General features: G+C 46.5%; 1 protein-coding gene across 1 annotated transcript; it reads right to left on the bottom strand.

Annotated features, from left to right (window-relative positions):
* Positions 1 to 5,473: 5,473 nt before the first annotated feature.
* LOC146810143 (E3 SUMO-protein ligase KIAA1586-like) lies at positions 5,474 to 52,224 on the bottom strand. Its single transcript, XM_085614946.1, has 4 exons — positions 51,904 to 52,224; positions 50,637 to 51,659; positions 23,589 to 23,629; positions 5,474 to 7,797 (listed from the first exon to the last, which is right to left on the bottom strand). Exons 1-4 carry the CDS (start codon positions 52,222 to 52,224, stop codon positions 5,523 to 5,525), a joined length of 3,660 nt encoding a protein of 1,219 aa, XP_085471072.1. The 3' UTR covers positions 5,474 to 5,522.
* Between the last annotated feature and the right edge of the window lie 2,499 nt (positions 52,225 to 54,723).

The raw sequence follows: 54,723 nt of genomic DNA, 5'->3' as shown, positions 1-54,723 counted from the left end.
GAGTGCAGTGGCATAGAGCGAAATAGTGTAGAGTGGAATACTGTGGCGTAGAGTAGATTAGAGTGGTGCAGAGTGTAGTGGCATAGAGTGGAGCGGTGCAGATGGAGTTGGAGGATAGTGGAGTATTATGTAGTAAGGCTGGTTGGACTTCACTATGTAATACTCTCACAAAGCCCCAAAGATGGTCCTTGGATTCACAATAATAAATCCTTAGCTCAGTCCTGGTAGTGTCGCAAACAGCAATCAGGCTTTACTAGAGGAATATGTGTTAAGCATTTCAGATTATGAACACTGACGATAATGAATCGACATGACTCGAAAGAAATCTGACACCAATTTAAAAATAAAGCAGATTTTATATAAAGTTAGACACCAAAACGAAGTCAATCGGAAAGTATGACCGGAGTTGGAATTTAGAAGCAATAATAAATCAGTGCAAATCAATAGTACAAAACTTCAGCATTGCGGTCAGTGGTAAAAAGCAACAGTGACAATCGATCACTTGCAGGTCAAGTTGCGTGGAACCCATTGGAGGTTAAGGGGATGCGGGTCCCAAGCCACGACAGTCAGTTCGATTTTGCCTTGCTCAAGACGCTCAGGTGCAGAGTAGTCCAGGTTGTCCTTGGTGCTGAAGAGGGATCCGCGGGGGAACTGGTTTTACTGCTTAGACAGTGCTGGTGGGGAAACAGGTGCCAAAAGTTGACAACGGGACCACTGCTGTGGTCAGTTGAAGGTGCTATGGTAGGTTGAAGGTGCTGCGGAGTTCCTTCGCGTAGCAGCATCGAGCAAAGGTGGTGGTTGACGGACTGGCCACCAACAAGCCTTGGTAGCAGTAAGGTCAGCTAGATGTTATTTCGAGTTTAGGGGAAAACCGTAGCTGCCTGAAACTTTCTGGAGGTAAGGACTAAATTTCCCACAATACACTGGACCATCTACTTTTGAGCGATCCTCGAAGGACCCAATGGCCAGCGATTCTCCGGTACATGGGTTTTACCTGTGGACTGCAGGAGACTAGTGTCACTAATCCAAGGGAGTCCAGAGTTGCCTTTGGCTCCCAAAGGAGTCCATCTGTCTGGTGAAACCGGTCTTTGGTCCGAGAAGAGATGCAGTATCAGGATGGTTGCCACAGGTGCAGTCTATCACACCTTAGTTTTGTGAAGGTCCTTTGTGGCAGAATCTGGTCTCTTGTGTGCCCACTATTGCTATTCAAATTAGAACTGAGATTCTGCTGCTACTGGTGCCCCTTAAATCCTAGATTTAAGGGTGTTAGGGCTACTAGCCCCAGGGGCTAATCCACTCCTGAGGTGACCACATCTGGAGGTATGTGTCACCTTTTCTACCGAAGACCCTCTATTCTACCACTTTTAAAAATGGCAGAAAGATTCCTTAGCTGTACAGACCCGGTAGCCCCACCCTATGGGGGTGGCTAGCCTTAGTGGGGGGACGAGGTACACCTCCTGATTACATAATTGTTCTGCCTACCTGGGTGCAAATGTGTTTGGGGGTGGAGGGACAGCTGGTTCCCCATTTGAGAGGCATTCTGGGTGTCACCGCCTTCCAGTCCAGGCCATTGTTTTTGACTCCTTGCAGAATTCACACCTCCAGCCAGAGGTTGACATTCTTGTCTTGGCAGCAGCAGCTGTGGGCTGCCAGTCAAAGCACAGGAAAAGCTGGGGCTAACAGGAGGGGAACCGCAACCTCAAATTTAGCCACCTGGGTGCATGCCACATCGGGATTAGGAGGCAAGTTATTTGATATCTACATCACATATTTCGGCAGTACCATAATGGAGTTGTCAACCTCGAAGTTGTCCGGGTTCCAGCCTGTGTTATCCTATGGACAGCTGATCGCCTATAGTAGCCCTGAATGGAAAAGGCTACTATAGGGACATATAAGCTTGCACTTGTATGTCCTCACCTTTAATATAATGCACCCTGCTTCCTGGTCTCGGGTGGTCTTCCTAAGTGGTGATAGGCATATATTAAAAATAGTACTTTGACCTTGCCACACATGGTGAGTAAAGCTTAGTTTGAGCAGTTTGTACTGCTATTGCAGGCTACAATGGCAGGACCGCTGTTCAGCATTGGAGCAAAACTCGGGGGGGGGGGGGTTACCATACAAAAAGGACACTATACTACAGGAGAGGTGCAGGGTAGAGTGCTGTGAGGTATTGTGGAGTGATGTAGAGTAGAATGGCATAGTGTGGTGGTGTAGAATGCATTGACATAGAGGGGCATAGAGAAGAGTGGTGCGGCGTAGAGTGCAGTGGCATAGAGTATAGTGGTGTAGAGTTCAGTGACAGTGCAGTGTTGCAGAGTAGATTACAGTGGCGTAGATTAGACTGGCGTAGAGTGCATTGTTTTTGAGTAAAGAGGTGTTGAGTGAATTGGCATAGAGTGCAATGATTACAGTAGAGTGCAGTGTTGTAGAGTGGCACAGAGTAGAGTGGCATGGAGTGGTGCAACGTGGATTGCAGTGGCGTAGAGTGTCACAGAGTAGATTGCTTCAGAGTAGAGTGAAGTGGCGTGGAGTAGAATGGTGCACAGTGGAGTGGTGCTGAGTCGAGTACAGAGGAATAGAGTGCAGTGGTGTATAGTATATTAGAGTGACAGAGTGCACTGGCTTAGAGTGGAATGGTACAGAGTAGAGTGCATTGGCGTAGAGGGCAGTGGCATAGTGCAGCATTGCAGAGTGGAGTGGCGTAGAGTGCAGTGGCATAGAGTGATGCAGAGTAAAGAGGCATAGACTGAAGTGGCATATAGTCGAATGGTGCAGAGTAGAGTGTAGTGACGCAATGTGGAGGGAGATGGAGTGAGTGGTGCAGAGTAGAGGCAAGTGGGGTGAAGTGGAGTATGCATGGCAGTGCACTGCCATTACAGACAACACATCCTCAATTGAAATGACCATTACATTTGCAGACCTGCAGTTTTGATTATAAAAGTATACAGTGCACCAACAATAATGTGTGGAAATGTCACCACCTGGTGTATTGATTTATTTTGATGGTATTAAAATATTTGTTTCCACCACACTTCAGAATTACCCATGATAGCCAGCATGATTGTCACATAAATCCTCTCACTTTGAAGTCAGAGAAAGACAAGTAAAGACCAATATCTCTCAGAAGACTGAGCCTGACATTTGACCTCTGTCTTTGAATGTACAGCAAATGTGACAAGATGTAAAGACCTGTTTACAGAAAGGGAGCACTCCAAAGGATACTTTAAATAAGGTTTGGGCAAGGGTATGGACAAACTCTCTCTGGACAGCCTAAGACAAATAAAGCCAACAAATAGAAAGCAAGAAAATGTGAGTTACTAACGACAAAGCCAATGGTAAGCAAAGAGCAGAATGCTTTCTTAGGAAATGTCCCAAGATGATGTTAGCAAACTAGACAGCTGTGCTGTCTGGTAGGTTTCGACCTAACCATGATCTGATTGACATCCTTCAGTCAGGTTTCTGGGCAGGGTGCTGCACAGAAACTGCCACACTCAATGTCACAGACAACATCTTTTGGATCATGGATATGATCGTGGATGCCTGCTTACGTTCCTTGACCTTTCATCGGCATACCCTAAAATTATGCATGTGCATAAGAGGCACAGTTCTCAATTTGTTCACCTCCTACCTCAAAAACTGATCTCATACTGGAAAATGCTTTCGCTAATCCATCCGCCATACACCAAGGAGTCCCCCAAGGTTCAGCCCTATGACCTATCTTCTTCAATATTTACATGGAGCCCCTGACTGCGATTCTACAACACACCCACCTGGCATACCACTAATATGCAGATGACACTCAACTCTACCTAAAGATCTCTCTCGGAGAGATCCTTCACCTAAATGATACACTAAAGGAGGTTTAAAACTGACTAGCCGCAAGCCACATGAAACTCAACCCCCTAAAAACAGTTCCTCTTAATATGCCCTTACCAGTCCAACATGGTGTCAACTGCACTCCTACAATAATAAACTATGCTAAATCACTGGGAATCACACTAGACAAAAACTTGAACATAACCACTCACAAACTCCACGGCTTTGAATGCCAGGTACAGCCTGAAGCTACTAAAAAAGGAGAAACTTTTCATTGTGTAAGTAGATCTCAAAAATCCTGTGCAGCAGTAGTTACTCTCCTGATTGGACTATTCGATGCAGCTCTCATAGGACACCAAAAACCCACCTAGCCCCCGTAAGGGCCACCAGTAATGCAGCAGTCATGTTTATAACAGGGGAACGCCAGTACGAACACATCACACCCACACTAAAGGAGCTTGGATGGCTCCCGATAGAAGCAAGATGCATTTTGAAAACAGCCTGTGTCACGCACAAAGTTCTCCATGCAAATACACCAAAATACTTATTCCAAAAAACTATTAATGGTAGGAAAGACTTAAACCATATGAAGTACAGAATTGCTACCACTGACTCCGCTGAAATTGAAGGATAGGTCCCAGGCACGCCCTTTCTCTGCTAAGGCACTCAGAATCTAGAACTCCCTGCCATCAGAAATGTACACTATCGATAACCGACTTGAAGAAAAGTGTGAAAGCATTACTACTGGAAAGACACCTAGGCACAAATGGGAACTGCGTCCTTTCCCCGCAACGCAAACCCCCGTTCTTCGGCACAACACCCCACAAAAGATTAACTATAGATTCATACACAATCCAATAACACAAATACCCTGGCCTGACCTCATACAAGCCAAGGAAATACTGATCTCACCTCATACCATACTGCGATCCTGTGACCACCAAGAACAACCTACTGCAGTTAATGGGTACATTTCAAACTATGTAACTTATACACATAATGCGTTAGATGTATTTTGGATGATCGAACATGTACATAACATGACAGAACTTTAGAATCTACGTAACCACAATGGGGGGCGGAGCTAGCCACGAAGCAAGGAAGAAATTCGGTCCTGCAAAGAAAAAACTACGAGTATTAAATATACCATATGCTACAGTATACCCTGCCAGACTCCGAGTTACGGATGACGGGAAGACAAAGATTTACAATGATCCCAAAGACGTACTGAAGTTCCTCCAACAGAAAGGTCAACGGAGCATGCGCAGGAAATCTCCACGAGGAGAATTGGAAGAACAGGCAAATACATCAAACGTGGAATAAAAGAATCAAAAATAACTGCAGATACTATTCATATGTGCCGCTCCGTCAAATGGCAGCAAGGAGTGCTGCTGGGACAAGGAAAAAGTTGCTGCGCCCAATGACGTTGCTGCTCCTGTGATACGGTAGACCAGTGCTTTAAGTGGGGAAAAAAAACTGGGGGTGCTCTAAAAGGGGCGTGGTTAATGGCTTGAAGGGGCGTGGCCTATCCGAGTAGGGGCGTGGTCTAAATCAAAATAACTAGCACTGTGTGCTTAACAAAATCATGAAGTCGCATCCAGCAAAGGATAATAAAATAGGCAAAAAGGTATATTTATTAAGTATAACCCATAAAAATACCAAACACTTTAAAAAACATGTAAAGAATATTTATATTACTTAGAAATCTATTGCAGGATTCCCCAAAACCCTCGAAGATATTCAGTGTGTTTGTTTTGCTGGGGTTTCTCACAACAATTTTCTTCAGCAGACCTTCTACCTTTTGCAAGCCAACTCTTTACATACAGCTTTGGGTCAAATGTTTCAAATGGAGGACCATTGAGTTTTATCCATTGGCATGAAGAAATGGTCTCTACAAGAAGAGAGGCCCTTGTTGGACAAGCAATTAAGTTCATTGCGCTGAAACCTCTCTCGCAATCCGCATTACTTGCTGGCAGGGTTTCCATGCAAACTACTAACTTTTTTAATGCTTCAGGGGTTTTCTTTCCACCAAAATCTTTGAAAAGTCTAAAAGCTTGTATAGTATCTCTTGCTGGCAGCTGAAATTGTGAACACAGTTTCTGGATATCTGTTTCCCCATAAAGAATGCATTCATCACCAGAAGGCAAGTTGCCTGCATCTAGCACACTGAAGCTGGCTATAAGTTCTTTCTCAGAATCAGGGGCACATCGTTTATTGATATTTACTGAAAGACTTTGGTAAAACTGATTTTGATTAAGGGCAACAGAGTTACTTCTACCATGGGAAAGAGGAACATCCTTGAATTTGCCCTCGTCCACCGCTTTCTGAGCCGCAGAAGCAAACTCCCCTGGTGAGTTCTTCATTGCTAGAAATATGCGTACTTGACTAACCAAAAGTCTGTGGGCATTAACAACTGTAATATCCCTCCTCTGTAAGGAGAGTGATAAGTCTTTGAGCTCTTGAAGTGCATCAAACATTACCCCCAAATCTCTGATAAAAGAATAGGATGTAAGCTTCTTCAAGAGACCTTCATACTTACTCCGGTCTCTTATGGGTCTGGATGGGTCTTTAGAAGCATTCTCAAAATGTTTGCACAAGGCAGGGAAGCAGTTCCAAACAGCTTTCACAGATCTGTAACTGGATGCTACCCATCTAGTATCAAGCATTTTCCCTATCTTCTGAAGCTGTACACATACCTCGCTGGCGGCCAGATTTAGCTCTCTCTGGTTTTTTGGTGACATGCTGTATGTGGCATACAATGAGTCCATGAAAATCTTAAAGTGATTGACCCCTGCAACCTCATCAACTGTATCTGCCACAGCAAGTTCTAGTCTGTGAGCCAAACAGTGCCATGTCAGTACAAGATTTGGAAATTCTGATTTCAACAATGCTACTACTCCTCCTTTTTTACCAAACATTACTGCTGCTCCATCAGTACATACCGCAATCAAGATATCATGAAGCAGATTTTTTGTGAGTCCAACTTTTTCAAAGTAGCTTAGGAGAGCTGTCTTTACGCCAATAGCATTAGTTTCTGCCAGCTCCAGAAGGCCGAAATAGATGGTCACTGGGGTACTTTCATTTCCAAAAATGCCACGGAGGTAGATGATCAAGGTAGAAGCATTGCTAATAGAAGTGCTCTCATCAATTAATACTGTGATCTTTGGTTTGTGTTGTCTGATATAACAGACCAATCTTTGTTGCATTTCCAATGCAATGTGTTTTATTATTTCTGTTGCAGTCACATTGCTGTGCAAAACACGGCCCATTGCACTGCCACTCTTTGCCTGAAGGAGAATTAGATCATGGTGGTCAGTGAAAGGGCGATCTTTTTTTGCCAAGTAGTAGGCAGTGTCAAATACCCTGCATGTGCTCTCCATATGTTTTGCATTACATTCGTGTACTGTCACCACAAATGTATTTTTCTGCTGAGCTGTAAGAATGTCCTCAGCTGCCAAGTGACCAGCGCTCGCCTTATGCTCCATAATCTTCTTCCTGAGCTGTTTCTGCCTAAAAGCTTTTCCGTCACCGGAAGGACCAACCTCGCCATCTGCCCACACTTTAGTTACGCGCATGCCTTGGGTGTTATTGTGCACTGAAAGACCTGTTGATTTAGCCCGTTTACAGGAAGAACATCCAATATTGCCTGACTTAAGGTACAACCATTTATATTCCTCCTGAAAGTAATACCACTGTTTAGTGTTCCAGCAGTCAGGGAGTTCGACAGTTTTTTTCTCTGGCACACATTGAAGTCTTTGTAAAGGTGGACTGTCCCTGTCAGACTCTTGCTGAGTTTGACTAGCCTCATCAATAGTTGGTTGTACTGGACAAGACTCCCCTGTAACTCGCTGGCGCTTCAGTGCCGGTAGGAAGTCAATCATTGAAGACTGCATAGACTTGCGCTTCAGAGCAGAAGCAGATAAGCTACTAGTAGCCATGGTAAAATGTACAACTTCCTTCTTGAAGGCTGGACTGGTATATCTGAAAAAGAAAAGAAAATTTTGCTCTGCTGGTTTCCTCTGCCGATTTTGGTTTCCAGGTGATAAGGCCTTGCGTCACGAAAATAGAATATTGAGCCTCTTATCTGCAACAAAAATTGAATAGTTTACTCCAGTGATCAACAATGTTTAATTGGAGTGCTATTTGGTAGGCACGTGTTACTCTTCATTTTGTGCTGCTCCTGAAAGGATCTCTCATTGTACATATACAGGCCCCATCCCCTCTCCCGCACATATCCAGGCCCCCACCACCTCTCCAGCACAGACGCAGGCCCCCACCACCTCTACAGAACAGATGCAGGCCCCCACCACCCCTCCAGCACATACACAGGCCCTCCCCACCTCTCCAGCACAGATGCAGGCCCCAACCACCTGTACAGTCCCTTTAATCCCCCCACTCCCGTGACTTTCTCCCAACTAAACAGTTTTTCTGCTTGACCTTTCAGGTGGAAAGCCGGGGCTATCAAGGGCAGCCAAGTATAAACATTTTACTACTATGCAATTTTAAATCCATGTTTCCCTTTTAAATTAAACCATTTTCCCCAACTTAACATGTGAGGAAAGCCTGAGCAGTAAAAACCGTAACAAATCAACCTCTTAGAAATGGGCTGTGCACCTAGGGCCTCATCTGTGGCCTTAGGAGCGTCAGTGCTGAGGATTAACCTTCCACATATTTCTTCCCTAAAGCATTCTGCTTTGGTATCTTATTCAGTTATTTTGTCAGGAAGGAATACGCCTCTTGCCCAGCCAACACCCTCCCATCCAGAAAATGCAGGTTGGCACGAGACTAAAAATTACTTAGATGTCACAAGCACGAACAGAAGCCCCCCCTCCCCGAACACAGGACTCTTGGAAGCATGAGGTTCTCACATATGCTTCAAGTACATCTGCCTCCTACGTCTACCTAACCATAAACAATGTGCGCCACGGTTCTTAGTAATCCAGTACTTTTTGACTGTAAACACTGGTTAAAAAAATATCCATGTTAACCTTTGTTCCCTAATAGTATAGAAAGGCTGTATTATTTTGTTTTTGTTTTTTAGAGTTTTATATAGCGCGAACTTGAACCGAATAGGTTATCAGAGCGCTTTACATAGCACCAGTTACGTTACATAAGGACACACATTCATTTTTGTTAGGCACGGGGAGATTAAGTGTTTTGCCCAGAATCACAGGATGTTTTAGCGACATTACCGAGACTCGAACCCAGTTCCCCAGGTTTGAGGTCGAGCGCCCTAGCCATTAGGCCAACACCTCTCCCCTTAAATCCTCCATCTGCATATCTCACATCATCCAACTATTCCCATAGGCATATATGAGACTGTCACTCCGTGTGGCCTACAAAGAGGCCACGGATTGGATGTGCATGCAGTCTGCACGCCTCTATGACCTACTGACACACTGAGAATCTCACACTGCATTCTGCCTCGGCTTCAACCATCTCAACCTTGCCACATCATAAACACCGATCCCTAATTTAAACTCCGACGCCCACAGATCACTCAGTTCAAAGTATGCAGTACACAACAGTTGTGTGTTGCACGAAACAAAAACTACTTCCTGGTTGGGGGGGGGGGGGGGCGACGACGACAATTCCTCTTAGGGAATGCAAGATGAAGTAACACGTGACTGCATGCATAAAGCACTCTAAACGGATACCATCTCTGGGTGATGAAGAGGGCTTGGAGTCAACAAATTCTTGGACAGACTGTCAGAGGGCTATAATTAGCATTTATATAGTGCACAACCTGCCATAAACTGCACTTACCGAGAAAGGATGGGGCTCCACAGGTGAAAATGCTGAAGGTCGGGTTTTCGTGCTGGAGCAGGCTGCCTGGGGTCCTCTGCCTCTTCAGTTTTTCAGCATCCCACGCTGGCACCACCTCGACGTTGCTCCTGGATTTGTCCCGCGCTGCCACCACCTTGATGTTGCTCCTGGATTTGTCCCGCGCTGGCACCACCACGACGTTGCTCCTGGTCCTGGATTTGTCCCGCGCTGGCACCACCACGACGTTGCTCTCCCGCCGGAAAAAGAGAAGAGAAGGGAAATCCAGAGAGAAAATGGCTCTCTTAAAGGATTTCCCTTCCTCCAACAAAGCTCACCTGGCATGACGTCATGCCGTCGTGCCGTGGACGTCAGGCCGTGACCACTGAGCTGATAGGTTCCCAGCAAGTTCAGCAAAGTGGAGGATGGCGAAGGGAGACGGGGTCAGGTTACCTAACAGTGCAGCAACAGTGGGCAGAGTCTGAGCACCGGCAGTTTTTTTTTTTGGGCCCTCAAAACGGGTCCGAAAAAAAAAAAAAAAAAAAAAAAAACAGACTACCTTTAGTAGCCACGAAAATAGAGCCCGATAGAGACCCGTTTCGAGGGCCCCAAAAAAAAACTGCCGGTGCTCAGACCCGGACAGACCCGGCCCACTTAAAGCCCTGCGGTAGACACACAAACGCTATGGACATTAAAGAAGGGTGCACATAGGCTGCAAACGGAAGTGGTGTACCTATCCTGATGAACAGTTTCCAGAAATACATGCTGGTGGGAGCAGATAAGTTAAAAAAAAAATTAAACTTTGGAGTATTCCACAAACGTAATTAATAGATAGTGAATAATTGACTGTTTGGATTTAGGTTTTCACGAACTACGCTATTATTGGCAAATGTCTTGCTAGAAGCAAGTTACAGATCTGATGTGCTATGTTGTGTTTTAAGAGACTGTTGACATGGCGTCCACCCATGTGGGATATCCACAAGAAATTGGGGTGGCAGCTCCCGCCCACTCGTGTGTACCACACAAGTTAGATATTTTGGTTACAAAGGTGGGGGGGGGGGGGAAGAGTTGGGCTCTATGTTAAATTTGTTGGGAAATGTCTGCTACAGGGGGAAGGGCGGAGTGGGAGGGGGGTGGGAAAGGGGTAAGACAAAAAATTCTGGTCAGTGTTGAGGAAATAGACATTCATTTCTATAACTGCAAATTGTGAAAGCGGCGGAAGTGGTTTCAAGATATAGAAGACAACACGCATGGCTGATACAGACTCACATACCCGAAAACTGACATTCATAACATGGAATGTCCGCGGACTCCAAAAATCGCAGAAAATGCGTAACGTACTGGCATACTTAGACAGACATGGTATAGATGTTGCCTGCATACAGGAAACACATCTCACATCACTCACTGAGGGACGGATAGGCCCACGGTGGGCAACGTACCGCATGGCATCTTCGTTCTTTACATACACTAGGGGGATGTTGCTGTTGATTAAGCGCAGCACCCCATTCCAGCCTAGTCATGCCATTAAAGACGACCAAGGGCGTTATATTATAGTACAGGGAAATTCTGGAGGAACAATATTGACGATAGTCACGTCATATGGTCCAAATAACGATGACCACAGTTTTTATGCGAGCATATGGTCTAAACTGCGGGAGTTAGCGAACACAACAATAATATGGGGAGGAGATTTTAATACATGTCTGGATCCGGCCCTTGATAGGTCCACTGGGGAAGAAAGATACGGTAAACAAGCTGCCAAATTGCTTAAAGAGGGAATGGAGATACGGGAGATGTCTGATATATGGAGGTTGAGACACCAAGTGCGTAAAGAAGGAACATGTACGTCAACGACACACAATACATGGTCAAGAATAGACTATTGGTTGATCACACAAGATGCTTGTACATGGACAAAGGGGGTGGAACACTTGTCCAAGACATTATCAGACCATTCACCTGTCTGCCTCTCGTTGGAGGTCCCCACATACATACCAAGACAGTTCACATGGAGACTCCAGGGAAGTGCCATCTTAGATCAAGTATTTCGCAGTGAACTACACCAGGCAATAGAGGACTATTTTGACCTTAACTCTGGGTCAGTGGATAGCGCACGGACACTGTGGGAAGCCTTAAGGTCACTATCAGGGGGCACTGTATTAGCAAACATGCTGGGATTCTGAAAGACATTCAGCAACAATTAACAATGATAGAAAGAGATATTAAACAACTGGAAAGAGAATATACGCAAACGCAAAATCCCAAGTTATTAGCGGCCATAAGGGGGAGAATGGATGATTATCAGAAATATGCTGCTGATGAGATAAAATACAAATCACGTAGGTACACAGCGCGCAACTATGGAGAGGGAGTAGACCAGGACGAGCGTTATCGAACAAAATTAGACCGGCACCGACAGCGGCTTATATAACACAGATAGAGAACACGCAAAATCAAACACTATATGATACCTCGTCCATCTTAGACTGCTTTAAGGACTACTATCTCCAACTTTACACAACAAGATCTTCTGTAACATCAATAGACATTGATCAATATTTGAATGACGTAGTTCTTGGGTGGCCATCTGATAATCCGTGCGAATTTTTATGCCATTATATCACAAAAGACGAAATTATAGAAGTGATAAATTCTTTACCAAATAACAAAGCTCCAGGCCTGGACGGGTTACCCGGAGAATTCTACAAAGAATACCAGGACTTATTGATACCGTATGTAGCGGAAATGTACGAAGAAGCATATGAGGAAGGTAAACTCCCGACCTCGCTAAGAGAAGAACTTTTAATAGCGCTCCCCAAACCGGATAAGTACTTAACTAAATGTGACTCTTACCGTCCCTTATCCTTGATAAATATTGATGTAAAGATATTAGCAAAAATTATAGCAACAAGAATTCAGCTCCTACAGGAGAAGTTGATTTTGCCAGATCAAGCCGGATTTATACCGACACGATCTACCACTCAAAATATATGCACCATCTTTGCACTGTACCATTATTTAGACCTGGATCTACCGGCATCTGCGGTCTTATTAGATGCGGCGAAAGCCTTTGATTCAGTGGAATGGGTGTTTATGTTCACAGTGCTACGCAGAATGGGCTTTCCAGGGTAATTTCTGAGATGGATCAAACTTTTATATACAGACCCCATTGCCAGAGTCAGAATTAATGGGCACACGTCCACTTCCATTAGTATAAGTCGAGGTACGAGACAAGGCTGCCCGCTCTCACCCATCCTGTTCACATTGTTTCTTGAGCCATTAGCTTATAAAATTCGCCAACGACATTCAGAGACTGCATTGTAGTTTCATCTTCGACCCCTCAGCATCTCACTATACGCTGATGATATGGTGCTATTTACTCGCTATCCTAACATTTATTTAAATGAACTTATAAGAGAGTTCATACGCTTCGAACAATACTCGGGACTCCGGATAAACTGGGAGAAGTCGGTAGTTATACCTCTAATGCTAGCCACGACGCAACCCAATTTAGAAAACCCATTGAAATGGCAAACTGATCCGGTCAAGTATCTAGGCATATGGATACATCGAGATACAGAACTAGTGGTACGGGAAAACTACGGCAGAGCGCTGACTAAAATTGAGGAACAGATAGACTACTGGATAAAGATGCCCCTTTCGCTAGCTGATAGAATAGCTCTACAAAAGATGATAGTCTTGCCCAAATTCTTATATTTATTTATCAATATTCCTATCTGGCTCACACAGACAATGTTTTCTAAATTGCAGTCGACCATGCAAAGACTTACATGGGCAGGGAAGCAGGCCAGAATAGGCTGGGAAATATTGATGAAACAGTACCATAAAGGGGACTTTGGTGCACCAGATTTGCAATTATATTTTTATTGCGCACAGGCACAGCATGCTCATTACTGGCTTCAACCGCATGCGTACGTACCACACATAGCAGTGGAGAGAGATAGTGTACAACCAACCCCACTGATAGCTTATGTGTCAGATCCAAAGTCCTTTACACACAAAGACATGATCCAAACTGTGCACTGCACTTCAAAAGCATGGCAAACGCTAGCACACCACGCGCAGAAACTCCCCATTTACACCTCATCTCTCCCTATAGCACATCATCCGAGAATATCAGTTGCGCAGGAGAAAAAAATGTTACTGCTGTTGGAGGAAACGAAACTGTCCACTAGGAGTGATATTTTCCCACATGGCAGATTCATTCAGAGGGAGGACCCATCATTAAGTGCACACCATACACCTATGAATCTGTTTACACACTTACGGCTGCACATGGCGTTCAGGGAGCTATATGCATAATTTCCAGAGGAATCACCACAATTGCAAGCACTACAGATTCTATTAACAGCCCCTACTTGTCAAAAATTAGTTACATGTTTTTACAACGCGTCACAGGCAGAACAGAGTGAGGTAACGAACAAATCGCTTAAACGGTGGGAAGTACTAATAGGTGATGACATAGGTGAACAGGATTGGGAATATAGTTGCACGCAGCTAAAACTGATGACATCAAACTGCAATTTATGTATCATTCACTTTAAATTTTTACATCAAATTTATTATACTCCGACTCAGTTACATAAATATGGACTCAGATCACATGACAAATGTCACAGATGCGAGGCATTAAATGCAGATTTTTTGCACATGGCCTGAACATGTCCCCAGATCCATAGGTACTGGCAATAAATCATGGGAGCACTCACGATTATGCTGACTGAACTAATACCCAATGCACCACTTGTTTGCCTACTGGGAATATACAAACTTAAACCTGCCAAAAGAAGGAAGTTCTTAGCTGTTGCACTACTGCTAGCCAAACGTTGTGTTGCAATCTGATGGGGCAGCAAACGCCCCCCTAGGTTTAAAGACTAGCTTATTGATATGTCATATTGTAGGGAGACATTGGAGATTTATGCGGAAGAACTACCGCAGGCGTCGAGACCTAGGGATTTCTGGGAGCCCCTATCGCAGTATCTTCAGACTACACAAGTAGACGGTTGATTCACATTTTAGATAGGATTGCATAGGACATGTCTGTTTTCATCTGTTTTACAGGAGGGCAGCAAACAGATGAAATAACAAATCTTGTGTTCAGGAATGAATCAACTGTATTATATGTTGCTAAATTACAGAGCCCTATGGGCGTCAGATATCCGGGATGTGGTAGAACATAAATTAGTTTCTTTATGTACAGGACAATGCAAGTTTTTTTTCTTTCCCTTGAGATCTGTAAGTATATGCAACCGCAAAGACTGCTTTGTCTGTAATATGTGTGTTTTGTTGGTGCTGACTGGAATAATAAATAAAAAAGAATCTACGTAACAACTACTACAGGTGTAATAATGTTGTTTTACTGTACCAGATACCCGCAAGTCAAATATGCGCAATATAAAACTCTGAAATAAATAAATTAACATCCAGTACAACTGCAAGTATGATGGCTTTCTTGCAGTGTGGTTGCTGGGCATTAATCTGTCCACTCAGAAAAACACTTTTTGTTGTGAATGATTTTGCACTGCCATGTCAGCAGCTATAAGTTTAACTATAGTTTTCCATGTATCCTGTGCAAGGGACAAGCCTGATCAACATATCTACTAACCCAAGATCTCACAATCCAGCTAATAACTACTAAACACATGAAGGTCCCTCCCTCAATAAATATATTATTAAAGAATTGTGTTATCAAGGCCAATATTTCTGTGTTCCCTGAATAGAGTTGTAAGCTAAGCCTACCTCCTTGAGTCAAAGAAGGTTTGGACTGTATATGATGGACTTGCAGTAAGTGGATCTACAAAGGAGAGTTTGCAGTGAAGAGCAAAGCTTCCCTGCTTTTTGACATAGCATGCCTGTGTTCAAATTATAAGCCTACGGGCCCCAAATTACTAGATTCATTGACTCTGGACTGGCAAGACATTTTTGCCTATTTGTTGTTAAAAAGTTAGAGCAAACTCATGCCCTGATTTACAAAGATTTTGCGTTACTTTTTTAACACATACCGACACAAAATCCTTTTTGGGATTTCCAAATCAATGCATTTTGGTATTTGCGTTGGTTTGTAAGAAAAAGTAACACAAACCAGAGCGAAGGACTGCTTTGCATTACTCTGCGTTGAGGGGAATTCCATAGGTGGTACATGAGCCTTCCCATGCAACCATCCATGGTTTCTGCCGTAAAACCCTATCTTCTAACAATAGTAGACAGAGTTTTGAGCCAAAAGTTATCACCACTCGAAAGCAAGTGTTTTTTCTCCTAACGTTTCCCACTTTGCATGTATGCTGCATTGTACAGCACACTTCTAAAGTGGGTAAGGTTTTAGTTAGTCTTAGTAGAGTTTTTATTATTGGAAGGGTATCCTTCCAGAACAAAATCTATGCTAGACTGATACAGACAACTTTGCACTATTAAGTAAAGGTGTGTGCATGGCAAATATCTCTGCAGATATGTGGCTTACCTGCTCTCTCCCTATCACACAATGCAGTGCACCATCTTTGGGTGCTGTGCTGCGTTGTGCGACAGGTTTGTAAATCTGGGCCTCAGAGTTTGTAATGAGGTTGTTTGAATACTTCTGGCAACTGCTTAGCATATCTATTGCACCACTGCCGAGAGCTGTGGATGAAGTGGAAAATGATGTGCAAATGGCCCTGACCAATCTATCTACAGAGCTTTCCCTAGGATTTGCGGTAGGAAAACTTGTTGGTGAAGCTTAGTGATCTTTTGTTTTGGACTTTGGTTCACCCTCGTGTGGAAGTAAGAGTTGCAAAATTTGAGATTCATTTCCCACTTGTATGTGTTCTGATTGTGGCTGCTGAGTAGGCCTATAAATTACTTGTCTGTCACTGGCAGCTTTTGTGCCATCGTGTGGATGTGGCATTTGAGACTCTAGTCCTTTTCGTGTACTTGCTTCTGAATGTAAGACTGCTGCCATACTGAAGAAATGGAGGACGCTCCTTCTCCCACATTACTGCAAAGACCTGGAACAGCTTCTTCACTCAACTAGGGACAATCACCTCACTTCTGGAATTCTGAATGGCCCTCAAGACCTGTGTTAGAACTGGGATTCCCTAGTTGGCTAAGGTAGGTACCTTAGGCCAAATAGGGACCCTCGCTTACACATCAGGGAAAGAAAGGATAACTTCTCAGATAACCCCTGCTCACCCCCTTGGTAGCTTGGCACCAGCAGCCAGGCTTATCTTCAAGGCAAATGTGTAAAGTATTTGCAACCACGCTCCCAGTGACCCAATGGTGACACCACAAAAGGACTCCACACGAACTTCATATAAAAACAAGTATAAGTTTATATCAAAAGATATACGATGAGACCACACGATGAAAATCATATGCGTATTTGTAATATACCTCCTGGCCGGTTATTAGGCAGAGCCAGCTCTTATACGTTCTGGTGGTATTAATGAGCAATTCTATGTGATCCTATGCACTCCTAATGCAATGCTATGCAGTTCGTAATGCAAGAATTAGGCACGTTGCAATGCAAAAAAAATGCAGTTCGTGATGCAAACGAATGCAATGCATAATACAACAATCAGGCAGTTCGTTATGCAGAAATAATGCAATGCGTAATGCAACAATCAGGTAGTTCGTTCTGCAAACTAATGCAATGCGTAATACAACAATCCGGTAGTTCGTTCTACAAACTAATGTAATGCGTAATACAACAATCGGGCAGTTCGTTATGCAGAAATAATGCAATGCATAATGCAACAATCAGGTAGTTCGTAATGTAGAATTAATGCAATGCGTAATACACTCCAGCACCGATCACGGTGCTTCAGACGGTCTCTCCGCCCCTCGTACTGACTCGCCGTCAGTTTCCGTCAACATATGCCCCCAATACGGATCTGGTGTAAACCACAGTGCAGCTCCACGCTCCAGCCCCGGTAATGCCACTCCTTAGTATGTACGGGCAGACATACGAGCTGGAACAGAGGCTCACGCTACAAGAAGGGGAGAGGCCGAGAGTGTCTCTCTCCGAGCCCGCACCCCACCCCCCCCCCCCAGGTGCCGACACACGTTACCTGGGGAGTGCGACCTCGCTCTCTTCTCCGCCTCTCAAGACTTGGGCCTCTGATGCGACTTGATTGATTCCGGGCCGATGATGATAACGAAGATCTCAGGCTGCAACACGGAAAACACACACAGCATCGTTGAGAATCCCTTGAGCCTCGGGTGTGCACGGTCACAGGGAATTCCTCACTAAGGTCTCAGCGACGCAGTATGCGTGTTCTTCATGCAGCCTGAGACTCACTTGGACTCCAGATGCACACGATCACAGGGCAATCCTCACGAAGGTCTCAGGCTGCACGTAACACATGCACACATCGTCACTGAGACTCACTGGACTCCTGGCGCCCACGATCACAGGGCAATTCTTCCGTGGGTCTGAGGCTGTAAAAAGCACACGCACACAGCATCGCTGAGACACACTTGAACTTCCGGTGCCCTCGATCACCGGGCAATTCTTCCGAGGGTCTCAGACTGCAAAAAGCATACACACATAGCATCACTGAGACACTCTCGAACTTCTGGTGTGCACGGTCACAGGACAATCGTCACGAAGGTCTCCGGCTGCATGAAGCACATGCACACAGCGTCGCTGAGACTCGCTTGGACTCCAGGTGCCCACGATCACAGGGCACGGCATACGAAGGTCTCAGGCTGCACAAAGCACATGCACAAAGCGCTGGTGAGACACTTCTGGAAACGTTTGTGTTCCTGAGTTTCCACTACAGGGAGCCAGCTCACCTCAGGCCCTTGGGATTAAGTTACTTCAGGACAAAGCACATCAAAGTCCTTTCAAGCAGGGGGACACAGCTCACAGCAAGGTCCCTTTAGCCTCTTCCTTGGTTAAAGCAGCAAACTGCAGGCCAACCCCAGAACACACAGCAAGGGTCAGTCCTTTCCTTCAGTCTATTCAGCTGTTTCTTCCTTGGCAGAGGTTCCGCTTGACCACAAAGTAGTTTCTATCCTTTTCAGTCTTGATCAATCCAATTCCCCCGTTCAGGGGTTTCAGCTCTCATAGTTACGTCTCTCAAAGTCTGTGTGTTCAGGGGACCACTGACCACTGTCTAAACCAGTTCTGGGTGTCTCCCTGCCAGTGACACCTTCTTCCTTTGATAGTGGGGTGTCTGGATCCTTAATCACTCAGCAGGTGATGGAGCCATTGTTTTATGGCTGCAGCCCAGGTCTCTTCACCTCCAGGGGCTACTCCTCCCCCCTACACTCCAGATGCAGGTCAGCCTGTTGCTGTCTCACCTCCTCCCCTGGGTCAAGACATTCCCCAGATCATATCACTTTCAGATCCGGACAGTCAATCCACAACCAGGCAGAGACACACAGAAATGTTAGAGCACAAAAACTCAGCTACTTCTAAAAGAGTGGTTTCTAAACACACAATGCAAAAACCACTTTCACAAAGAGATGGGTTATTGAATTGTGAGTTCAGACATACTAAACTTCACCGCTCCATCTTAAGCCTTTGGGAAGATAGGCTGGAAACATATTACACAGCCTTTCCCATTCTGTCCTATGGGCAAGGTGGCCTTTCAACAGTGAAAAACGAAATGGAGAGTATTTCACTGTCAGGACATGTTACACACCTCAGTACATGTCCTACCTTTCACATACATTGCACCCTGCCCAGGGGGTACCTTGGACCTACCATAGGGGTGTCTGATGTGCATAAAAAGGGAAGGGTAAGGTCTGGCAAGTGGGTGCACTTGTCAGAACAACAGGGCAGTTTAACAATCTGCACGCAGGCACAGCAGTGCCCGGCCCAAGTTCTCTCTTTAGGGCTACTTGTGTGGGTGGCACAATTAGTGCTGCAGGCCCACTAGTAGCATTTGTGTTACCAGCCCTGGCACACATAGTTCACTTTATTAGGGACTTTACTAGTAATGCAAACATGCCAATCATGGACAACCAACTACCATTACACCTTACACAGGGAGCACTTGCACTTTGACACTGATCAGCAGTGGCAAAGTGCCCAAAGCATCTAAGCCAGTCGAACGAAATGCATCACAGCATCAAAAATAGAAGAAGTAGAGGTAAAAAGTCAGGGGTAATCACGCCAAGAAATGCCAGGTCTAAACCTGGCTGTGAAAAATAAGCCACCAAGACCTGCAAGTAGCTAGATTCCCTCTTAGGTGATTAGCCACGCTTCATAAATCCAGATTGATTGATAGATGTTTGTTTTGCATATAAACACATTCTTGCTTTGTAAGTTTGTTTGAATAATTTTGTTGGAATTTTTAGTATTGAGACACCTAACTGGTGGAGTCAGGTAACTGTTTTTGGTATACCTGACCGGTATTGTTGAGCTGCTGTCCCCTTTATCAATTAATTGTACAGATAAGGATAAACAACCAATTAATCGTACAGAAATCCTTAGCAGCAAAGGTAAGCAGTCACCATGGCAACATTCTTTGTGCAGACCTTATGCTCAAAGGTAAAACTGAACTGATAATGCTTTGCACCTACCAGGACCCAACTGTACTGTAATGGAAGGAAGGCCTTGGGCCTGAACCTATGTTCCACTGAAACTTATAAGATAAGATATAATCATGTGTCTCACCAAGTACTCCATACTGCCAATCCTCACAATTACACCCACTCATACAGCGACCACACAGACCCAACCTCGTACACATTCTACTAACTACCACACATCTTCTAACTACAGAACACACATTCTAACTCATGCTTATTAACCATCGCTAGGCAGTACTCCGTACAGCAGGCATCTTAGACCTCATCACCTATCACAAGATTGATGCCCTCTGTCATAAACATAGGATTCCCAGTAGCACCACTTAAGAGGACATAACATGCCACAGCAGGTCTCCTCCAGGGCCTGAAGAAATATGATCACACCTTCATCATGATTGAACCTCTATGCGTCCCATTGCCTACTCGAACCATCTTCAAAATCAGCTGCAGATCCATACTTACCTTGCAAACAAGCTCACCATCTCGGTAGTCTCAGAACATCCGGAGCCAGGACTCTTGCAGACTAAGAAGTGTATAAAAGGAAAAACGAGACAAGGAAGCAGGATTTTTACATCTACGGTCTCAGGATCTGGAACAACATCACCATAATCATCTGGACTGCCCCAAGGCTGCTCCAGTTTAGAAAAGAGTTGAAAACTCACCTCTATAAAGAACACTACATCACAATGCATTCCACAAACGTACCTTTCTGAGCACTCTGACTCTATGCTGGATTTTGCCCATGTACAGCACTTATTTGCTTTTTGTCTAGGTTCACTCTGTAGAAATACTATATACATAAAATCTTTGTTACACCTTTTCAAGAGGGACTGTATATTGTTCTACCAAATGTAAATTTGTACATTTCGAACACATCACTTACTTCACCTGCACAACCAAGAAATTCTTTTCTCCAGAAGCTATAGCATCATTTGAATTTGGTTGGACCGTGCACAGAAGAAGGGAGGAGGTGTCATTGGCATTCATAAGTTCTCTTGCTCCTGCACCCTAGGCGAGCAAGTAACACTCAACCCCCTTGATATGCCATTTTCCACTCTCTGCAACTTAGCCTGCCACCTTCCATCTCCTCTTCAGGCCTCCTGGACAGAACAAGGATTTCATTTATATATTCTTAGATCTCATCACACACAAGCTAAAATAAAACCCCAAGAAACACAATCCTCACCATAAACACACTCTAAAAACCACATACTTGACCTTATCTACTCCATATTACCAACAATCCAATGCAAACCACACAAGCCCCAGGACCACTACACAATCCCTCTCTCTCTTTTCACCTAATTACCAACAAACAAAGATCAGCCCAAAGAGAAGACTAAACCTTCAGACCCTTCAAAGAGTTCTCCAAGGACAATGTAATGCTTGAACTTGCTCTAATCCTATCAGCTCCTCATCCAGTGCCAACACCCTTCTAAACAACTGCAACACTTTTTGGGAAAACTATGTGAACATCCACGCCTCACTTAAAATATCTAAGGGCACGTCCAGGCCTTCAGCACCCTTGTACTGTAAACATCCTGTTTACAATCCATCTGCAGACAGGAAAGACGAGCATGTGCAAGGCAATCGGCCTTGCATTCATGAAAGTTAGAGCTATTGGCATTGTAAATGACAATGTTTTTCAATTTTGTTTTTTGTTTGCAAAGGTATAAATACCATCAGAATACCCAACGTGAGGATGAAAGTTATGTACGTTTGGTGAATCTCTTCCTTTTTTAACAACGGTAAAAAATATATTAAGTCCAGTATTCTGAGATTCAGAGATCAAAGAGTCAGGAGTCACAAACTTCTGTAGTACTCACCAAGGAATCTAAGATAACTGCATACCAGTTTGTTTTAGTAAAATAGGTAAATAAAAAAGGTATTAAATATTATGAAACTAACCTAATTATGTGGGTCCAGCATAGAAACCAAAAACATCCACCATAGGTTACAAGCTACATTCTACAAAATATAATGTAAACCCTTAATAATAGTGCAAAGTTCAAACAAAACATAAATCCAAGTCTAAAACGTGAAGTCAGTGTGTACCTTTGAAATACGAGAACTGCTGCTGGTCCGCACTAATAAATGCTCATACCAAGCTGGCAGATGGTAACACAACATATAGACTATAACAAAGCATAACTGGATCATAAGGGGAAAAAAAATCCAACAGGTCCAAAAAGATTAGACAGCACAACCACTGCAGAGCTCAATGATTTACTCAACTCACTCAAAGCTACCTCTTTTTCAAATGTCTCTCTGAAGACCTTCTCTCACCATAGTCCATGCCTGCCCCACTGAAGGCATCTTTCCACAAGTTCTCAAGATAGGCCAGGCCCTCCCATTCTTAAAGAAACCTGCACCAGAGCCAGAAGACCTTGGCATCTACAAGCCCATCACTCACCTAGCAGACGTCAACAAGACCACTGAAAAAGCAGCACATGTTCAACTCCAAGATCACATTGATGCTACACATCTCTAGCACAACTATGTCTAGCTGTAAAACAGATACTACTACCTCACAAATTGCAGGGTGCCCTCCTGACAGCAGATGAAGTAGACCCTCTGCCTCCTCATATTACTGGACTTTTCAGCTTACTTCTTCACAGTTGATTACCAAACCGTCATATGCATTCTGGAGTCTTAAACAGGATTCATCAGCAATGCACTTCACTGGTAATCTTCCTACCTTTTCAGCGTCCACCGGTTTGTTCACATGAGCACCTCCTGGTCACAAAAAAGATGCCCATCACCTACATAGTCCCTTAGGGTTCCATACAGTGCCCAACCATCGACAACCTCTACATGGATCCGCTTGGTGCTCTTCTCACAGATAACAGCATTAAGATTCACAAAGATATTGATGATACACAATTCTAAATGGGAGTCCCTTCTGCTTAAGACATCCAACATCTCAAATACTGTCCGCATATCATCCAGACTTGGATGTCCAGCACCTTTCAGAAGCTCAACCCAACCAAGACAGAATTCCTGTTATTTACCAACAACGAACAAGAAATTGTACACACCTGGCTGACATGAACCTTGACAGCTTTGAACTTCAACTTTAAGTGAATTCCAAGTCACTTGGATTCACCCTGTACAACAATCTCACCCCCAAGGAACACAATTCCAAAAACCAAAGAATGTCCTGGTACCAGTTCACTCTTTTAAGGAAAGTGACACAGTTTTTCCCAGAAAGCGACTTGACGAATTACGAACTGCAGTTCATGCCCTTATACTCTTCCACCTAAATTGTGAGAACGCTCTACTGCCTGGCCTCCAAGGCTCCACACTGTCACCCCTTAAGAGCATATTACATGCCACAGCATGTCCCATTGAGGGCCCAAAGAAATATGAACACATCCCCTTCATCCTGATGGAACTTCATTGGTTCCCCTTGCCATCTCACAACATCTTCAAAAACAGTGGCGAACCCCCACTTACCTTACAGAAAAGCTCACCTCTGAAGTCTCAGCACATTCACAGCCAGGACTCTTACAGCCTAAAAAGTGTAAAAGAGGAAAAACAAGACAAGGCAGCAGGCCTTTTACATCTATGGACTCAGGATCTGGAACATCACCATATTTTCAGGACTGCCCCAATTTAGAAAAGAATTGAAGACTTGCCTCTTTAAAGAACACTACATCACAATGCATTAAAATTCCACAAACCCGCTGCCTTTCCGATCACTCACACTTTATGCTGGAATTTGAACATTGTCTGCACTTCACTGCTTTTTGGCTAGGTTTGCTCTATAGACATACTACCTTTCAAGAGGAACTGTATATTGTTTTGTCAAATGTAATTTTGTACATCTTCAACCCGTTACTTACCTTCAGGAACACTCTTTCTGGTTGATACGCGATCAAACCACAGATTCTTCATTTTAGGATATCCCCAGACACCAGACTGGATCTGGAAATGTTCTCAGCAATGCTCCTGCCACTGCCCGGCTCCGCATTGGCTTCGTTCTCCCCAGGAAGTGACAGAGTGAAGCTGTAAATAAGCGCCATCCCTGTGCATCAGTGTCAGTGCCTTTTTTTCCACGCCTTCGAAAGCAGATCTAGAGCTCCACTCCTTTTGCCAATTTATCAGCAATACAACATGCCTGAGTTGGTTATGGTGACAAACCAAAGATAAAGACCATAGTCTTGTTTGGTTTAATGGGAAAAGTTATGTCCGATACCATAGATCTGATACATTTTGTATGAAAATGTATGACGAGGGTAATAGGCTTGGCAAATTTATTGTGAAAAGCATGTTAAAGCAAATACACCTTCAAGAAGGATTGTTACCACACTCTGGTAAAGACTGCAGACTGATAATGTGTTACATCGAACCTTGCCGATACCTTAGTAGCCAAAGGTTTTCATGCACTTTACAGTCGTAGGCAAACCCTGGTGGTAGAGGATTTGCACTGTTAAATCCTTATTAGGCCACCGTAAAAGGTGTTGTATATTCTTTTTATCAACTGTAATTTTGTTCTTATTTATGATATGGTTTTATCTAAGGTGGTGCCATTGTGGGAAACCTTATGTTAAGAACATCAAGCCTGAATTGGTAAGGGTGACAAGCCAACTTTAAAGGCTATAGGCCTGATTAGTTCATAGGTTAAACAAAAAAATTATATCAGATGTCAATAGGCCTAATCTGTTTATTATGAAAAGTTGCAACAAAGGTAATAGGCCTGATGTGTGTTTTATGAAACGCACATCTTAAAGCCAATAAAACCTTAAGGGTGAATTCAAACTACACGTTCAAATTTGTAGACTGATATTGTATTAAGTAATCTCTCAGGTTGCCTTTGTAGTAAAGGGCCATGATGATGATGATCATCCATTTTGGCAAACCGCGGGGATAGAAGATTTGCAAAGTGATAATCGTTGTTAAACGCTATTGGGAGGGCATACCAGGTTTAGTTGTTTGCCCAGCTTTTGTAATGAAATAAGATAAAAAATATACAATTAGAAAAAAAGTACACACACCAACGCCACCACCACCACCACCACCACCACCACTCCTCTCTACTGCCATTGGTCTGTTAGAGGGTCAGCATAGAGTTGTGGGTCAACCAACTTCAGCAATTATCTCAATTGCCATGTGGGTGATCTGGTCTGATCACATGTGAACAAATGCCATCCATTAGGGTTGGTGGGGCAGTCATGTAGTTTTCAATTTTCTCCATTTTGTTTAAAGAGTGCTCCACAAACAGTGCTTTTATTTGTTGCTCATTTGATCTACAGTGTGCCGCATGGCCCTGTTTCTAAATCATGTGCTTGCATAATGAGTCAGTAGGTGGATGACTGGAGGCATGAGTGTAAGGATCAACAACAAAGTGCAAGTGTATACCGATATACTGAGCACCAGTGACTGAAGATACATTTTCAGTAATAAGCGAGACCAATCAGATTTGCCAGTACTTGTTTTAAATTTTCCTGCCTGCTCACACTTGTTGTCAAACTTCATACCTCTGAAGAGAAGTACAAGTAGGGAAGTGTCAGGCAGGGAAGGAATCTTTTCATCTCCAGTGTGAGATTGTCCATTCAAGCCTACGAGTGCCAAAATGTATTAGGCCACTGAACTCTGTAAAATAAACAAACAGGACACACATAAAATTATAAATGTGAGGCGATGGTAGACTGTTGCACACACATTCATTTGGTGCAGAAAAGTTTTTCAATCGCCCCCTATGGGGCGCGTTCTAGTTGTTTTGCCAATACGTCACACGTGCCGTCCAGGCGTCACGTGATTGGGAACCGGCTTCTTATATCCGGGTTTGCCGATACTCGGTAATATTCAGGCCGAGGAGGACAGCGTGAGGTTTCCCGCGGGAGTGTGTGAGCATGGAAGTAAGTGTAGACAGGGTTCAGTGACTGACTAATAACCAAAATGAGGTCTGATTTGCTGTTCCTGATTCTCTCATATCCATCGTTACAGATACTATAGCACATTGATCCCCCCTCCCGGACCCATGAAGTAAAACGCATACAGTTTTCGAGTAAGCCGATCATTATTTCCATGCTACTGTGTTGTTTTTAAGTTCTACCATGCATGTGCACATGCCCGAGCGCTTGCCAGACATTGCTAGCGCATCGGTTGTTAGTATGCTTAGTGCTTTTATCCACGAGTACGCTTTTACGAGCACTGTTCAGGTCAAAGGCACAATTTAGCAAATGATTGCTTGGCATTGTCTATAATTAAATGGCAATATAAATCACAGGCTTTGTCCTGTAGTTGGACACCTCCATGATAAATTCAAATCTGGAGCGGCTGTTAAACACTGCACATGAGTGCCTGAATTAGGGGCACCAGCGGTATAATTTTAAATTTCACTTTTCCCCAATCACAGCATGGGATTATCCAAAAAAATTCTGCACCAAACGAATGTGTGTACAACAGTCAACCATCGCCTCACATTTATAATTTTATGTGTGTCCTGTTTGTTTCTTTTGCAGAGTTCAGAGGCCTAGGAAATCCCAGGAGGCCACATTGGTAGAACCGTACGTTTTACCACTCGCACGGTTCCACAGGTTAGGGTGCGCCTTAGCGTACGCATAATGCCGTGGAATCTCCCCTGGTCCTGAAGAATGCTTTAGCGAATCCGCAATAATAAGCTGAAACATGTTGACCTGCTCTTTCCACTTATTTTAAATCAGACAACTCTGATTATCCTAACCAGCCAGTCTAGGTCTGTTTCACTTGCTTTTAAACAGTTGTTGGTTTGCCTGGAATAAATCGTTTTTTGGTTAAAACCAGCCACCTTTTAATACTTGCACCACCTTTCACAATCCCTCTCCCCAACAAAAACCTGCTCCGCTGTACCTCAGGCGTCGAAGCACACCAGGGAGGCACTCGGCCTCTCTGGTGGGAACCCTATGTTGAAGCATGTCACCAACCAGGTTGGTGAGTGAGGGTTCTTTTATAAAATAAATTTTGTTTTCCCACGCTGTTTTACTGGCTAGTTTTTCCTAGTTATTTAACAATCATTCTTTTGTTGTTTCTACTGATATGGCTTTTACTACAGAGCGTCTCCACGTGATACGCGACGAGGATGATGATGCCTCCCCTCCAGCATTGGACAGGGCACATCGTGTGGCGCCACCTCGGGGCTGCTGGATCCACCCCGGACATTCTGACGCACGTTCATTTCTTTGTGAAAAAGGAGGTCATCATGAAACCAGTACACAGTAAAGCTACCCTGCGGTACCGTGGTTTCTCTGTTCAACTCTTCCAGGACCTCTCCCCTGTTACTCTTCGCCATCGCATGGACTTCCGGCCATCACTGACAAGCTGCAAAACCTCATTATACGTTATCAATGGGGCCATCCTTTTGTCCTCATGTTCACCTCGGAGGGCAAGAGACAAACAATCTGCTCCCTGGCCGAAGCCAAGCAACTGCTCGGGCTCCAAGCAGACCCGTCTGAGGGCATATCATCACCTCCTCGACTCACCCCAGGGAATCCTTGAGGCCTGTCTGGTCTCTGGTGGCGCCCTGCCACATGGACACATGGACAGAGCCCACAAGGTAGCGGCATCTCATGAGACCAAAAGAGATATTATTCAACACCTCTGTGAAATAAACTCAATACCTTCCCGAGCTCCCTCGACCAATGGTTCTCTATGAACTGGCACCACAGATTGCTGCGACCCCGTATAGAGAGGAGGTAAAGCAGGAGACCCACCTTGTTGGGGAATCCCCAACTCTGTGACACTGCCTGCGAGTGCTGGAAAACAGGTCCCCCGGGAGGCTCACCTGATACTCTCCCTGGCAGCCTGGGACAGATGCTGCGGATGTGCACCCACTTGTTTTGATCTTATTGACTGAGTTGGTCCAGGAATGTATGGATCATATAGGTATGAGCAGCCTCAGCTGGTGGCTTTGTGCTGGCCACGCTGCGTAGGACCGGGGTGCGTGGACATTTTGTATCTGCAGTCCCCCATGCCATGATGGGATGCTTCCCCTGCAGCCTAGGGGTTGCTTCCTGCTGCTGGACACCCCCCCCCATTCGATTTACACAGTGGGAGAGTGACTCCTCTATTGTGGCTGGCATGCTTGTGCACTGGTCACAACAGGTCGATCGCCTGGAAAGAGAGTGGCCCCACCCTTACTTTGTCTTCATTCAACAGATACTTGTTTGCATGTACCTGTATCTTCTCCTCCCAGGTTCCATCTTCTCCCCGGATTCTGCATGGGATTGTCTTGGTTTTCATCCCTTGCTCTGAGATTTGCATTCCTGAGGTCGATGCCTCTTTACTGGGACACAACCGTGCCACCCCCAGACACACCCCTTTGTCTGTACTAGGAGACACAGTCACTGACCCTCCTCTTCCTCGCAATGGCCACCCATCAAAAATTGCTTTTCCTTAATGTCAAGTGTCGGAACTCCCCAAATAGGAGGATGCAAATATGGCGCTATCTCCTCTCACACGACCCGGATCTCATCTTGCTCCTGGAGACTCATCTCCTAAAGGCTGACAGATCACATATGCTTCACCCGAAATACCGCCACCATTTTAGCGTGCATGCGCCCACTAGAACAGAGGGAGTGTAAGGCAGGCTTTTGAACACATGTACTTAAGGCAGTGCGCGACACCAGTGGTCGGTTTGTGAAACTTACCATACAACGCGGCTCGCACCTCCGCACACTCTTGAATGTTTATGCCCCAAATCAGGTGTAGAATCTTTTCCTTGGGAACCTATTGTGTGACCAGGTGATATCATGGGTGGGGATTTGAACGTGGTCTGGGACCCGAGGCTGGATCGTACTGCTTCCCCTTTTAGGGTACGGGGGCAATGTCAGCAGCACTCAAGACAGACATCGCGGATATGGGCCTGGTGGAAGCCTGGAGGTACAAACACCCTGATAGTTGCGACTTCTCTTTCTATTCACACGTTCACACCTCCTATTCCAGAATAGACTATCTCTCACTCACTCCCTCCCTCCTTAGAGATATGGAAACTGGCATCATTACGGATATCTCCATATCAGATCATGTGCAGTGGAAATTGTATGGAGTTGGCTCGGACGTTCGTGCCAGACGTAACCTCGCAGGTGATTCCCCCATACCTCCTCCAGGACCCAGTAGACATGGCATAGATTTGAAAGGGGATTACCAACTTTTTTTTTAGCTTAATGACCACCCTGAAACTTCGGCCTACACCTTTTGGGATGGTTATAAGGCTACCATCTGGGGGGTTGTTTCCTTCATTGTCTATGCACGTGCACTGGAATTCCGTCTGGTTGAAGTGGATTTGACCTCCATGATCAAATCTTTGGAGCGTCTGGACCAGATTGCCCCCTCCCGTCTTAACAGGAGACAGCTGGCCCTGCTGCATAGCCAACTGCTCGCTCACTGGACAAATAAAGCAGAAAGGGCCTTGCTTGCTTTGAAACAGCACTACTACAAGGGGGGAGATAATGTGGGGGCACTCTTAGCAAGCAAACATACGACAGCAGCACACTCGCACTCGTATAGCCAAGATCAAGAAAAACACCATTGACTGGGCCATCACAGAACAGACAAAACAACAAGCCTGCTATGATTTTTATCAGGCCCTTTACTCAGAGGTCGGGACTTTTCACACACTCCACATTTCCTACCTTGGCTCCTGTACTTGGGATCCTATCGAACTAGCCCATGTGGACCTTTTGGAGGCCCCTATCGCATTTGCTGAACTACAGCAGGCCTTGAAGGCTCTGCCGCTGGGTAAAACTCTTGAGCCTGATGGGCTCCCGGTAGCTTTCTATCAAGTCTTCCTTCCCCTCCTCCAGGACCACCTCCTAGGGCTCTTTAATACATTCTCTTCTGACTCAGGTCTCACCCCGACGCTGGCGGCGGCAGAAATTGCACTCATTCCTAAGCCTGGCAAGGACCCCACACTGTGCACTTCTTATCATCCCAATGCACTCTTAATCACGGATGCTAAACTCTATACTAAGATCTTGGCAAATCACTAGGAGCCATATCTCCCTGGCCAGATTGACCCCGACCATGTTGGCTTCATCTGTAACCGGCAAGGGGTGGATAATATCCGCTGAATCACCTATCTAGTGGAAAAATTCCATTGTCGTGCTATACCCACTTACCTTCTCTTGCTCGATGCGGAGAAGGCCTATGACCGGGTCAGGTGGACAATTCTAGCAGCGCTGCTTAAAAAAATTGATCTGGGCCTGAACATGATATCTTGTATCATGGCTCCCTACCATTGCCCCACTACTGTTGTTTGTGTCAATGTCTCTCACATGCAGCCAATACGCCTAATGAGGGTTACTCGTCAGGGGTGTCCCTTGTTGCCCTTACTATTTGCCCTAATGGTGGAACCCCTGGCTATCACCATTCGGCAGACGGATAGCATTATTTGAATCCCCTTCGGAGGCTGGGCACATAAATTGAGAATGTTCGCAGACTATCTCACGCTCACCCAGCCCATGTCCTCTTTGCCGGCGGTGGTCCTCGAATTGACAGATTTTGAACAGGTCTCCGGCTTGCGGGTCAATATATCTAAATCCCAAGCGTTGAATCTCTCCATTCCCAGGCAGGATCTCCCCGCTAACCAAGCTTTCGTCCCCTTCCAGTGGGCCCAACATGACATTTGCTACTTGGGCCTCAAGCTGACCCCTACCTTGTCGACCTGGACAAAGCCCCATATCGAAAATCTGTCCTAGACGACCTTCGATGTTGGCAGCCCCTACACGTGTCCTGGCTGGGGTGGCTCAACGCCGTTCGGATGTCCATCCTCCTCAGGGTCCTATATTTGTTCCAAATGATCCCCCGCCCATTCCCTACAAGGATATCCTACATCTCCAGCAATATAGTCATGCCTTCATATGGGGAGGAAGACCACCCAGATTCTCTAACTCCATCCTAATGCTCCCAAGAGAGGGGGGAGGGGGGGCTGGCGTGTCCCAATCGCTTGGAAGATTACTTGACGGCACACCTTTGCTTTATATCGGAGTGGGTAGTGAGGGAGAGCAAGAAACAATGGTTTCACATGGTCCAGGCAGTCACTTGCAGACCCCTTTGGGATCATGCCTGGCTCCTTGAATATGCAAGGCCACGGAGTGCTTACTTGGCGACCCCTACCAGGACTGTCCTCGAAATTTAGGACGAAGTTGAGATTCAACGCGGACTTACCACATTTCCGTCGCCCAACACTCCCGACACGCAATCCAGATTTCACTCTGGCCCTAGAACCCCATTCATACTGTACTTGGGATGCGGGGGACTGTCGTAGAGTGCGTGACCTGTTTGACGGGCTCTCCATTGAAACATTCGACCTCTGTAAACAAGAATTTCACATACCCAAAACGGCTCGCCTGCAATATTGCCAATTATGCCACTGGGCACTCCACCCCCTGAACACAGATGGTGCGACCAGACAACTTACCCCCTTTGCAGCGTAAGATTCGGCCTATGACGGCACAAGAGGCCTATCAAGTTCTCCAGCATTCCGGTATGGAACACTCTCACACATATCAAACCTAGGCCTGGGTGGTGAACTTCGCTCCGTTCGCTGAGTTTTCTGCACTTCGCGGAGTTTGCCAAGTAATTTCTACCAGAGCAGCAGGAATACCAGCACAAACTGCAGTTCGCACTGCACTCCACCACTTGTGGAACTTCGCTGAGTTTTTTTGTAACTTCACGGAGTTTAGCGTAGCAAAAATCCGTAAACTACGCCCAGGCCTAATCAAACCCAATGTCACTCAGACACCACGGATGGCATTTCGCATGAGACAGCCTATAAACCGATGACACGGTGGTACTATGCACCGACTCGCTTCCATTGCTATATATTGCACTACATCAGATCTCTGCAGGCACTGTGAGGCAGCCTCAGGGGATTTTCAACACATTTGGTGGACCTCCCTCTCCGCTAACCTACCTCCCTTACTTACCAGGTGACGACAGGGATTTCATACCCTTGGTCCCTTGTAGACTTAGCTACTTCAGCCATTTGCACCTTACTGTTTGTATTTTACTGTTTTGTTTTACTTGTAATGTCTATGCCAGATCCTCAGAGCGGTTGCACTAACTGACAGTTTATCCTGCCACATTTGTAGGATACCTGGTTGTGCGATTGTCTGATGGCAACAGCTATTATCTTGCTCATATTCTTATTTGCAAAATGACCGAAGTCGCTGTTGTCGCTGCATCTGAGTGCATTACATGCAACGCTTGTCTTGTTGATCTGTGAAACTTCTTTTCATTAAAAAGATTCTTAGTATAAAAAAAAATAAAGCATCAGGGTCAGAAATCAGATTTGTTTTCTGTTGTATGGGAGCCTTTTCTACTCTTGTGTAGCCCAATGTCCCTCGCTATTGTCAGTTTTGGGTCTTTGGCATGGCAAAAATAATCAGGATGACTGTCCTGGTCTTTAAATCCATTGGAGAGTCCTAGAACTCACCCTCTCACTGAAGTTGCTAGCAAGGTCTGGCTGGGTAGACTCCAAAAAGTTTTCAACATAAGATGGTCTATCCATACTCTGAAGCAGAAAATGCCCAGCACCATGTCGCCAGCCCGAAACAGTATATCATTGTGATCTCGTTATAGACACATAATTTGCAGACCTTAAGAATGTCAATGTACAGGAGCACACTTGGGTGGGAAACAATGAGATAACATTAGTAAAAAGCAGGTTATTAGTTGAGGGGGTAGGTACTCACTTCAAGTAATATTCACAACCCATGTCAGGGTGAACCTTTACAGCCATTAAGTTAGCCTGAGCTCCACCCCCTGGTAGGTATGGCACAAAGCAGGCAGGATTAACTCTGGGCAATGTGTAAAGTATTTATGCAATACCAAGAAAGTAGGAAAATAGTAATGCAAAACAATAAAAATTCCAAACTAAATTAGTAAAATTTGGTGAAATGTAATAAATAAAATCTTAAGGGGAATTGGACTTTACATATTTAATGTTTCATATAGAAATAACACCAAGTGCCAATGATAGTCAATGGTCGCTGTAGAACAAGACCTAGGCGCAATTAAATGTGACTGCTATGGACCGTGGGTCACATACACTAACCAGATTTTTAGCTTCTGACTTTAGTCCTTTATGTCCCAATACACCGTATATTTCCATCTCTTACACCCCCCCACCCCCAGGCGAAGACTCGCAAGGGTGTCAGGCCAAACATCAGTGTCCAGTCCAGAACTAGTTTCCACTGGTCAGTTGTAGGCAAAGGCCTTTTGTAGCTTGTGTCCTTGCCCCTTTAACAGGGGGCCAGCCGTAGGAGTCCATTTCATTCTCCTTGGTACAAGAGAGAGCAGGTCAAGTCCTCCAGGCCTCTTCTCGGGATGCAAACAGAAGTTTCAGTCCTCTTCCGATCTTCCTACGGTCCAAGAAAGCTCCAAATTTGGTGCCTGAAGGTGCCACATTTATGCCTGGCACTAGCTAGTGGGTGGGAATGACCCCTAACCAATGGGGCAAAGGTGACCAGGGCTAACTTTACCCACATTGGGCATTTTCAAGAAGGTGAAAGTCTTCGGCCATACTCAACTAGGGCTCTGAGGGCCCAGTGTTTGAAATGGGAGAGCCCGTGCGAAAAGCTCTGCTCAGAAGCCCTCAGCTGGTGCCATTAAAATGTCAGCGCACCCAAACCCAAGGCTGCGTAGTCTTCAATCTGCCTCATGTTTCCTTAATCCAGTACCAGACAACTCTTTCCCCTTTATCTCACTGTTGCAGGTTCCTGCTTTGTCTGTTTGTAACAGTGTTTCCATCTATCTCTTCCTCAGTCTTTCTGTTTTGTTTTTCTATCTCCTGGTTTGGGGAAATGTCTAACCCCGGGTGGAGCAGGCGGAGTTGCTCTACGTGAAGCTCTACGGAGTTGGGAAAAAACTCTGTGGAGCTCCAGTCCGCACCTCTCGCAATAAATATTTTTCAAATAAAAATTACAATTATAGTAAATAAAAGTGCATTTACCTTTATCACAGTGTCCCGGGCTGCTCTCTTCCTCCTTGCCGTGGTCCTGCAGACTCCCCTACGTCAGACGTACGTCATGGATGCGCAGTCCTATCATGACGTACGCCTGAAGTAGGGGATTACAGCGAGGAGGAGGAGGGCGGCCCAGAGACGCTGTGATAAAGGTAAGTGCAATTTTATTTATTTTAATTATAATTTTTATTTGAAAAATAATTATTGGGGGTGGAAACGTGGAAAGGTCCGGGGCTGAGCTCCGCTCCGGAGTCAGAAGTTTTGCAGGAACTCCGCGTTCTCCGCAGAATGCAGAGTATGCCAAAAATCCGCAAACCCCACCAGCGGAGCGGTGTTCGTGGCCCAGGGTTAGAAATGTCCCAATCAGGAAAAGTAAGTTCCAGTCCATAATGATGAGCGCTAGTGGTCCCCATCAGCAACCACAGACTCAAACTGAGCACTGGCTGTGCATAGGGAGTGTACTATAGTAATCCTAGTGTCCTCCCACATCTAACACTAAAATCCAATTTTAGATTATCCCGATACCCCCAACAAACTTAAGACAGAAGTCTGATAGAACAACGCTGAGCTTCAAGCAACCAGACAGTGGATATACACAAATTGTATTGGTATTCCGTTTTCCTCCTTCAAATAGTTCCCCAAATGTTATATATCAGCCCAGCAGACCTGTCAAACAGGCTGTGACACTAATGTAAAAAAAAGGCCTACTGTGAATGGGCCTTTACTGATTGGGAGAAGAAAAGAAGGGCCCTGCCCAAGTGTCAGCTAACATTTGCCTGGGTCAGGGGATGCATCTCTGAAGTGCACCGCAACTGTCCTATTAAATACTCCAAAAGGCTGTCAAGCAGGTCAGGACAATTCAGGAGGATCTTATCCTGTGATGGAGGCTGGTCTGGCTAGGAGGACAAAATAAGAGTGCAGACCTGGGTATTATCTACATCTGCTGGTGACAGGGTAGGCCTCTTTTTTTAATCAAGTCCTTATGCCCTGCCCACAAGCCATCCTGTCAAAGGCACAACTGTACCTACCCACGCCCAAAGTCTTTTTTCACTGCCCTGGGCGCAAGTTCATACCTTGTTCACACATCCTTCATGCCTACTGACATGCTAATTATTGTTTGGTAGAAGAGGAGAAGCAAACTGCATATTTAGTTTCCAGGTATTTCAGGCAGGACAAAGGGAACTTTCTAAAAGGCATCTTCCTAAAATATTTATCACAAATCAAATTTCAAAAAGAAAAACAAACATGTTTTAGCTGTTTCCTAGGTGGAGGTCAATTAATCAATCTTGTGTTTATTGATTAAAAAACAGTACAATACTTATAAAATCAGTAAATCTCTACTTAAGGCTATCTAAGTGCCAATGTGTCCATCATAGATGCATAGAGCTAGGTTTAAAAAATCATGCCATACATAGACGAATAAGCTAGCAATCATTGAGTCTCATTGTTCATTTAACGAGATAAAAAAATTGAGATTTTGACAATTTAAAACCATTGACCTTCCTTTATCTTGTAAGTGGGCACAGGAAAAACATCAGAGTATAAAATACAGACATGAATATATGATCATAAAGAATCGTAAAGGCTGTAGAATATGCAGGGGGAAACAGTGGAAACATTGAGACATTACGTCAACTCATGTCACCTGCTAGGGTTGAGCATACAAAACTTTTTTGAAATGCTTAATGCAAACATCAACGCTACTGTACAAAGAGGCATTATCAAGGTGCTTAAAATGTGCCCTAGCGCAATTGTGCAAGGAGGCATAGGAAGTTTGAACCTACTAAAACGCGGTTACCTGCCTAGTAAGTGTTTATGCGCACAGTGCTTTATCAAAAGTGCCTAGTGCAATGAGCTTGGAGCAACTGTACGGCATACATACTGCAATTGTGCAAAGAAGCATTGTCAAAGTGCTCGGCAGCAGCATTTGGCAGGACTGTGCGACAAGGCAAACTTGTTATCACGCTCCTAGCAGCCCGATAGGCTTGGGTGCCTGGTGCAAACATTGTGCAAAGGTAGCATTCGCTGCAGCTGGCTGTACAAAGTTAGCATTTACTGTGAAATCAGAGCATCCAACGCTTCAGAAATGAGGCGCTTACTCATGATCATCACCTGACTGAGCTTTTCATTGATGCTGGACAGTGGCTGCGGGATAGGGATCAATAATTCTCTTATACTGTCCCTAGCAACCCCTTGTAAATTAAGTCTTTTATAAAACCCTTTCAAACCAATGGACAGCATTTATGTAAGGATTGTAATCGGTTTGTTAAAAATTGCTCAAAACTGCACCAGTCGAATATTCAGCATAAAACTCTGGATTTAAATCCTGTATAGCGCCATCCTGTAGGTTATAACATCTAAAGCAAAGAACTCATTACGCAACAATGACCTCCAATGTACTAGCAGGGGGTTTGGGCACATGTACAAACGTTTCTTTTGCCTGATGACACAAGCAACAAAACGCATCTTCTGGTTGGACCTGCTTCTGACACTTGGGGACGAAACAGAACGTTGGAAGGCATCCAAATGGCATATTTATCAGTCCCCTCTTGATCGTCAATGACCGTGCTGCCTTGAAATAGGACTGTTCCTTGCTTATGTTTTATGAGTTTATTACTAACCACCCATGCGATCTTTTTATCCGTGTAGCTTTGTCTTCCAACCTGCTTTTCTGCTGTATGCATTTGTTCACAAATTTCTTAAATGTATAGTCACTCATATTCAGTTGCCTTAAGTCTAGGATGCCAAGATTCTGTATGCTTTCCTCTAGGTATTTGGCAAATTTACCTACCCCCCTCGCCCCCCAGTTAGGTATATCTCTGCCTAAACTAGTTCAGCCTGCGATCCCTCCAGGGTACTCCACAGTCGATAACAACATTTACATTTGTAGCTGTTTCCTTGTTGGAGGTAACATTTAATAATCCTAATATTGCATCCCACTGCTTTCCTATGGAACGGTCAACTCTGCAATAGTGAAAATAGCTTTTAAGGCATTGTCACTGTAAGGATATGTTTAACATTTAAATACCATGCACCGTGCCATATGGACGATAAGGCCAACTTAGGGCTGATTTTATATTTAAAAGGAAGGTTTGGGGCCTGTCAAAAGGGGTTATTTTGAGACACTGAATGTGCAGCTTTAAAACTGCAGAACCAGCCTACAATGTTATGCCTGGGGACATGCACTGCAGTGCCAAAGCAGGGGATGGCTCAATGAGTGCTGCAGTCCACTAGTAGCATTTAATTTTCAGGCCGTGGACATGGAATCTGTTAGAAATGGGGTTTCTGGTTGGCTACGGTACACACCTAAGACAGGGAGAACCCACTGCTCTAGTCAGGGCAAGGGAGCTACACACTGAAGATAACCCCCTGCTCACCACCTTGGTAGCTTGGCAGAGCAGTCAGGCTTAACCCAGAGGCAATGTGTAAAGCGTTTGCGCAACACAATCACACAGCAGTGACACACTAGGCACACCACAAAAGAGACTCCACACAAGGTTATATAAAAAATATCCTTTGTATTATTCGCAAAACACATTAGACCACAATCACATAAAGCACTGTGCCACTAGGCACTTGTCATGACGTCACAGATTACACAAATCACTTGGCCAATCGGGCCACTGTCATAAACATTACAGCTAGGGTAACCAGTAAGTACTGGCAGGATTACCTTTGGCATACCACATTATAAATCCACCATCACTGTGGATATCCCCGTAATATGTAACATTACATCAGGGCACAACACTTCTGAAATACCAGTGTTCACAAACAATCAGTGTGCACTTGCCGCAGGTGGTCAGTACAAATATCATCAACGAAGGACCTAGGATGCAGCTCCTCCACACTCCTATTGCCCGTTATCTGGTAATTCTTCTCCACAGCGAAATGTGGTAACACTGGGGAATACCTCAGAATCCAGGCATCGGGCCTTCATTGCGGTTTCACCCTGTCCTCACATCAAGATCCAGTGCCCCCAATGTAGGCAAGTGCCCCACGTTGTGCCATTCCCTCAGGCAGCTGCCCGTGGTCGTGCGGAGCAGCCGCCAGAACTAATACCGCCAGTGAGCTGGTGCAAGGGAAAGGCACTCAATTGCTCCTCGAGTTTTGCACACCTTCAGCTCTGTGCGGGATGCACAGGGGCTCCCTTCCCCCTATTTTGCGGTGAGGTAGCTCTGTGTGGCTGCAGCACACCCTTGAGGCTCACAGGCTACCGTCCCACTGGGCAGGGTTGTTCCCATCGTGGCTGCTCTTCCTGGTGTCTCGAGGTTGCTAGGCAGCACCTAGAGTACTGCGGTGTAGACAGAGCGGCCGCTCAGTGATCTCGAGTGTCTCGTGGCAAAGAGGATATCCTGGACACAGGCCCAATGTGGGCAACACCCCCGGCAGGCTGCACTCTCTTCAGGGCACACCACGGGAAGCCCTGGCAATGTGGCAAGATGAAGGGATGACACCAACCAGCTCTCAAAACCATAAGCTCTCCACCTACTTCAGTGTAAGATGTGGGCAAACCCACGGCGCTCATACCACGCTGGTCCACCCAAACAGTGGGGAGATGAAGTGCTTCACACTCACTTCGTGGCAGAATGATCCCTTGCCTCGGGCTCCAATAACCAGCGTGAGGTGCTCTCAAATGCGCAACTTGAGTGGCCCAGAAGCTGAGCAGCGCTTGACCACGCGCTGAGTAGCAGAGGCAGGGGCAGCACAATGCTCCCTGGGGAACACTTAGAGCAATCTCAGGGAGTAGGGTGTAGGCAAGCAGGCCAGCACATGAGGGTTCTTCAGCAAGGTTGCAGTCCTTTCAGTAGCCCAGCAGGCCCCAAATCAGCACACCAAGTAAGTCCCAGTGGCGGTTCTTTCTGCCAGCACAACAGCCCCTTGCTACACGTCCCACTCAGTTTCTTCTTCCTTTCCAAGCCACAAATATGGGGTCATAGCCCCTTTACTTATTATTGCACAAAGTTTTTATTCTGTTCTGGCAGAGGACTCTGAGCCCAGTCCAAACCAGTTCTGTCCTCACTGGTGTAGTGTCCTGGCAGGGGGTGGAGGCAGGGCAGACAGGGCCTATTCAGGTGCAAGGAAAATCTCTTCCCACCACTCCATATGCAGCCCAGGTCTATTCAGCCCAGCTCTGACTCATACAGGAAATTAAGGTCACACCTCAGCACCCCCCCCCCCCAATGGCTGTCTGAAGAGAATTCACATCCCCTGTCCCAGTCACTCCAAAACCAGATAGTCAATTCACAAACCAGCAGAGGCACATAGACACATAAGCACACATAAATGCCCACTTCTAAAAGTGCCATTTCTAAAATAGTAATACATTTGATTTCACCAATAACCAGGAGTTATCACTACTATTCCAAACATACCAAACATGGTCAAGCTACCCCTCTCAGATCAGAAATTACCACTGAAGCACATATCGGGGAATCCCCAATGCAAACCTATGAGAGGGCAGTCTCACAGCAGTGAGAAACCAAAATATGCTGTTTGTCACTTCCAGGACATGTCACACAGTTAAGGTACATATCCTACCTTTTACCTACATAGCACCCTGCCTATAGGGCTAGCTAGGGCCTACCTTGGGGGTGTCTTATATGTAGTAAGAGGGGAGTTGCAGAAGTGGCAACCACTTTATATGCCACATCACAACAGCAGTAAACTGAGCCCGCAGGCCCTGCAGTGTCAGAGGCCTGAGACAGGTTTGAAAGGCTACTTCGGTGGGTGGCACAAGCAGCACTGCAAGCCCACCAGTAGCTTTTAATTTACAGGCCCTGGGTATATGGGATACCACAAGTGGCGTAGCTAGAGCTTCTGGTGCCCGGGGCTAAACCCCAGATTGCCGCCCATGGCAGGTAGCGCAGGGAGGGTGTGTGGGGGGTATCTGGGGAAAAATTACAGGAGGGGTGGATTGGCAGGCTCTAAGTTACGACACCACTCTCTACTCCATTGCATAAGAAAGGGTGTGAAACTGCGGCATAAGCATAGAGCAAACCTTTTTTTTTTTTTTTTAAAGTTTTTATTGAAATTAGACAAATCAAATAATACAGATTTTGCGGCTGTGCGATACACAAATAACCAAGCAGTAGCAGCATTGTGACATTTCCGGTCCTGAGATAAACAATACCACATCATGAATGCAACCGACAATAAGACCCCATCTACCAATCCATCATCAACACCTGCCCGAACCTGAACCAGGGGGATCCCTGACCCGTGAGCTGTCTCCAGGGTACTAAAGACGTCCCCCTCCCCTGCCCTCATTTCTAACATGGGAAAACGCAACGCGGTGTGCAGTACCCGACCCCAGGAGCGTAATATCCCCGCGTCGACACCCCAGCAGGACCCCTACATCTTCGTAATAGTGGGTTGGTACGACCTACCCCACTCCAGTGGGAGCTATTCCGGGATTCGGGGATGGCGGGGTCGAGCCAGGCAAGCCTGCAATGTATGTTTTATAAGGGCCCCAGATGTCCCTAGGACGCGCTATCGTTGGGAGGAGACTGGAGTAGATCTCGCTATTCGTGCTGCAGAAAGCCATGGCTGTAAGCCATGTCTTGGACGTGGGAGCTGTCTTCCTCCCCCAGTGCTTTGCTATCTCCCGCTTGGCCAGAAGAAGCCCTAGAGAGGCCAGTTTACGGACATTCTTTGGGAAATTGACCGTATAACCCAACAGTGCGACCTCAGGAGTGGGAATGAGTGTAAGCCCTAGCATCTCTTCTAGGATCTTGTGAACCTGAGCCCAGAATGTCTGCAGTCTCGGACACGTCCAGGCCATGTGTGCAAAATCGGCATGTGGTGCAGCGCATTTCCAGCAGGCGTGCGGTCGCGCAGGATCAATGGCGTGGAGTCTACCCGGGGTCATATACCAACGGCGTAGGAATTTATAATGTAGGAGTTTGTGACGGCTATTCAATGACACTGTGTCGGTGACCTTGCAACATGCCGTCCATTGTTCGTCCGTGATAGGCCTACCAAGGTCTGTCCCCCACTCCTCCCGCGCACGATCATCCGCACAGGGGACCCGCACCGCGCACGCCTTGTACAGCTTGGAAACAATATGTGCCCCCATATCGGCGTCAATCAGGATGGTGAGAGGTTCAAGGGAGGCCGGCTCGAGGGGGAATCCCTGAATCTCCGCCCGGGCGGCGCAATAGAGCCGGCGAAGAACGAACCGGTCCATGAATGTAGCGTCACTTAATCGCGCGTCCTCTGACGCCGAGAAAATGTGCCCACCCGGGTACAAGTCCCCGATCCTGGTGAGGTCAAATTTCGTCAACGTTCGTCGCACCAGTGCTTCATCCTTGCCAGGTAACAGCCCAGGGTTGGGTATCGGGAGGGAAGACGAATACAGCAGAGGCTGAGCCAAATAGCGCGAGAGCCTGTTCCATGCCCAGCTGGTGGTAGACACAGTTTGAATGTCCTTTGGGTCCCTGGGGACACCTTTGGGCAACACCGTCGACAGGCGACCCGGGAGGACAAAGTCCGCCTCTGGGCGAAGGAATGGGATCCGAGCATCAGGGTGATACCAGGCATAGGCATGTGCACACTGAGCGACTAGATAGTATAAATATAAATCCGGCACTCCAAGGCCGCCACGATCTTGTGGGAGTGTGAGGGTCGCCCAGCGGATCCGGGGGTGTTTCCCGCCCCAGACCAGCCTAATCAGGAGGGACCGCAGTGTGGAGAAGAAGGCCCGGGTCAGAGGGATAGGGATGTTATTGAAAAGATACAAGAATTTGGGGAGCACTATCATTTTAAGAATAGCTATCCTGGCGGACATAGAGAGCGGGAGCCGCAACCACCCATCCACCTGAGTCTCCAGCCGCGCAATCGCGCGGCCATAGTTGAGGCGGATGATTTCGTCCGTGTTCAAATGTATTTGTATGCCCAAGTATCGCACCGAGTCTGAGCACCACTCAAGAGGGAACTCACATTGCCATGGGGAGGTGCCGATAGTCAGTGGGAAGATGATGGACTTATGCCAGTTTATGCCCAGGCCCGAATGGCTACCGAAACGAAGGATCTCATGTATCAAGGGGGCCAGGTTGGCCTGCGGCTCCCTGACATACAGGATTGTGTCATCGGCATAAAGAGAGGCCAGCAAGGGGCCCGTCCGAAACTGGAGACCCCTGTGGAGGTGCCGCTCTTGGAAATGCCGAATCAGGGGGTCCATAGCCAAAATGAACAAGAGCGGTGAAAGCGGGCAACCCTGCCGCGTACCGCGCGTGAGTGAGAATGGGCGAGATAGCGTGCCGTTGAGACGCAAACGGGCCGTAGGGCGACTATAAAGGAGTCTGATGGTCGCCAGGAAGTTCGTGGGCATGCCCATGCGCTCCATGACGGAAAGAAAGAAAGGCCACTCCAAAGAATCGAACGCTTTTTCGGTGTCTAGGAGGATCGCTGCAGCCGGAGTGGTCGGGTTAATTCTGTGCAGAACCGTGAAGAGCGTACGCAAATTAAGCGACGTCGAGCGGCAGGGGACAAAGCCGGACTGTGCGGGCGATATAATGAATTCCATCAGCTGGGAAAGCCTGTTGGCCACTATTTTGGCCAAGATCTTATAGTCAGTGTTTAAGAGGGAGAGGGGCCTGTACGACCCACACAATGTAGGGTCCTTATTCGGCTTCGGGAGCAGCACAATGACCGCCTCACTGAGAGTTGACGGGAGGGAGCCACGTTCCAAGGCCTCCGCATACACCTCTATTAGCTTGGGCGCCAGCAGATCAGAAAAGGCCTTGTAGAAGTCAGCGGAGAAGCCATCAAGGCCCGGGGCAGAAGAGCCCCGGAGCACTTTGATCGCCCCCCGCACCTCCGCCACCGTTATAGGTTCCGCCATGAACTCCTGCATGCCCCTATCCAGGAACACAAGAGCGATTTCCGATAAATAGGCCGCACGCGCGGCCGCGGAGTCACCCAACTTGGTGGTGTATAGATCTGTGTAGTAGGCCAGGAACTCGTCCCGGATCTCAGCGGGCGTTGTGCGGAGCTCCCCGTCCGTGCCCCGCACCTCGGCGATCAGGGACTTGCTGTATGGTGGTCGCAAGGCCTGCGCTAGCGTGCGCCCTGGTCTGTCCCCCTCTCCATACCTACGCGCAACCTGGTATTTCCCCAGATACAGGATCTCCCTGTCCGCGGCCTCCCGGAAGTCAGATAACAGTCGTAAGCGCCTGGTAAATACCTCGTCCGCGGGTGCCTGCTGCGCCTCAGTGTCTAGCGCGTCTAGCTGTGTCTCCAGTTGTGTTATTGTGGCGCGCAATACTTTCAGGACCCCCGCGTGCTTAGCAATGCAGACCCCTCTGATGTATGCCTTGAACCCATCCCAGAGCACTGCCCACGAGTCCACCGAGCCAGTATTTATGGTGAAGTAGTCCTCTATCGCCTCGGAAACCTCGTGCACAAAAAGGTCATCCAGCAGCGCCCTCCCAGGGAAGCGCCACTGCCGCTCAAACCCCTCAGGTCGAGGAACGTCTAAGCCAAGCAGGACTGGAGAGTGGTCAGAGTACGTTCTCGGGAACGTCCTCAACGCGCGGAACCAAGGGGACAGGCCCGGGGAGAGGAGCCAGTAGTCAATTCTGGTCCAAGTGTTGTGCTGCCCTGAAAAGTGTGTGTAGTCAGTAGTGTTTGGGTGTCGCCTGCGCCATATATCCGTCAACGAGAATCGACGGCAAAGGTCCTGGAATGCGCGCCTTGCCCTAGGCTTAGAGTCTGTGGCCCCAGAGGTGCTATCCAGCCCCACATCCAGCAACAGGTTTAGGTCGCCACCCAGCAAAACGCCAGCCGGCGCTAGGGTTACCAGTTGGGCCGCAAGCGCATTGAAAAAATCCGGGGAATCAGTGTTGGGGGCATACACACAGACAAGAGTAACAACATGGCCCATCAAGACCCCCTGTACAATACAGTAGCGCCCCTCCCTGTCCCCTAGAAACGTCTGGCACTGAAACGGGACTCTCTTATGGATCAGCACCGCAGTGCCTCTGGCGTAATTACTGTAATTAGCGAAGTATCGGTGAGCGCCCCAGGAGGCCGCAAAGCGGGAGGGCATGGGGCCATGCAGATGAGTCTCTTGGAGAAAAGCAATGTCCACCTGATGCCGATTTAAGTAATGCAGTACTTGTTTGCATTTACTCCGGTTGTTCAGGCCCCGGACATTCCAAGTCATTAACGATAGATTGAGAGGAGCTTCATTCAAACCTATGTGGGCCATTGATGCCAGTCAGCAAGTGATGGGAGCAGCAAAATCGGAATGTCACTGTGTAACAAAGTTCGTTCACACATAGCCGTAGTAGTAGAATCAAAATTGCTTACCCCAACCCCCCTCCCCCCGCCCAGCCAAACCACGCAAACGTGAGGCAATCCCAATTCTGGAAAAAAAGAAGAACATAGCTCTAGGCAGGAATACCCAGTGTAACCAAACAACAAAAAGTAGAGCATCGTAACAGAAAACGATCCCAGCGGTTTCAACCAAAGGGGGGTGACAACGATCCGCAATCAACCCAGCGCAGCAGCACCAATATACTCCAAATGTTAATACGTCCTCAAATAACCAAAGTCAAAACAGTGCAAAGTTCAGTAACGGGCGCAGTCTCAGCCGACACCGGAGGATAAGAACAGGTCCTGGCTGCCCGCCGACCCACTACCAGGGGGAGACCGTCCACCCTCATCTCCCCCCGGCGGGCCCCTGCGCGGCTTGTAGGTACGGCAAAACTCCTGCACCGCAGCGGGATTGTCAAATAGCCGAGCTCGGCCATCAACCTCGACCCGGAGCCGGGCCGGATAGAGCATGCCATATTTAAGGCCCAGGTTCCGGAGCGCCGCCTTCACCCCCGCATACTTACGCCAGGCCTCCTGGACCATGGCGGTGAAGTCTGGGTAGAATGAGAGTCTTGCACCTTGCCAAGTAATCTCGCCCTTCTCTCTGGCAAGCCGCAAGGCCGTGTCACGGTCTCGGAAGTTCATAATGCGGGCAATCAGGGGGCGAGGCGGGAGCCCCGGGTTAGGCCTCGGCCCCAGGGAACGGTGGGCACGCTCCACCACGAAGCCAGGAGTGAAGGAGTCTCTCCCAAAGATATCAGCCAACAGTTGTTCCACAAAAACATCCAGCCTGCCCGTGGCCGTGGACTCCGGAACCCCAATAATCCGTACATTGTTGCGCCGACTGCGCGATTCCAAATCTTCGTTTTTGCTGGCCACTTCCTTCAGTATGCGCTCCAATCTGTCCACCCTTTTGATCTCCTGTACCGATTTATCCTCCACTGCCGAGATCCGGGCCTCAGCCTCTCCCAAACGCTTGTCATGGGCCTGGATTTTGGCCCCCATAGTTTCCAGTGTCTTATTTAGGGCGTCAAAGCGACCATCCAGGGCCCTGAAGCCGGCACGCATCTCCTGTAGCCAGTCCGGGGCCGGAGCCTGGGTCGTCGAGCCGCCGGTCGCCCCACCAGCCGCGTCCGGCATGTCAGGGGGGTTATCCGTGGGCTGCTCGGACAGTTTCTCGAACTGCAGCGTTTTCTGTTTGGGGTCCTTGCGACCCATTCTCACAACCGCCAGACGTGTGGAGAGCAAGGGAGGCGATGGTGCGATGGAGCGTCCGGCTAATCCTTAGCCAATCTGGTCTGGAGCACAGATGATGGTGGGCCCACCGGGCACCGGACAGATCACGTCCTCACTGCGCAGCAGGCAAGAGTCACGACTCCGTGTAGCCAGCAGGGCCCCAATGGAACATCAAGTGCGCCATCGCGATGTGTTCAGCAGCCACGACTCGGCGCCGCCGGGAGGGGCAAGGGAGGAACGCAACAACCAGCCGCGGAGCACATGGCAAAACCCGAGAGGGCCCAAGTAACGAGGCAGAGACAACCCGGGCGTCGGGCCCAGCGCAGGGCCCCAACCGCCCCCCCCCACCGCCAGCAGGCCGTCCCGCCACCCCTCCCAGGCTCCCCGACCGGATTAGTCCGGGGCCCCAGAGAGGAGATAACGAGCGAGGCCGCGGCCGGAGCGCAGGGCCAGAGCCGTGCGCCCGGTCGTCCTCCGGTCCGCAACGGCGTAGGGGGAAAGAAGCGGGCCCCCGCCAGCCAGCACCCCGGTGCTCAATGCCCCCCCCCTCCGAGCCCCCCGGGTACCTGTCTCTCGGCCGGCCGCCCTCCTCGCACTCGAGTCCCCCGTTCCCGGATCAGCCCGCCATCTTGGGCCTCAGGATGGTGTGCTCATCTCCGGGCGCCCCCGTGGCCCGGGAGGTCCGCTCTGCATCCCAGCGCACTCCGGGGTCTTAGTAGGGTCAGCGGCAGCGTCTGGCGTCCCGCGCCCGCATCAGGAGGGCGAGGAAAGCAGGGTTTGCGCCGGGTCGATGGCGGAGCTTCAACGCCGTGCGGCCATCTTAGCCCGCGGCTTGGCCACGCCCAGCATAGAGCAAACCTTGATGGTCAAGTCTCAGTTGATGAAAGCCCACCAGCACTAAAATGGTAGCTAAACGCATAAGTAGATGTATCCCTTCCTCCTCTTTACACCACTCCATACTTAACTGCTGCTACAAGACCACAGCAGTAAAACCACCCGCTAGACATCAAGCACAACACCAAAACAACTCCCACATAGGTCACACTCTACACCCACTCTGTACACCACCAGAGCAGAAAAAACACTTTTACACCCTAAACAATGCTATTACGAGTGGGGTAAGAAGGCTGGACGCCTTCTGGCCTTGCAGGCTCACCAACAGGAAGTATCCTGTGCTATACTGGCTATCCTCCACACAGACAGAACACCCTGAACGCACCCACTGGACATCTTGGAGGCCTTCCGCTCCTACTATGCAACCCTCTACACCTCGGAAACCGTTAGTCCTACTACTGTCATCGAACACTTTTTGACATAACATGTTCTACCTAATCTTTCTCCGACGCAACGGTCACAACTCGATCTCCCCATGATTTAGGACAAGGTCAGGGAAGTTATAAGGGGGAAGCCATACAACAAGGTATTACAACATGCAGGCATAGGGCCTACTTTTCTAGCATGGGTACGGAAGCTCTATACTCAGCCGACAGCGAGGTGAAGTGTAATGGTCACGTATCTCCACACTTCACTGTCCATAGGGGCACATGACAAGGGTGCCCCCTCTTCCCATTGCGGTTTATCATAGCTTTAGAACCCTTGGCAATTGCTATCCGTAATACCCGCAACTTTCATGGCATAATGACGCAGGGTGGGATACACGAGGTATCATTGTATGCGGAATACATCCTGGTTACAAGTGGGATGCAGGGCAGCTGGAGGAAAAATGGAGCTTCCAAACAGGTGTCTCAAAAAAGTGACCTCAAAAGGAGGGTTACTAAGGCACATATGGAAAACGAGGTTTACTATACTTTCATTGGCTGTGTCTCCATCTACCATGATGTAAACATCACAAACTAAAATGTTTTGATCTTTTCTGGTTGAGGAAGCCAATTGCCTTTATCCCCGCCAAATGGGAAACAGATAGCAGTTTGTGTGGCAGCTGATTTCTAATATTTTTTTTTTTAAAAAGTAATGTTTTTTTTTGTCCTCATTAACCGCCAATCTCACTTTGAATGCACACTCAAGCAGTCCGTGCCCTCACTCAGCAAGCTGAGAGGCGTAGGCGACTAAGAGTTTAGATCTCCCCCTACCGGCACTAAGACTTGACAATGTGTACACCAAAGCACCCACTGAGATAACTCTATTTTGCAAGCTTCTAGAGCTAGATGGCCTTTTGTCTTAGGACCTCCCCCCCCCCATACTGGGAGGGGGAGATTCCCAGGCTGGTCCTGAGAGTATTCTGGCAGCATAATCATAGGACCCAGAAAAGGGAGGGAAAAAAAAAAAAATACTCCCTCAACTCCGGGTTCCATCTCGTTTTCAGTATGTTCCAGAAAGTTCTCTTCTTTTGGCTACCAGTTCTCAATAAGTCCAACTTGGAAATCGCCAGAATCGAAGATTGCCAGTCAAAAAAGGAGGGAGGAATAGAATCTGTCCATTTTATGCACATTTGTCTCCTAGACAGGAGCACAGCATAAAAAAGTATCGACCTTGCGTGACCTCTAACATTATCTTGAAGGCCAAAAAAGACCAAGGATAAATCGATAAGAACAGAGGTTCCTATTAGGTCCGACAAAAATTTGCCAACGCTATCCCAAAAGGAGGTCAGAGCTGGACACTCTTTGAACATATGAGTGTCAGAAGCCGAGGCCAATCCATATTTCTTACAGCATACAGGCAGCTCTTTATTGATCTTGGAAAGCTTCAGCGGAGTAAAATAAGCCCTGTGTATAGTATACAGATGGTTCCTTTTTAACCATGCTGACTTTACTATATCGTGCAGGAGTTGGCACGAAGTTTGCCACAAAGTGTCACAATCTTGATCTGGTAGGACACTTCCCCATAAATCCCCAGCAAGGTTAAACTCTCCAACCACTGCCTTCAGTACTGCCTGATACCAGAAGGAAACTTCCTTCTTCCCTCGGGGTCTGGTCACAAGGTTGTACTCTAAATCGTTGCCTTTCCCTAATAGGCTACCCTTGGTCGTTTGTGTCTGAGCCTGAACCCAACTAGTCAGCTGGAAGTATTTAAATCTAGAGAGACCTGGCCCAACCCTCTCACTAAGTTGTTCCCATGTTACCAGAGTACCGTCTGTGATCAGGTCCCCCCACAAACTGCCAGGCCAGATTCCCTTAATGGTATCGCCAAACTGTCCCTCAGACATTCTGGACCCCCAGGGGAGTCCCATAAGGGAGCCATACTAGAAAAGTAACCAAGAGTGACCGACCGACCTCAAGTCTGCCCAAGTTTTACCCAGGCCCTGCAAGACCTTTAGCCTTTCTTTTTTGAAAAACTTAACATCCCCAAATTTAAACAAAAAACCCTCCACCGGTAGCTATGCACCCTGAAGCATTGCTAAAAACATCCCTCTTATTCCAATATTGACCGGCATTTTTAAAAGCATACGGGCATGGGAGAGCTGGAAGGCCCAAGCGTAAAGCTGAATATCGGGCAAAGCAAGGCCCCCCCCTTCTCTCTCCGGCGTCTCAGCTTTTTCCAGGCTAGCCTCGCAAATTTATAGCCCCAAACAAAAGAGTTAATCTCCCTCTGAATCTTGTCAATTTGTGATTTTTCAATCAATCAATCAATAGTAACTTTATTTCGGTCAAAAGACCATAAAAGCACAGAATAAAAATAAAAAAACACTGCAGTGTACAATTTCATTACAGACAAGGAGAGACTGCCGCCAGTTGCCTATGAAGTAATGTAGTTTTGATTATCAAAAAGCATAATCATTAATTAGTTATAAAAATCATTACTATATGATTTATACAAATATGGATACTGTCGAGATTTCTTTGTATTATGCATAATTGATCAAACACCAAAGAATACACAAGTCTAAAAATACTGCAAGATGGGCTATACACGAAATCCATCATCCATAACACATAACCTTACTATATCTACAAAATAAAAACACATTTAGCTAATTCATCTCAGGCCAAAGAGACATATTATATTCAGCATATAAATCTTAAAAATAGGAAATGGCTCAAAATTAGAAATGTCATAAAACAGGATAAAAACACTTAGAAAAAGTTTAAAAAGTGCCTGGATCACAATCAAAGATTTACGCAGTATACACAAAGGTTCACATATCACTTTACGAGGCCCCTGCGTAAATGCCACATCGAATTTAAGAATCGAGAGACTGTAAATACTATTGGAGGATGGGTATCGTGTTTTAATATCCTGAAGGCCTCTATGTGTAACCTAAACCCATGGTTGCGACATATATGTGTTATCCATCGTTTACGTGGGAGAGTATATGCCGGGCAAAAGAATAGTACATGTATTTCGAACTCTCGCTGTGGGTACATGCAGGACAGTTCTTCTTGTTCTCTGGTGCCCATTTGCTAGTAAGGGCGTTTAGAGGGAGATTCCCCACTCTAAATTGCATATAGAGTTTCATGGCCTGCAGGGATTTTTCAAAGTAGTGTGGGATGCAGTTAAAAAGAAAAGTGATTTTTGGAAGAATCGACATTTTAGCCAGGTTGACTCTGCCAATGATAGAAAGTGGGAGCGAGGCCCAGTTCTTCATTAGATTCACACACTCTCTCTCCACCACAGTCAGATTAAACTCAGCAATCTTGGCTATATCTTGCACTCTATTGACCCCTAGATATCTCATTCTCGGGCTTATCTGATGTTGATACTGATTTACCTCCTGGTTCCAAACCATTACCTCGGTTTAAGCAGCGTTAATTTCGTACCCCGATACTAGTCCGAACTCCTGAGCTTGACTGATAACAGCTGAAAAAGCCTTATCTAGGTCGGCAGTAAAAATCTAAATATCGTCGGCATACAGGGCTACCTTCCTCTACCACTCCCCATACCTAAAAGGCTGAATGTTAACATCATCTCTTAGCCGTTGAGCAAATGGCTCAATGTATAGGTCAAAAAGGAGAGGGGAGAGTGGGCAGCCCTGTCTAGTACCCCTAGATATATTGAAGGGTGCTGTGACACTGCCATTTACCAAAAGTCTAGCCGAGGGACTATTATATATAGATTGTACTGTATAACAAAACTTCTCGACAAGATTGAATTTTTCCAAGACCTCCGACAGGTATAGCCAATTCACCCTGTCGAAGGCCTTTGTGGCATCCAGAGTCATAGCTGCAAAGGGGATGGAGTATGTAGATGCTAGATCTATTGCCCCTTTTAGATCATAAGTTAGGTGGGATATCTGGCTACCTTTCACAAAGCCCTTCTGGTCTGAGTGCAGGATATCCCCAGCCACTGTGCCCAGACGTGCTGCCATTATAGAGGTAAAGATTTCATAATCGGCATTCAATAAAGATATGAGTCTATAAGATCCACAATTGAATACAGCTTTCCCTGGTTTCAGGATCAAAACTATGATGGCCTCATTCCATGAGACCAGCGGGATCAGGCCTTCTTGTAAGATCGGATTAAAAAGTTTGGTCATAAAGGGTATAACCTGATCCCCTATTGCTTTATAGATCTCAGAACGTAAGCCATCTGGCCCTGCGGCCTTACCGTTCTTACTATTGAAGATAGCCTCCCTTACTTCCGCACAGGAAAAATCCCTGTCCAAATAAAGTTGTTGCTCTAAACTGAGAGAGGGAAGCGAAAGATCCTCAAGCCACCTATGAGCACTCTGGCTATCTACATTACCACCCTCCTGATAGATGGTTTGAAAGAAGGCCTGAAAAGCATCACAAATTTCCTCATCAGTAACTAACGTACCCCTCTTATCTCTGATCTCCTTAATATAGCTCATTGCTCGGTCCGATTTACTCTTCCAAGCAAGGAGTTTGCCCGCTCCTTCTCCATATTCAAAATGGGAGATCTTACTTGCTTCCCACCTTTGCATGAGCCTAGTATTCAGAATGTTTTCAAGCTGGGCTTTCAATCCGCTGATCTTATCTCGCTTTTCCTGCAAGATTTCCAGAAGTACTGAAACTGAGAGGTCTACCTCTGCGTCCTTCACCTTAGCTTCAATATCTGTGATTTCTTCCTTATATTTTTTTATTCCTATAGCAGGACCTATTAGTAATCTGGCTACGTAGGTAGGCTTTCAAAGAGTCCCAGACTGAGGTTATTAAAGCTGTAACCACATTCACCTCCCAAAACAATGCCACTTCTTGTGAGAGAAAGGAAACTTCTTCCTCCTCCAAGGGTATGGCACGGTTAAAAGACCAGGTCCTAATTGGGCTGGGCACTTGGCATTGCAGAGTCATAAGGACCCCAGAATGGTCCGAAAGATGGGGTGCCAAATATACTACACTCTTAACCAGGCTCCTTAATGAATAGCTAACCAGAACAAAGTCGATACGTGACTGGTGCCTATATTTAAAATTCCGGTACGACACCCCTTGCTGCTGCCCTGATCTGTCCCTCCAGATATCTGATAGAGTAAACTGTCTCATGACCCCCAGCAAATATTCCCGAGACTTGGAAAGGACCACAGCCCTACTAGTTGGAGTTTTATCCAGTGCAGGGTTCAAGACGATATTGAAATCCCCTGCCAAGATCATTGGCTCAGGGTAATCAAGTAGGTGTAGAAAAATAGCCTTCAAACTAGAAGGATCGTCCTGGTTAGGATCATAGTATCCAATTAAAGTTAACAAGGTATCCATTATTGATGCTTTTACAATCACCCATCTGCCATTTGGATCTTTTATATAAGGGCAGACATGGGCCCTAGCTGACTTCTTAAAAATAATTGATACCCCTCGGATATTTGTTGACTGATTTGTGCTGACATGGGAGCCCACCCACCTATGAGGCTTTAACAAAGAGACCATTTCATCTTCTAATAGATGTGTTTCCTGGAGGACAATGACCTGCGCAGATGAATCCCGCAAGTACTGTAAGATCTTATCTCTCCTTGGTCTAGTGCGCAGGCCATTGACATTCCAGGAAAGAATCTGAAGGGAAGTCATGGCGGCTCCCCTTCCCCACCTTATCAGAATATACAGTGTTGGCAGTGTCCGCTTTCATCCCTACGCCCTTTACCTTAACTCTAAAAATGTACACATCCAAAGAGGCGAAAAATGAGGATTTTTTTTTTATTTTTCTCCCTTCCTCCTCCCACCCCTACCCCAAACCCATACCCATCCACCCCCACCCATGGAGAACCCAACCCCCAATCATCCGGACAGATGAAGTCCAGATAATTGCATCCTGAAATTTCCCACCCACATCCACCTCAAGAAAAACTCACCCAGAAGTGCCAAGAAAAGAAAAACAAAAAAAAAAGGAGAAAAAAAAGACCATGCAATACTAACCTACTTATAAATAAGCCAGCCTATTACAAAGCGATAGATATAAACCTAAAATATTGTGAATAAAAAAGAAAAAGAGAAAAAAGATAAGAGGGGAAAAGCATTGTCTATGACCATCTTGATCTTCTTTTTGTCCCTTCTCCCCCATCCCTATCTTTAAGACCCCCCTCTAGGCTTTCTGCAACAAAAAGCACACAAAATACTTAAAAGAGTGCTTTGTATTATATTTTCTAGCCCTATATTTAGAAAAATAAGCGGTCCGTATAGCAGGTGGAATGATAGGCAAGACAAGGAACAAAAGGCCAAAATATAGTGCACACCTAACCCGCCTGTAGCTTTACAAGCAATTCTTCAGCCTCCTGTACCGATCTCACATTGTACATTTTATTTTGGAACATGATCTTAAAAAAGGCAGGAAATTTAAGTTGGGCCACTGCTCCCAGCTTTTTGAAATCCTCCAACTTCCTGCCCAGTTCCCATTGCCTATCTAACGTGACTCTAGCCAGATCTGATCTAATCTGGAAAGGGAAGTCCTTGCCTTTCAGTGATTGAAGTTTGAGTGATAGATTAAGTAGCCTCTCTTTCACTAAGTGTGAAAATTAATGAGGATCTTCCTCGGTTTAGAGTGATTCGGGTTTCTTCTGAAGGGGTCCCGGTGGATTCTCTGAATATCCCTATCTAGTTCCTCATCAGAGAACTCTAGATCTAGTGATTCTTTTAGAAGATTGATCATGAAGGGTTTAAGATTGTCCCCCTCACTCCCCTCTGGGTCGTTCAGTATTCTTAAATTGTTCCGGCCGGCGTTATATTCTAATGTTTCCAGTCTGTCCCGTAGGGCTCCCTCTTCTCTTTTCAGGGCTACAAAATCCACTTTCATAACATCAAACTGCTCCGTTATTGCCCCCATATTGGATTCTAGTGTTTCCGTCCTTGCATTTAGGAGATCCACTTTTTTATCCAGAGATTCGCAAAAGCTCCTGATCTCTCCTTGGTTTGCGGCAGAGACCTCAAAACCCTTTTTTATGTCCACCGCTAATGAAGCCATAGGAAGCTCCGAGGAAGAGATCGAATGTACCTCTGGAGCTGGAGCCTCTAGACTTTGAACTATTGTTCCTCCATCCGGAAGTGCCACCACAGAAACCGAACTCTGGACATTAGATGGATCCTGAAAAGCTTTGAGAGACCCCTTCGGATGTCTGGTTCACTACCTCTATCCTGTTATCCCTCCTCGCCAACCCGGAGCTTTCTGTAACCACTGAAAAACAGTCCTCTACCAGCATGAAACACCCCGGCTTTGACTTTGCTATTTCTGAGGCTATTTCTAAGGCAGGGTTTACAGGTCCGCTCAATTCAGATTCTAACTCAATTATGGCCTCCCCCGCAACCTTCCAGCCTCTCCCTGCCTCGCGAGAGACAATACTTCTGGCAGGACCTTAAAGTATGACCTTAAGGAAGGAGTGATCCTAGGTTTAATGTCTGGGAAAAGTCCCTTAACCTTAGTTGGTTTTAAATAAAAAAACAAATTACTGCCTCTGATAAGAAAGTAGAGGTGTTCTTCTTATCTATTTCCCCTCCTTTCGGGACTTTGCCTTCCAATTAGTATTGCTACTATTAACGCTGCTACTCTTACCGTGATCTTCACCGATACTCAGCTGAAACTGGTCAATAGTTCTCTTAGTGGATTTAGCCGCTACAAGCCCTCCTCCTCCCCACGCCTTTTATCCTCTCTAAAACTCTTACTGTTGCTCAAGAGGGAAACAGGAGTAGAGGCAGAAACACAAGTAGAGCCAGAGGCAAAAGCTAAGGCAGCGGAGCTCACACCAACATCAACTGGGACGCCTCCTACCTTGG

This window comes from Triturus cristatus, chromosome 7, assembly GCF_964204655.1.
Source record: "Triturus cristatus chromosome 7, aTriCri1.1, whole genome shotgun sequence".
In the NCBI taxonomy this organism is placed as follows: Eukaryota; Metazoa; Chordata; class Amphibia; order Caudata; family Salamandridae; genus Triturus; species Triturus cristatus.
Note: the sequence above shows the minus strand (reverse complement) of the source record. Positions and strands in the feature narration are given on the sequence as shown.

Coding starts and splice junctions, on each gene's coding strand:
- LOC146810143 (XM_085614946.1), bottom strand. CDS start 52,224: ATGGATACCTTGTTAACTTTAATTGGATACTATGATCCTAACCAGGAC. Junction 51,660..51,903: donor CACGTATCGACTTTGTTCTG/GTTAGCTATTCA, acceptor ACTCTTTGAAAG/CCTACCTACGTAGCCAGATT. Junction 23,630..50,636: donor TCGAGAAGTTTTGTTATACA/GTACAATCTATA, acceptor TACACTTTTTAG/GCTGTAAGAGTCCTGGCTGT.